This window comes from Hyperolius riggenbachi, chromosome 5 (genome assembly GCF_040937935.1).
Source record: "Hyperolius riggenbachi isolate aHypRig1 chromosome 5, aHypRig1.pri, whole genome shotgun sequence".
NCBI lineage: Eukaryota > Metazoa > Chordata > Amphibia > Anura > Hyperoliidae > Hyperolius > Hyperolius riggenbachi.
The window spans coordinates 358,642,235-358,714,323 of NC_090650.1; the positions used below are offsets into that span (position 1 = coordinate 358,642,235).

The 72,089-nt window shown below is 43.8% G+C and overlaps 1 protein-coding gene across 2 annotated transcripts; it reads right to left on the reverse strand.

Moving 5' to 3' along the window:
- Positions 1-26,620: 26,620 nt before the first annotated feature.
- On the reverse strand, positions 26,621-59,819 carry PRDM14 (PR/SET domain 14). Of its 2 annotated transcripts, none has more exons than XM_068234821.1 (9): positions 59,748-59,819; positions 48,913-49,087; positions 44,242-44,874; positions 42,988-43,035; positions 42,738-42,895; positions 41,101-41,371; positions 38,856-39,058; positions 28,787-28,888; positions 26,621-27,066 (listed from the first exon to the last, which is right to left on the reverse strand). In XM_068234821.1, exons 3-9 carry the CDS (start codon positions 44,846-44,848, stop codon positions 26,839-26,841), a joined length of 1,617 nt encoding a protein of 538 aa, XP_068090922.1. In that variant the 5' UTR covers positions 44,849-44,874; positions 48,913-49,087; positions 59,748-59,819; the 3' UTR covers positions 26,621-26,838. The 2 variants fall into 2 exon arrangements, with proteins under 2 accessions (XP_068090922.1, XP_068090923.1); XM_068234822.1 differs by lacking the exon at positions 59,748-59,819 and adding an exon at positions 59,656-59,717.
- Between the last annotated feature and the right edge of the window lie 12,270 nt (positions 59,820-72,089).

A 72,089-nucleotide genomic window follows, 5' to 3' on the forward strand; every position in this document is an offset into this window, starting at 1 on the left:
GAATAAAACATAGATTCCTGTTTCTGTATAGAAAACGTTCAGACACTGTTAGCAATGTGTGCGTTACAAAGAGGGTGTTGACATTAAAAGAAAGCGTTTAACAGAAACGTAACTGGTATTCTAGCGGCTGACCCAGATTTCAGATTAACATAAGAGCAGCTAAATACTACACTAAAGGGATTTATTGCAGCTACACAGATAAACATGCTTGCTAGGAGGGTTTGGGGCAGTTGTCCACTTACTTTAGAGATAGATGCTATTGAACAGAGAGCCTTTTAACAGCCTGTTTATGATCCTACTCAGCTAAGATGTTGGAGCTTGTATTAGCAGCGTCCTCTCCACCTTGGCAGCTGTTAGATAATCAATGCAGGTAAAATGTCAGGGAGTGCACTGGTCAGCACTATGGAGAGAAATGCAAGGTACTGAACCTCTTAATGGCTGGCCTGGAAGTCAGGTAACCACAGTCAGGGCCCGTTCTCACTTAAGCGGGAATCGCGCGATTCCCGCTCAAGGCAAATTGCTACAGCATGTAACACATGGCAGTGTTCTCACTGCCGCGTTTGCAGTTAATGGTAACCGCAAACATGTTACATGCAGCGGTTTGCCGGCGATTCGCGATTAGCGTTTAGCAATCGCAATTAGCATGCATGGCACGCTAATCGCGATCGCTCCAAAACTGCCGCAGTGTCCAGTGATTTTCCCGTGTTAATACAGTAGTGGGAAAATCACTCCCGCAAAGCCGGCGTTTTGCGATTTTATGTGTGAACCGGCCCTCAGAGCATCAGCGCATATTCATAAAACCTTCATCTCTCTGCATTGGTGATTCTGGAGTATAAGGAATAAGAACATGATATAGGATAAGGAGTTTTGACTGAATTTACTGTGAGAAGTAGAAATGTGGCAGTTGTTTCAAAGATCCATCTACTGTAAACTGGGATTTTCTATTAGGATTCAGAGCCGGATCATCCACAAGGCAAATCTAGGCAGCTGACTAGGGCCTGGAGAGAGTCTGGGGGCCTGGTGGATGCTAGCCCTCACCAAATCTAACTAAAAAAGTCAGGTAACCATCAGTGGTTAGTGAAAACTGCTATCTTCTTGCCTAGGGCTCCATTTCATCTTAATACTTTTCTGTTAGAAACTTATAAAATATCATATCTTGGAATAATTAGCCCTTCCTGTGTGACCATCATAAAATACGGGGCTGATTTATCAAGAATACTGTGGTAAGTGCCTGAGCCCACTGATGCAGTTGTATCCGCTTCTGTCTGCTTTTCAGCATGTGTAACTGAAAAGCGGACACAATTGCGTTAGTGGGCTCAGGCCCTAAAAGTAAAGTCATTGCATGAGGAACATCCAATTCAATAATTATTATTGAATCAGAGGGCATGCCCAATCGACAATGGGACCAATTTCAGACCGAATTTGGTCGCATGGATGTGTGAATCAGACGTGCTGGTAAATCTCGGACCGACATGCTCGATCGGGTGTGCAGCTGTAACGGCAGTAGCCGAGTGACGATTGGGCTGTAACCCCGGCACTGCTCTGCCCCAGTGTAAATGTTCCCCCGTACATGCATTACCTGTCTGCTGTTGCCCGCCGTGGTGTCCATCTGTCATCTGCTTCCTCCATTTGTGCTGCCAGTTTATAGCATATGAATGCAGCAGATACAGCCTCACAAGGCCGATTCCTGAGAGATTTAATGCTGAAATAGATCGGGAATCCGCCTGCAGTGTAAGGGCAGCCAACAGATCTCTCTCTGATCAGATGTGAAATCTGTCTCTTGGTCAAATCTGCCCATCATCGCTATGGGTATGGGCACTTTTAGGGGTTTTTAAAGGACTTACGAGGCGAATTGCTTAAAAAAAGTTATGTACCTCATTGCTAAAGCAGACCTCAGGGCAGACGAACAGCACCTTCCTTTTCACTATCAGGTGCTTTATCCTTCTAATCCAGGTTACATTGCAGCTCCCGACCCTCCTCAGGGTCGCCCGAGCAGAATCGCTGCTTTAAAAATCTAACTCCTACGCAGCTTGCATAGCCGTGGCTGCTCAGGACTACAGCCCCGCTCGTGTCCGCCCTCACTCCGTGCGCTCTATTATACGTCATGTGGGCGGCTCCACATGACCACCCACATGACGAACTACACTGCCAGCCAGCCGCGCCCCCTCCGCAGAGAATACAAGCGCTGAGCGAGTGAGTACCTGCTCGCTCAGCGCTTGTATTCTCTGTCGAGGGGGCGCGGCTGGCTGGCAGTGTAGTTCGTCATGTGGGTGGTCATGTGGAGCCGCCCACATGACGTATAATAGAGCGCACGGAGTGAGGGCGGACACGAGCGGGGCTGTAATGCTGAGCAGCCACGGCTATGCAAGCTGCGCAGGAGTTAGATTTTTAAAGCGGCGATTCTGCTCGGGCGACCCTGAGGAGGGTCGGGAGCTGCAATGTAACCTGGATTAGAAGGATAAAGCACCTGATAGTGAAAAGGAAGGTGCTGTTCGTCTGCCCTGAGGTCTGCTTTAGCAATGAGGTACATAACTTTTTTTAAGCAATTCGCCTCGTAAGTCCTTTAAAAGCAAACACAATGTAATACTACTAAACAATAAAGGTGCGTACGCACGCACTACGGCCGCCAACGACGGGTCCTTCAGACCCTCCCGTTGGGCGGACGTTCAGCCGACAGTAGTCCATGTGTACGCGCTGTCGGCGGACTGATAAGGCTGTTTCTGAACAATCCGCTCAGCGGATCGTTCAGAAACAGCCTTATCAGTCCGCCGACAGCACGTACACATGGACTACTGTTGGCTGAACGTCCACCCAGCGTGAGGGTCTGAAGGACCCGTCGTTGGCGGCCGTAGTGCATGTGGACGCACCGTAAGACAGTAAGTGAATAATATCCTGCCCTTTAAACAATTGACTGTGACTGTTGGTTGAGCATTGTTCAAAGACCAAAGTGTGTGTCAGACAGGTAACATTTGTAGTCACCAAGACAACTAACAGGTTTATCTGTTCCTTTCCTTATGTCCTGCCCTCAGAAAGAGTTACACAAGGTCAGTTAAAGAACTGTTGTAAATAGTTTTTTTGTTTGTTTGTTTTTTACCCTGTACCCTGTCATATATTTAAAGGGATACTGTAGGGGGGTCAGGGGAAAATGAGTTGAACTTACCCGGGGCTTCTAACGGTCCCCCGCAGACATCCTGTGTTGGCGCAGCCACTCACTGATGCTCCGGCCCCGCCTCCGGTTCACTTCTGGAATTTCAGACTTTAAAGTCTGAAAACCACTGCGCCTGCGTTGCCGTGTCCTCGATCCCGCTGATGTCATCAAGAGCACACAGCGCAGGCCCAGTATGGTCTGTGTCTGCGCAGTACACTCCTGGTGACATCAGCGGGAGCGAGGACACGGGCGTGCAGGCGCAGTGGTTTTCTGACTTTAAAGTCAGAAATTCCAGAAGTGAACCGGAGGCGGGGCCGGAGCATCGGTGAGTGGCTGCGCCAACACAGGATGTCTGCGGGGGACCATTAGAAGCCCCGGGTAAGTTCAGCTCATTTTCCCCCGACCCCCCTACAGTGTCCCTTTAAAGTGATATTCCACTCTCTTTACAAGTTGTTATATACCGGTAAATATATCACAACTTCCAAGAAAGAAATGCCACTAATGCAACAATCACTGGTAACACATTGCGTAATCAACTTATAAGTGGAAAACACACAACCTGGATTCAGTTGAAAACATTTTGCAGCCAATCCACAACTTGAGAATTATAGGGCTGATGCTCAAAGCTGCAGTTAATTTGGCATGAGTAGGCAGCTCACATCGATTTTACCGCTACTAACGCCAGAGGAGCAGTGCGCGTTATGCTATTAGCGCAAAACATTTTACTAGGGTAACACACACCTTACTATGGTAAAGCACAGCATACTGCACATTACCATAAAAACATGTACGTTACTTTGTTGCATGCGCTACCCCCGTTAGTGGCATTAAAATTGCAATGCACTTCCGGCACATGGCAAATTTTATGGCTGATTTGTGCATCAGGCCCATAGAATCTGTAATGGTGCATTACACCCAGTTTATTCTGGGACCTTTTGTTACACACCGATATCAAGGTGGCTTTTTCTGATTGGGCTGATGTCGCATGGTTCCTGTATTTGGAGTAGTCATACCCTACTTTCTGCAAAGAAACTCATCCGATAATAGCACTGATTACTGTTACAGGACACAAAGCCAAAGAACATTTTATGCAAACCAGTTGCTTTCTATGCAACACCCAGGGGCGCACCAATAGGGGGTGCAGAGGTTGCGACTGCATTGGGGCCCTTGGGCCAGAGGGGCCCCGAAGGGCCCTCCCTCAACTGCAGTATTAGTTCTTTATTGGTCCTGTGCTCATAATAATCACTTCTTTTTAAATAATCTTTTTTTTATCAAAAGGTTTGAACAGTACAGCATAACATTAGACATCATTATCACTCTGTTCAATTGCAGCATTCATAGTACAATAATCACTTCTATAGATACTTTTAATAGTGGGATCATTAACAAACTGCTCCCCATTAGTGTTGGGCGAACACCTAGATGTTCGGGTTCGGGCCGAACAGGCCGAACATGGCCGCGATGTTCGAGTGTTCGAGCCGAACTCCGAACATAATGGAAGTCAATGGGGACCCGAACTTTTGTGCTTTGTAAAGCTTCCTTACATGCTACATACCCCAAATTTACAGGGTATGTGCACCTTGGGAGTGGGTACAAGAGGAAAAAAAATTAGCAAAAAGAGCTTATAGTTTTTGAGAAAATCGATTTTAAAGTTTCAAAGGGAAAACTGTCTTTTAAATGCGGGAAATGTCTGTTTTCTTTGCACAGGTAACATGCTTTTTGTCGGCATGCAGTCATAAATGTAATACATATAAGAGGTTCCAGGAAAAGGAACCGGTAACGCTAACCCAGCAGCAGCACACGTGATGGAACAGGAGGAGGGTGGCGCAGGAGGAGAAGGCCACGCTTTGAGACACAACAACCCAGGCCTTGCATGAGGACAAGAAGCGTGCGGATAGCAATTTGCGTTTTGTCGCCATGCAGTCATAAATTTAATACAGATGAGAGGTTCAATAAACAGGGACCGGAAACGCTAACCCATCACAGATGTTCATTGTTCATGTTACTTGGTTGGGGTCCGGGAGTGTTGCGTAGTCGTTTCCAATCCAGGATTGATTCATTTTAATTTGAGTCAGACGGTCTGCATTTTCTGTGGAGAGGCGGATACGCCGATCTGTGACGATGCCTCCGGCAGCACTAAAACAGCGTTCCGACATAACGCTGGCTGCCGGGCAAGCCAGCACCTCTATTGCGTACATTGCTAGTTTGTGCCAGGTGTCTAGCTTCGATACCCAATAGTTGAAGGGTGCAGATGGATTGTTCAACACAGCTATGCCATCTGACATGTAGTCCTTGACCATCTTCTCCAGGCGATCAGTGTTGGAGGTGGATCTGCCGCTTGCTGTTCTGTGTGCTGCTGCATGGGTGTCAGAAAATTTTCCCACTCCAAGGACACTGCCGATACCATTCCCTTTTGGGCACTAGCTGCGGCTTGTGTTGTTTGCTGCCCTCCTGGTCGTCCTGGGTTTGCGGAAGCCAGTCTGTCGGCGAACAACTGGCTAGAGGAGGGGGAGGATGTCAATCTCCTCTTTAAAGTCTCCACAAGGGCCTGCTGGTATTCTTCCATTTTGACCTGTCGGACTCTTTCTTCAAGCAGTTTTGGAACATTGTGTTTGTACCGTGGATCCAGAAGGGTATAAACCCAGTAATTGATGTTGTCCAGAATGCGCACAATGCCTGGGTCGTGTTCAATGCAGTCCTAGGCCGAAGAGGTCATAGCCTAGGGTCACAAAAACCTGTTTATTTGGGCTATTTCAATGGTAGTGATGGTGACGTACATAAATCTCAGCCATGGCCGTTAGCAACGTCTGAATTTCACGAAATGTCTCATGCAGGTAGAAGACATATTGTTAGACTTGGATTCCAAAGATGGGGTCCCTACATCTCTGCAAACCAGAGTTACAGGGGTCCAAAATTGGTAAAATCCCCCATAGACTTTCATTGCCTCCCTATTTCACTTTCCAAAATCTCACATCTTTTCAAAGGGCAATGGCTCAGCAGTACCAAATTTTCTAGCATTGTAGGGACCCTTAGGGGGAACATGACTGGTGAGTTTCGGGCCCCTAGGCCGAAGAGGTCATAGCCTAGGGTCACAAAAACCTGTTTATTTGGGCTATTTCAATGGTAGTGATGGTGACGTACATAAATCTCAGCTATGGCCGTTAGCAACGTCTGAATTTCACGAAATGTCTCATGCAGGTAGAAGACATATTGTTAGACTTGGATTCCAAAGATGGGGTCCCTACATCTCTGCAAACTAGAGTTACAGGGGTCCAAAATTGGTAAAATCCCCCATAGACTTTCATTGCCTCCCTATTTCACTTTCCAAAATCTCACATCTTTTCAAAGGGCAATGGCTCAGCAGTACCAAATTTTCGAGCATTGTAGGGCCCCTTAGGGGGAACATGACTGGTGAGTTTCGGGCCCCTAGGCCAAAGAGGTCATAGCCTAGGGTCACAAAAACCTGTTTATTTGGGCTATTTCAATGGTAGTGATGGTGACGTACATAAATCTCAGCCATGGCCGTTAGCAACGTCTGAATTTCACGAAATGTCTCATGCAGGTAGAAGACATATTGTTAGACTTGGATTCCAAAGATGGGGTCCCTACATCTCTGCAAACCAGAGTTACAGGGGTCCAAAATTGGTAAAATCCCCCATAGACTTTCATTGCCTCCCTATTTCACTTTCCAAAATCTCACATCTTTTCAAAGGGCAATGGCTCAGCAGTACCAAATTTTCTAGCATTGTAGGGACCCTTAGGGGGAACATGACTGGTGAGTTTCGGGCCCCTAGGCCGAAGAGGTCATAGCCTAGGGTCACAAAAACCTGTTTATTTGGGCTATTTCAATGGTAGTGATGGTGACGTACATAAATCTCAGCTATGGCCGTTAGCAACGTCTGAATTTCACGAAATGTCTCATGCAGGTAGAAGACATATTGTTAGACTTGGATTCCAAAGATGGGGTCCCTACATCTCTGCAAACTAGAGTTACAGGGGTCCAAAATTGGTAAAATCCCCCATAGACTTTCATTGCCTCCCTATTTCACTTTCCAAAATCTCACATCTTTTCAAAGGGCAATGGCTCAGCAGTACCAAATTTTCGAGCATTGTAGGGCCCCTTAGGGGGAACATGACTGGTGAGTTTCGGGCCCCTAGGCCAAAGAGGTCATAGCCTAGGGTCACAAAAACCTGTTTATTTGGGCTATTTCAATGGTAGTGATGGTGACGTACATAAATCTCAGCTATGGCCGTTAGCAACGTCTGAATTTCACGAAATGTCTCATGCAGGTAGAAGACATATTGTTAGACTTGGATTCCAAAGATGGGGTCCCTACATCTCTGCAAACTAGAGTTACAGGGGTCCAAAATTGGTAAAATCCCCCATAGACTTTCATTGCCTCCCTATTTCACTTTCCAAAATCTCACATCTTTTCAAAGGGCAATGGCTCAGCAGTACCAAATTTTCGAGCATTGTAGGGACCCTTAGGGGGAACATGACTGGTGAGTTTCGGGCCCCTAGGCCAAAGAGGTCATAGCCTAGGGTCACAAAAACCTGTTTATTTGGGCTATTTCAATGGTAGTGATGGTGACGTACATAAATCTCAGCCATGGCCGTTAGCAACGTCTGAATTTCACGAAATGTCTCATGCAGGTAGAAGACATATTGTTAGACTTGGATTCCAAAGATGAGGTCCCTACATCTCTGCAAACCAGAGTTACAGGGGTCCAAAATTGGTAAAATCCCCCATAGACTTTCATTGCCTCCCTATTTCACTTTCCAAAATCTCACATCTTTTCAAAAGGCAATTGCTCAGCAGTACCAAATTTTCTAGCATTGTAGAGACCCTTAGGAGGAACATGACTGGTGAGTTTCGGGCCCCTAGGCCAAAGAGGTCATAGCCTAGGGTCACAAAAACCTGTTTATTTGGGCTATTTCAATGGTAGTGATGGTGACGTACATAAATCTCAGCTATGGCCGTTAGCAACGTCTGAATTTCACGAAATGTCTCATGCAGGTAGAAGACATATTGTTAGACTTGGATTCCAAAGATGGGGTCCCTACATCTCTGCAAACTAGAGTTACAGGGGTCCAAAATTGGTAAAATCCCCCATAGACTTTCATTGCCTCCCTATTTCACTTTCCAAAATCTCACATCTTTTCAAAGGGCAATGGCTCAGCAGTACCAAATTTTCGAGCATTGTAGGGACCCTTAGGGGGAACATGACTGGTGAGTTTCGGGCCCCTAGGCCAAAGAGGTCATAGCCTAGGGTCACAAAAACCTGTTTATTTGGGCTATTTCAATGGTAGTAATGGTGACGTACATAAATCTCAGCTATGGCCGTTAGCAACGTCTGAATTTCACGAAATGTCTCATGTAGGTAGAAGACATATTGTTAGACTTGGATTCCAAAGATGGGGTCCCTACATCTCTGCAAACCAGAGTTACAGGGGTCCAAAATTGGTAAAATCCCCCATAGGCTTTCATTGGGCCTACTATTTACCGTTCCAAAATCTCACACCATTTCAAAGGGCAATGGCTCAGCAGTGGCAAAACTCACCAGTCATGATCCCCCTAAGGGTCCCTACAATGCTAGAAAATTTGGTACTGCTGAGCCATTGCCCTTTGAAAAGATGTGAGATTTTGGAAAGTGAAATAGGGAGGCAATGAAAGTCTATGGGGGATTTTAACAATCTTGGACCCCTGTAACTCTGGTTTGCAGAGATGTAGGGACCCCATCTTTGGAATCCAAGTCTAACAATATGTCTTCTACCTGCATAAGACATTTCGTGAAATTCAGACGTTGCTAACGGCCATCGCTGAGATTTATGTACGTCACCATCACTACCTTTGAAATAACCCAAATACACAGGTTTTTGTGACCCTAGGCTATGACCTCTTTGGCCTAGGGGCCCGAAACTCACCAGTCATGTTCCCCCTTAAGGGTCCCTACAATGCTAGAAAATTTGCCACTGCTGATCAATTGCCCTTTGAAAAGATGTGAGATTTTGGAACTGTAAATAGGAGGGAGGCCCAATGAAAGCCTATGGGGGATTTTACCAATTTTGGACCCCTGTAACTCTGGTTTGCAGAGATGTAGGGACCCCATCTTTGGAATCCAAGTCTAACAATATGTCTTCTACCTGCATGAGACATTTCGTGAAATTCAGACGTTGCTAACGGCCATGGTTGAGATTTATGTACGTCACCATCACTACCATTGAAATAGCCAAAATAAACAGGTTTTTGTGACCCTAGGCTATGACCTCTTCGGCCTAGGACTGCATTGAACGCGACCCAGGCATTGTGCGCATTCTGGACAACACCAATTACTGGGTTTATACCCTTCTGGATCCACGGTACAAACACAATGTTCCAAAACTGCTTGAAGAAAGAGTCCGACAGGTCAAAATGGAAGAATACCAGCAGGCCCTTGTGGAGACTTTAAAGAGGAGATTGACATCCTCCCCCTCCTCTAGCCAGTTGTTCGCCGACAGACTGACTTCCGCAAACCCAGGACGACCAGGAGGGCAGCAAACAACACAAGCCGCAGCTAGTGCCCAAAAGGGAATGGTATCGGCAGTGTCCTTGGAGTGGGAAAATTTTCTGACACCCATGCAGCAGCACACAGAACAGCAAGCGTGCAGATCCACCTCCAACACCGATCGCCTGGAGAAGATGGTCAAGGACTACATGTCAGATGGCATAGCTGTGTTGAACAATCCATCTGCACCCTTCAACTATTGGGTATCGAAGCTAGACACCTGGCACAAACTGGCAATGTACGCAATAGAGGTGCTGGCTTGCCCGGCAGCCAGCGTTATGTCGGAACGCTGTTTCAGTGCTGCCGGAGGCATTGTCACAGATCGGCGTATCCGCCTCTCCACAGAAAATGCAGACCGTCTGACTCAAATTAAAATGAATCAATCCTGGATTGGAAACGACTACGCAACACTCCCGGACCCCAACCAAGTAACATGAACAATGAACATCTGTGATGGGTTAGCGTTTCCGGTCCCTGTTTATTGAACCTCTCATCTGTATTACATTTATGACTGCATGGCGACAAAACGCAAATTGCTATCCGCACGCTTCTTGTCCTCATGCAAGGCCTGGGTTGTTGTGTCTCAAAGCGTGGCCTTCTCCTCCTGCGCCACCCTCCTCCTGTTCCATCACGTGTGCTGCTGCTGGGTTAGCGTTACCGGTCCCTTTTCCTGGAACCTCTTATATGTATTACATTTATGACTGCATGCCGACAAAAAGCATGTTACCTGTGCAAAGAAAACAGACATTTCCCGCATTTAAAAGACAGTTTTCCCTTTGAAACTTTAAAATCGATTTTCTCAAAAACTATAAGCTCTTTTTGCTAATTTTTTTTTCCTCTTGTACCCACTCCCAAGGTGCATATACCCTGTAAATTTGGGGTATGTAGCATATAAGGAGGCTTTACAAAGCACGAAAGTTCGGGTCCCCATTGACTTCCATTATGTTCGGAGCTCGGCTCGAACACCCGAACATCGCGGCCATGTTCGGCCCGAACCCGAACATCTAGATGTTCGCCCAACACTACACGTGACCCGTTCGGCCAATCACAGCGCTAGCCGAACGTTCGGGTAACGTTCGGCCATGCGCACTTAGTTCGGCCATATGGCCGAACCCGAACATCACCCGAACAGGGTGATGTTCTGCAGAACCCGAACAGTGGCGAACACTGTTCGCCCAACACTACTCCTCATCCCCTTCTTGCACCCCTGACACTGTAGCTGCCATTGGCAGGTTTTGGTGCACCGTATCAATTGTTATGTATAGAGTGCTTGGGGGGCCCCATGTAAAACTTGCATCGGGGCCCACAGCTTCTTAGCTACGCCACTGGCAACACCTGAGAATGAGAGAGAAGGTAACATAGAGTAGGGTGTCCTCTCCTGATTATACAGATGGAGTGGCAGACAGTCGCTGATAAATGGAAAATTAAAAGTTATTTTAGGGAGGGGAAGTGACAGCTGTGATTGTTTGCTGTGATTTTTTTTTCAACAAATGATTTGCGAGACAACTGTTCCAATACCAAATGGTTCAAAGTATTAATTGGTTGTACTCAATTATTTTAGGCTGCACTTTATTTTATTTTTTTATTAAGTCATTGGGAATTAATTATTCTTAAAATAAAGCATTATTATTTAATGTATTTATAAAGTGCCAACATATTACGCAGTGCTGGAAAATAAATACAATGGTGCAAAGGATTCAATGCAGTGTGTGGCAAGCACCAATTGAGGGAAGAGAGTGACGTGCTGTGACCCAGGCACTCCTGCACAATCGAGTGTCATCAGATCCAATCCGCAGTCGAGTCAGCACCGTCTTCAATAAAATAGCTCTTTATTAAATCATAAACACAAGATGTTATCTGTATACAGCGACAGCTCCGCTGTTTTGGGCTATCCACCCTTTATCAAGCCGTACAGCATAACATCAAATGACATTTGATGTTATGCTGCACGGCTTGAAAAAGGGCTGTATACAGATAACATCTTGTTTTTATGACTTAATAATGAGCTATTTATACTGAAGGCAGTGCTGACTCGACTGTGGAATGGTACAAAGGATGACTGAGGTAATGTAACAAGGTTATGCAACGTTGGACAAAGTTGTACAGGGCAAACAGGGTACAAGATACATGATCATGTGATTTTGGGCTGGTTAGGTAGGTCCAGTAATTCAAGTATGAGGGGGTCATAGGAAAGGAGCACACAATCACATAGTATACACTAGGGAAGGGAGAACCCTGCCAAAGACTTACAATCTAAGGGGAGGGGAGAGGGACACACTAGGTAGGGCTGTAGAATAAGTATTCAGCAGAGAGTTACTGTGTGGTAGGGGGTGGGTTAGCATTAAGGTCATCTAAGTAAGTCTCCTACCTAGATCTGAGCTGTATTCCACAGAGCTGAAGAAGAACTTTGTTGGTGATGTCACAAATGATGACATTTGGTAAGAAGATAGAATCAATCAAAGAGTAGCAGATGTCACCAAGACAGTCTTTGTTTCAGGACCTGTCAGTTAGAACTTAGGTCCATCTCATTATTTTACCCATTGTCATTAATGGTGTGCCTTTACAGGTTCTCCTCCCCAAGTCCTGCAACCTGATCAGTCTCCATACTGCTCCAAACCAACTATGCACCGATGGAGGTCTAACCCAAAGAAAGAGTATGCAGATGTCTACTGTAAAATTCACAGCGAGAGGTAGTTAGATATTATATAGCGCACCACATCCCACCACACATGTGACAGTCATTGTACTCTCCTCCACTCACAGCCAAATCTGGACTCAAATTTATTTTCTTCATCCAAGCCCCCATCCAAAACAATCTTTGTAGTTTGGAATGTGGAAATCAACCAAACTTTTATTATTGAAAAGATGTAGTATGTTTTGTTCTGTGTCTTTCTCATTTAGTGAAGCTTCACCTGAATTTTCGTTTTGACCATGATTGTCATTGCATATGTAATTGTGTGGGTACCTTGTGGATGTCTTAGGTAGCTTAGCAAGATTGCTCAGTTACAGTCTATGAGGCTCTAAAATGTATGCAACACTAATTCAAATGGTGCTACCAGCTAGGGTCAGCCACAGTGAAGTAACCAACATTTCAGAGCTATTCAAGCCAAATCATGTTTCACAGGGAGCCAACAGATCTACTTGTCCTGACTCTGAAAAGACCTTAAAGCACCACTATATAGCAAAACATGTAAAATACATGTAAACACATACAATTATAAAGGTTTCTTCTAGAGTAAAATGAGCTATAATTTACTCTTCTTTTATGTTGCTATCACTAACAGTAGTTAGTAGAAATCTAACAGAATTGAAAGGTTTTTGATATTTGTAGTCCACCCAGGCCCAGATTTACATCACAGGAGCTTATGGGCACAGATATCCTGGCACCCTAGACTTTGGTTTCCATGAAACTATGGTACAAACACCCGCCGAACCACACTAGCTTCTGACTTCTCCCTTACTTCCCTAGTCCATCATAGGTAGCTACAGGTGTCCCTTAGCATTAGGTACCCAGAGCTATCCTTACTATTAAGTAGTCAGAGGTGCCCCCAAGTATTAGGTAGCTAGAGCTGCCACCGGCTGAAGGGAAATCTGGTCAGTGAAACAATGAGACTCTGGAGAATATCCTCTCATTCACACTTCGCCATGGGACTCTGCACAGGTAAGGTGGGAGGGAAGCACTTGTGGAGGGGAGTGAGCCGCCTTTCCATTATCAGGAGCCTGTAGGCACATGCCTACAGTGCCTTATGGTAAATCCGGCCCTGAGTCTACCACTTAGCTGACTCCACATTCACTTCTCCTCACAGTGAAAACTGTCAAGTAGACCTCAAAAATACGAGGAGACAAGTTTAAAAATATCACCTATGAGAAAACACAGGAGAAAAAGTTAATTGCATATGGGCCCTAAGCTCTTATTCAGTTCACTTATTTCTCCTAACTTTTATTCCAGGAGATAATTTTTCATCTTCTGTTTAAAAGAACTTTTCAGCACTCTGCAATTGAAAACTTACTAAACAGCAGGTGAAAATGTGCTGCCAAAATTATTTTGAGTATTTTCTTTTTTTCGGGTGGTTTAAAGGGCATTTTATTGATACATTATGAAAATATGACTGAGGAGAAAACTTAGGAGCAAAAGTGAATTGAATAACGGCCCTTGGCTCATATGCTATTAAAGAGGCACTATGGCGAAAAATTGTATCCGGAGTTTTCTCTTGGTTGATATTTTCACACCTTGGCCCATATGCAATTCACTTTTACGCCTCAGTTACGCCTTTGTTTTCTACTAGGTGATATTTTCACAACTTACCATAAAATGCCCTTTAAATCACCAGCAAGCAAGAAAATACTCAAAATAAATTTGACTACTTTTTCACCAAATTTTTGGTAGTTTTTCAATTTTAAAAAGTTAAAAATTAAGTTTAAAGAGAAGATGAAAATGATCTCCTAGGAGCTGATAACTGAGGTGAAAAAGTGAATTGTATATGGGCCCTTGTCAATAAAATAATTTTTAAACCACCAACAAGGGAGAAGATACTCAAAATACTTTTGATAGTACCGTTTCACCTACTTTTTGGTTATTTTTCAATTGCAAAGTACTGAACAGTTATTTAAGAAGTTTAAATAATTTAAATAAGAAGTTTAAAAAATTATCTCCGAAGAGGAAACTTAGGAGAAATAGTTATTTGCATATGGGCCCTTGTCTGCTGTCTTGGAGTAAGAAAGTTATACACGGGGCCATATGCAATTCATTTTTTCTCCTGAGTTTTCTCCTAGGAGATAATTTTTTATCTTCAATTTAAATTAACTTTTTAGCACTTTGCAATGGAAAAAGTACCACAAAGTAGGTGAAAAAGTACTATCAAAATTGTTTTGAGCATTCGCTTGCTTGCTGGATGTGTAAAAGGCATTTTATTTACAAGTTTTTAAAGTATCACCTTGGAGAAAACTCAGGTGAAAAAGTGAATTGCATATGGCCCACAGTATGTTATGGCCAAAGCCAGAAGTGTGGCCAGCCAATGTGGGAAGTGGCCAAGAGATGTGACCAAGGTTAGATGTACTGTATAAGAATGCATCATACTTTGGCTGGTGAGGTGACAAAAAAAGCATTTTCTTCCAAATGTGAAGTGCAGGACTATGCCTAACACCAACCTTTACCCTAGCCTGGCCCTAATTTCCACTCTCCTCTGCCTAACACTAACCTCCCCTCTACTATGCTCAAAATGAAGTTCCACTCTCCTGTGCCTAACATTAACCTCCCTTCTTCTGTGTCTACCACCAACCTCCCCTCTCCTCTGCCTAAAAGATACTGCTTACAGGGTAGCAGCGCTGAAAGGAGGGGGCCAGGAGAGGAATGGGAAGGCTCTATAGGACCCAGAGCCTTGCCTCTCCATAGGTGAGTATCTGTTTTTTGTTTCGTTTTTTTGTTTTTTAGCTTAACATTAGCTATAAACACAAGGAGCGCCTCTCTGTTTTTTGTCTTTTCCGTAGGTTTATTCTGATTGGAGGAACACTACATGAGAAGAGCACTACACTTGTTGTTTTTCACCATTCTACTTGTCTCCAGTATTATTGAAGTGAGCTCCCCAACAGAAAATAAGGGGCTTTATTTTCACTTTTCTCTATCCTAACATTCTGAGTCAATGCACCTGGATTTGTGAGGTCTTCCCTAAAATAGTTCTAAAATATCCTTAACCGTTATTAGGACAAAAGCTGCTTCTGGAGACATACAGCAGATCACATAAACAACTCTTCCCCCAAACTTGCCCGCAGAGCAGCTGAGCAAAGCTTGTTAGTTAAAGCTGAACCAACAGCTGGGCAAAATCCCCCCAGGAGCAGAGCAATCAATATTTTACAGTAATGTACATGAATATTCCACCTCTATCGAGCAGAGGAAGCCCCTGCCTTAATGTAAGTGACCATGCAAATTTACAGCAAACCTTCTGGGAACGTCCAGATTAAATTTCTAAGAATCCTCACTGCTGCCCAAAACTGACTAAATCCTATTGACCCACAAAACAAACAGGTCTATCTCCTCCATTCAATAACCCAGAAGGCGAGCAGAGACAGAGGAGGACAAGGAACCATTACCTAACAATAGGTAACTACAGAACTGATAAAAAGAGGCAATCAAGTGTATATTATATTATTATCATTAGTTTTATCACACATTTATGTAGACTGTCACATTTATTGCAGCTCTTCACTTACTGTTTGTTTTTAATGAACATTTAGAACAATTGCAGTAGTAACATTGGAGTCCTTTTTATAGGACAACTGAAGCAAGAGGGATATGGAGGCTGCCATATTAATTTTTTTTAAAGCAGTAGGATTAGCCATACTATGCCAGGGAAAAGAAGTAGATAAATACTTGATCTACTTACATAACATATGTATTGTACTGTCCACGTTTTGATTTCAGTGAATGTTATATAGTAAATGAAAAGAATTCTGTTCCTGGTGGGAACCATGTCTTTTGCCCACAGTTAAGGCTAAATCCTGATGGCATTTCTGCCCTTTACTTTTTTTTCTTTTCTCCTCCAATCACTGAGTCACCCCAGCCTTGCTTGTAAACACAAGTGAGCAGGGGATCGTGTTTCAGATAAGCAGGTAGGCAGGGAAATAAATGGAAGAGGAGGAATATATTATAGATTAAAAAAAACCCGCAGCATGCAACTGTTTGGCACTGACTACTACTATAAGGCCAGTGCTCTTTAAGTATGTGATAACTCCAAATCATAACAGCAAAAAAAGTTTTGAAAGTTTTGAATGGAGGATTAGCATCTTTATCACTTAATACACTCAGACCAGTTGCTGTTGAAATTTGATTTTTATGGTGACAATCCCGCTTTAAAGAGAACCCGAGGTGGGTTTGAAGAATATTATCTGCATACAGAGGCTGGATCTGCCTATACAGCCCAGCCTCTGTTGCTATCCCAAACCCCCCTAAGGTCCCCCTGCACTCTGCAATCCCTCATAAATCACAGCCACGCTGCTGACAAACAGCTAGACAGAGCTGGCTGTGTTTATCTCTATAGTGTCAGTCTGCTGCTCTCCCCGCCTCCTGCAGAACTCCAGTCCCCGCCTGCATCCCTTCCCTCCCTGCTGATTGGAGGGAAGGGACGGGGGCAGGGACTGGAGTTATGCAGGAGGCGGGAGAGCAGCTGAGACTGACACTACAGAAGTAAACACAGCCTCACAGCACGGCTGTGATTTATGTGGGATTGCAGAGTGCAGGGGGGCCTTAGTGGGGTTTGGGATAGCAACAGAGGCTGGACTGTATAGACAGATCCAGCCTCTGTATGCAGATAACATTCTTTAAACACACCTCGGGTTCTCTTTAACCACTTGAGGACCACAGTGGTAAACCCCCCTAAAGACCAGGCACATTTAACTAAAATGGCCACTGCAGCTTAAAGGCCAAGCTGCAGGGCCGCACAACACAGCACACAAGTGATTCTTCCCTTCCCCCCTTTTCCCCCCACCAACAGAGCTCTCTGTTGGTGGGGTCTAATCCCCCCCCAGGTGTTTTTTTTTTATATATAAATATTTTAAATATTTGTTTCTTTGTCTTTTAAACAAAATGTGCATTTTTTTTTTACTTATTACCTTCCCTCCCTCCCTCCCTCCCTGCAGCCAGCCAATCATGCGATCGGCTGTCATAGGCTTCTGCCTACGAAAGCCGATCGCTCTTTTATCCCCCAGGGGGACAGCCGTGTCACACGGCTGTCCCCAGTACAGCGCTGCTGCTGATTGCAGCACCGTACTATGTGCTTAGACGGCGGTCTCGCTGTCTAACAGTCTCCCGAGTGGCGACTGCCGCTTGGAGACTGAAGAGGGGGCGGAGCTCCGCCCCCCCAAGCAGGAGATGCGTGCGCAGCCTGCGCGCAATCTCCTGCAAAACAGAGCCCCATGGCCATGCCCATTGGCGTTAGCCGGTCGGCAAGAAGTTAAGCAACACCAGTTGCCTGGCTGTGCTGATCCTCTGCCGCTAATACTTTTAGCCATGGACTCTGGACAAGTATGCAGCAGATCAGGTGTTTCTGACATTATTGTCAGATCTGACAAAATTATCTCCATGCTTGTTTTAGGTGTTATTCAGACACTACTGCAGCGAAATAGATCAGCAGGGGTGCCAGGCAACTGGTATTGTTTAAAAGGAAATAAATATGGCAGCCTCCATCTTTTTCTCACTTCCTTTGTCCTTTAAATGTAACCATTTTGCAGATACGTGCCACAAAATCATTGTTGAGCATGCATGTTGGTGGTACTGGCACGATGGCAGTGCAGAGACACAGGGGCCCATGAATTATTAAGGCATCACCAATGATGCAAGATATCAACAGATCCAGAAGAACAGGGCTACATGTTCTAAAAATTGCCTGCTAAGAAAGTGCAGCCCAGGGCCAGTGTTAGAAACCAGCCAACCATGCCTGTGCCTAGGACGCCCCTTAGTAGTCTCGGAACGTTCCATTTTATACTAGCTCTTACGGCATGGCCCCTCATAGGAGCTGCTGCATATCACTTCTTATCCTCTCCATTGCTTGGCTATGCTGAACAAATGTGGCAGGGGCAAGAGTGAGTTACATAGGCAGCGTGGCAGGAAGAGGAGGCGTGGCCCGAGTGATGAGGAGTTTAGTAGAAAGAGAGCCATGCAAGTAGGACCAGGTACAGGTAAGTGATGTCCGCTTACTACCAACTACCTGTTCCACAAGTTACACAGGTAACTCAGTATTCATAAAACATATCTACCAGAACCCAGTCATGAAGAATTGCAGCAAATCTGGTGCAAAACAGGTGCGAAAGTGTGGAGCATTTGCTCACTGTGACCAATCAGAATCCTTGATTCTGATTCTGATTCTGATTGATCAGGGAGTCTAGTTCTGCTTCTGTTTTCCTTGTACTAGTTTGGATAAATCTGCCTCAGAGTCTGTAGCCGAGATCTAGTGTCCCAGGTGTGCTTAGCACCAATTATAATGCACATGGGTGGAACTTATTCTAGTCCTAACCATTGAATTAAATGTCATGTCATATTTTCTGCCTTTTTGCATTTACAAATAATAGTCAGACTTTTTATTACATTGAAAATAAAGGCAGAGACATTCAGGATTATACCTCAAGACGTAGGAATACAGTAAGTCATCAAAGTGCTGAAGCAATATAAATAGACAAGACACATAGCTGCATTATCTCAGATATTGTTTATATGAGGCCTTAGAAATGCTACAGGATGGTCTTCAATTCAGTGGAAGCTACAAAGACCCTTTTGTGAAGTAATATGCTCAGGGCCAGATGTAGTATTGGGCACACTAGGCACAAGCCTAGGCACCAATGTGCTGAGAAGCAGCTACCATCACCATCCTGGAGCCATGATGATGTCACCTCTTCGGAGCATAGAAAGTTGGATGGACAGTCCCTTTTAGCTCAACAATTCAGGTCTCTGTGCGCTAAGGGCGATAATGTCAGTACCACTTTAGGGTGTACATTTAAAAGTGCAGCAAGGAAAAATGAGTTTAAGGTATTGCCAGTAGTAGAATACCAGTTGTTGATAGTATAATATAGGTAACACTATAGATATTCTACTATCCGTACACTAACCTTGCCTGCATCTATGCCTAACACTAACCTACCTCCTACCTATGCCTAACAATAGCCTATCCTCTACCTAAGCCTAAAACTAGCCTACCCCCTACATATACCTAAAACTAGTGTACCTCCTACCAATGCCTAATGCTGGGCATACACGGTTAGATAGTTCTTATCAATCGAGCCGCTGATGGCTCGATTGATAAGATCCAACCTGTCCGATCACCGCGGCGGACATTACAAAAAAACGAAGCGCTGATAAGAAGCGCCCGCGGGCACAAGCGGGAATCAATCCGCATGCACGGGCGGACGAGCGGTGACACGCCGGCATCGAGCCGCTGGCTCGATACCGGCGCATAAACGAAGCGTGTATGCCCAGCATAACACTAGCCTACCTCCTACCTATGCATAATAGTAGAGTACCCTATACCTATATTACCTATATAAGTCTAAAACTAGCCTACCTGCTACCTATGCCTATGCCTAACAGTAGCCTACCTCCTACCAATGCCTAACACTAGCCTACCTCTGAAATCTTATTTGTCAGACTACAATTTTTTTTTTCATTTTTTGTTTTACATTTCTAAAATTGTTTTCCCTCTCTGTTGTAAGACTCTTAAACTTGTGCCTTGCCACCACCCCTCCTTTTCCCCTTAGGCCACAGCCACTGCTACTGCTGTTGAACCTTGCGCTCTCTACCACAAATATTGTTATGGTTATAGTTATTGTGCTATCCCACTATCCCTGTGTTTATTGTTTTTGTAATCTGCTTGTTTGTTTTTATGCTCTGCTGTTGCCAAAACCAATTCTGGGCACAACCCAGTCATGCTTGATGAATAAATAGATTCTGATTCTAATGCTAGGTACACTAGGAAAAAAGACAGGCGGCATCTTTAACTTTAATTAAAACCGCCAGGGGGCAGCGCAGCACTATTTTTTTTAAACATGTAGCTAGCCTAGCGCTAGCTACATGACAGCCCTACTCTCTTCGATCGCCTCCGGCGATCCTGCCCATCCGGAAATCCCGTTCTGAACGGAATTTCCATTAGGGCTTCGGGCGGGATGACGTCATCTACGTCATGACGTCAAAGGGAGTCCCGATCCACCACTCAGCACTGCCTGGCACTGATTGGCGAGGCAGCGCATGGGGTCTGGGGGGGGGGGCAACACGGTGCGGCGAGCGGCGGCTAATCGGCGCAAAGTGCTAGCTGCGTGTAGCAAAAAACAAAATATGCAAATTGGCCCAGCAGGGCCTGAGAAATCCTCCTGCGCGGCATAGCCCGAGCTCAGCTCGGGTTTACCGCCAGGAAGGTTAATATTTTATTGGCTGTGGACCAGCTTACACACGCAAGTTTTTATTAGGGGTTCCCAGTTCCTGGGCACCGTATGTAAGTTGCCGTTTTTGTTGTGTTTATATATTGGCCCTCCTGGATACCATACCTTATATCGGAGTAAGTTTGTGGTGGAAGTTTGGATCCATATCTGCTTGAGGTTCATTAGGATTACCACTGAATGCGAGACGTACAACCTTATAATGTGGGTTGTTGGCAGCTGGTAAGCCCCTCTTACTCTTTTCTGGTGATGGTTGTGCATGAGATCATGTGAGGTTGGAATATCACCGTGGTGAAGTTTTATTGTCTGTTTTTATTCCTCTTTGATCTGTGCTGACTTCTTAACCACTTGAGGACCCACCCTTTACCCCCCCTTAAGGACCAGCGCTGGTTTGATTGATCTGTGCTGGGTGGGCTCTGCAGCCCCCAGCACAGATCAGGGTGCAGGCAGGGAGATCAGATTGCCCCCTTTTTTCCCCCCTATGGGGATGATGTGCTGGGGGGGTCTGATCTCTCCTGCCTGCTGTGGGTGGCGGGGGGGGCACCTCAAAGCCCCCCTCCGCGGCGAAATTCCCCCCTCCCTCTCCTACCTGCTGCCTCCCCCGGTGATCGGGGCTGCACAGGACGGCTATCCGTCCTGTGCAGCCAGTGACAGGACGTCCCCTGTCACATGGCGGCGATCCCCGGCCGCTGATTGGCCGGGGATCGCCGATCTGCCTTACGGCGCTGCTGCGCAGCAGCTCCGTACAAATGTAAACAAAGCGGATTATTTCCGCTTGTGTTTACATCTAGCCTGCGAGCCGCCATCGGCGGCCCGCAGGCTATTCACGGAGCCCCCCGCCGTGATTTGACAGGAAGCAGCCGCTCGTACGAGCGGCTGCTTCCTGATTAATTAGGCTGCAGCTGGCGACGCAGTACTGCGTCGCTGGTCCTGCAGCTGCCACTTTGCCGACGCACGTTATGAGTGTGCGGTCGGCAAGTGGTTAATACTAATTTTGTGGAGTTTGGAGATTGTTAATTCTCGGCAGCGATTATATGTTCTATTTCCCTGGCGCTGATAAACTGTTTGCTTGCAATGCTAGGTACACGCCAAACTATTTTATATGAGGCCAGATATGCCAGATCGATTATTTCCAACATGTCTTATGTGAATTTTAATAGATTTTTTTTGATTTTCCGATCGTTTTTTTAATAGTTTTTTCAATCTTTTTTTTTATCGATCGGAAAATCGAAAACTCGATCGAAATTCAGATTGGACATGTTGGAGCATAAAGCCTGGTACACACCATGCAATTTCCCATCAGATAGGGAGGGAGTGCTTTCAAAAGCGCTAACATTTCAGAAAGTGCTTGGTTAATGTGTCTCTATGGGCCAGTTCACACCAGAGTGATGTGATTTTTTCCAAAAAGCAGACGTGGGTCCTGCAGCATTTTGGAGGTAATTACATCTCAATATAAAGTATAAGAAAACAGTAAAATTTCTTTAAAAATTGCTGAACAGCGCAATTTTAATTTTTATTTGTTTACTTGCTGAATGCTGTTCACTTCCAGGTCAAAGTGTACTTCCTGTTTTGGCACAAGAACTACAAAATCACTAAATGCTCCATCATTGTTAAGCATAGACAGAATATCGTTAGGCACATGCCGGGAATCGCTACTGCGGGAATCACTACAGAAAGCGCTAAACATTTGCGATAATGCTAATTTTTAGTGTGAACTAGCCCTTAAACTGTTTCCTCCGGGTAATTTGCTGTCCCTTTTTTGGTAGACACTCAGGTAGATTTTATTCAAAGTTGCCATACTTTTTGCCTGTAGAGTTGGGAAGGGTGATGGGAAACTTATCTTATAATGATGAGCCAGATCCACTCTTGTGCTTGCAGAAAGATTTTACTTGAACAGCTCCAACAGTAACAGTTAAAACAGTGACATGTAAGTGCAGCGGACATCAGCAGTGCATCCATTTCAGATTTACTTCTCATAGAATTCAAGTTGCCTGGCTATTGGGTCAATCTTAAAGGACTTATGGAGCTGCCACATTTATATCCTTTTAAACAACACCTGTTGCCTGGTTGTCCTGCTTATCGGTCTGGCTGCAGTAGTATTGGATTCACACACCTGAAACAAGCATGCAGCAAAACTTGTCAGATTTTTGTCAGAAACATCTGAGCTGCATGCTTGTCAATTGCTAAAAGTAAGAGGCAGAGGATCAGCAGGACTGCCATGCAACTGACATTGATTCACATTAAATACAAATGCCAGCCTCCTCTCACTTAAAGGACCACTCCAGCAAAATCTGGCAGAATCAACATGTTTTGGGCTAGCGCATCTCCCCTTATGGGGGTTCATCAGGGTTTTCTTTGTTGTCAAAAGCATTTCCTGAATTGAAACAGTACTAAAAAGTAGGCAAAAAGTGATAAACTTATTTTGAGTACTTCCTTCCTTGCTTACTATAGATGAAAAAAAAAAGGCATTTTGTAGAAACATCTCCTGAATAAGGCCCAGGGGTGTGTCAACTTCAGGAATACTCATTTTTTATTCTCTCCCTGGTAACTAATAGAACGTCATAAAAACAGAAGCAGGAAACTTGGGTACCTGCGGCTAAGGGACAATTTGGCGGACCCTGGTCTTGTCTATATTTTTCGTTTTTGAAAATTAGAACGTTATAGTTTTTTAAGTTTTTTCTTTTGTATGAATGAATTTTATGTTTTTTTTAAACTGATCATTTTGAAAATTATAAGGTTTGATGGTGGGTTTTAGGGTTAGGCATCAGGAAAGGGGATTTTAGGGTTAGGCGTCAGGAAGGGGGATTTAGGATTAGGAGTCAGGAAGGGGGATTTTAGGGTTAGGCATCAGGGAGGGGGGTTTTAGGGTTAGGCACCAGTAAGGGGGATTTTGGGGTTAGGCATCAGGAAGGAGGGCTTTATAATTAATAAGGCCCCAGGAAGGGGGATTTTAGGGTTAGGTGTCAAGAAGGGGGGTTTTAGGGTTAGCACCAATAAAGGCGATTTTAGGGTTAGGCGTCAGGAAGGGGGGTTTTAGGGTTAGGTGTCAGGAAGGGGAATTTAAGGTTAGGCTTAGATGGGGGGAGGGTTCTGTGTGAGAGTAGGGTTAGCATTAGTTGTAGTAAAATATTGGTAACATTTACCAATATTTTACTATCGTCATTACCACTATAAATAGTTTTTCATTTTCGTTTGGTGCCTAATTCACAATGGTATTTATTGTTTAGACTTATATCGGCTACACCCGGTGCCCATTTTTCCTCACGCCTCTTTTTCATGCAGGCCATGAAAACATCAAATTTAACAAAAAAAAATATTTTACACCTAGGCTTCATTTGCTGGTTTCTGGTTGAACACTCATTGGGAATGGCCAACCTTTCTTTGGAGCAGGCTAGATCAGCAAATGATCGATGTTACCTCAGCACTGTACTGCATCTTAAAGCACAAGTCAGATGGATATTCCATCAGATATGGAGTGATGCATGATGGAATCCAGGGAAATGATCAATATCAGTCAGATATTGATTGTTTATCTGATCTAAAACCAAATGACATTATCTGATGGTGCAGTCTTGAGAAGGATGTCTGACAACAAACCAGGAGGAAGGAAAAAAGCTCATTACACAGGTTTAGAAACTTAATAAACAGAGCTGAAGTGAATGGCAGGGAGTAATCTTCCAACCCTTTAAATCAAAATAATCATAGAGGATTGCAGGAAAGTTCTAATTGAGACCGGTACTATGGAAGCACTATAATTGGGATCGGTACTATGGAAGCACTTATTTATCTCCCCATTCTATACTTCACTTCAGTTTTATTTTAGAGGAAACAGGTAATTAACTTTAACCTGTGTCTAAAGCCTGTGAACTAAACCAAACTTGTGAAGACATATTTGTGGTCTTATAATTGCTCCATATTGGTCTTCAGTGTCCTCACTCTGAAATTGCCCACTTCTACATGTCTATGGGGTGAGACTGCAGCCTGAGCTGTAGATGATGTCCGTCCTTGCTCCCAGAGGTGTAACCATAAATTCATGGGGCCTCCAGCGAAACTTTGATGGAGCTCCCCAACATTGACACCCTCACTTGCTGACCCCTGGTGACCCTCACAGTCTGGGGCCCATCTTTCAAGGGACATAAAACAAGTGTGGACATCATGATTTTCAAAACCATAACAAGTATAGCCACAAAAACACCTGATCTGGAGGATGGACCCAATTATCAGAGGGAGTAAGGTAGTAGTTGCCTACCCCCCCCCCCCCCCCCCCCCTTACAGCTCTGGGCCTCCCTGCGGTGGCAAGCGCTGCTCCCCTGCTAGCTTAACAAACTGCTCCCATTGGTCAATTGTCACCATCTCTGGCAGGGATACCAGTGACAGGGTTACAGGATGACGGCTTTCACCCTAATATAGACTCTTGATGAAACTGCAATGTAGGGGTCTCATGTGAAAACGGCTGTATATGTGCTTCCCATAATAACCAATCATTCTTTTAAATCAGTTCTGCGCAAATGACAGCTGGAAGCAGAACAAACAATTCAGTGGAACCAACAATCAACCTCACATAGGTAGAGAAAGTCAAATGCAATGTACAGACTTCCTATCCTTAAATGTGTTCTGTTCAGATTGAAAATCAGAAATACCTACAAGCCCAAACGTTAAGACAGACAGCAATCCTTGTTATCATTAATCACATTAATGTACATGCATTTAACTTTAAGAACATTTGTAATGTAGGTTTACTTATGGGCATCACCAGAGCTGGGACAAGGTCCTCCAGCACCCAAGGCTGAGACACCAAAGTGCGCCCCCCCCCCCATCCCTCCCACACCAGCCATCACACACTGATTGCTATTAGAGTAAGAGGCGCCCCAGGGCTCCCAACACCTTAATCTGTAGTTATCTGGCTTGCAGTCACTGCCATGTATCCCATTTTCTTATTTCTCTCTGCTTCAAACACAATAGGGGAATGATAGCTGAGTGAGTTGTGCGCCCCCTCCTACACTGCGCCCTGAGGCTGGAGCCTCTCTTGCCTCTGCCTCGGCCCGGCCCTGGGCATCACGTATACCTGAGATGTGATCATTTGGTGTATTTATACTTACCTGGGGCTTCCTCTAGGCCCATGTGGTGCGGGGGCTCACTCGCTGTCTTCTCTGGCCGCTCCATTAACTGTTTATCCTACCCCTCGGGAATCTGGCCATCCTTGCCCTTCTGAGCATGCACAGGAGCGTTCTGTGTCTGCACAGTACTACCGCGCAGGCACAGAAAGCTCCAGGGCTGTGGAAGTCCAACGGGCTGCAGGCGCATTGCTGAGCAGCACAAGCGCAGAAGAGCGTGGCTGGCCAGATTACCGGATAGCAAAAGAACAGAGCGGCCAGACAGAACGGGGAGGGAGCCCACATACCTCATTGGGCTGGAGGAAGCCCCAGTTAAGTAGAAGTACACTAATTGATAGCATCTCAGGTTTCTTTTGCTTCCACTAGGTGCTGCGGCCATTTCTGGTTTTGGCCACGGCACCCATGCAGCCTGAATCACTTAGCCGTGCACCGGATGCGTGCTGCTGGAAACTGCTGCATGTCTTCCAGAATCGCACTGCATTGCGTTTTGGACTGAAAGCCATAGCAGGAAGAGGCAGCATTTCCTCAGCCGACTTGCTTACGGGGAAATGCTGCAGATTTGGTCCAGATCCGGTCCTAGTGGAAACGGTCCCATAAGCTAAATACCTATCAAATTGAGGCTACTGTCTGACTGTATGCCAGTTCCTGGACTGTAACGTGCCTGTTCATTGTCACTGTGAGTGAGGGACCAACTTGATTCAGTGTTTAGCTTGCAAAACAGCTTCTGTCAACTGAGAATTTGGCATGACAACAAATTCCCTTTAAAACATGACGTGTAAGCCAAACAACAGCTGGATGTGCACACAAAACACTACATAGTCATAAAAATCATAACATAGCAAACTTCATAAAATGTGCATGTATTTAGAACACAGAAGTATAAATATTCCATTGTCCTCTGAAAGTTCATAAAACTGCTTAAATTATAAAACATAAATAAAAACAAGTCTGATTCAAGTATCGCATACTTTGGACCAAATAGTGTTTGTTCCTGCATTTAAATTACATATATTATTTGCTATGATACAGTGTCGTGGTATAAATAAAAACGAACATAAAATAAATACAGTTGTGACAGTGAAAAGACAGACAAGATGCAGCAGTAGGTGGGGCTTGTTAGAGGGAGGAGTGCATCTGCATGTGATATCGGAACTCCTCCATTTCCAGGAAGCTCTGTCCACATAAAGTACAGCTGTAGCCCTTCTCCTTGTTATGAGTGCGACGTACATGGCTGTCATGAGCCGCATGTGAGGCAAAGGCTTTCCCGCAGAATTTGCATTTAAATGGCTTCTCACCCGAATGCTGCCGGATGTGAGTACGGAGGATACTGGAGGCTGTAAATGCCTAAAGAACAAAGATAAAAAAAAATGTTAAAATGTAAATAGCATTGATAAAGAATACAGTGAGGTTTCTATGAAATGGGATGAAATTCAGACCTTCCTTTCTGCTCTAAAAGATTAGCCACAGCATGATAAACTTTATGGACAAAAAAATGTCTTCTTTACAATTTATGGAAATCTTAAAAAAAAACCTCAAGTTGTACTTGGTTTCACTTCTGCAAAAGGCACTAAAAGGGTTACAGTGTACCCAAGGCGACATGAGACATGATGAGATAAAAATGTGTATGTACAGTGCAAAAAACAAATAATCAGGCTGTTTTTCTTTTTCTGTTTTGATGCCTGAAAGAGTACATTTTCAGGCATGCAAGTGACAGCTTCTTTTTTTGTCGGTACTGTGTCAGAAATATAGAAAGCCTCACCGATAAGCAAATTACAGCCACAAAAGTTTTTGTGGCAGAATACAACTTCTGAGGGCAAGGGAGAGATAGAAAAAGGTTAATAGTGCATGCATTTTAACTCTGGGACACTTAATAGGCTGCCATTGAGCAGAGATAATCAAACATTTAATGTACTTTAAAGTTTCAATATAAAACAAAACCATGTGATATTTAAAAAAAAATGTAATTCTCAGTAAGAGGAGGATAAATACAATTGTTTATCTCATTACATTGGGTTCACTTTACGATGTTTACTATATGGAGAGGCGCCTTGGCAGAGCTCTCATGTAGTCTATTCACAGTTGCTGATAACAACTATAAATAGACAGGTTTGTCTGCCTGAACAAACACAGAACAGGGAATTTCTTCAGCAAATATATGTGGCATAAAGATTTTTCATTGTGTGCTGTGCAAGAGTTCAGGTCCAGTTTCAGTGATTTTGAAAGGATGGTCAGCAGCCAGCGACATTGATTTGCTACCTCACTTTCTGGGCCAGTGCAATCAATAAATTAGCCAGTAGGTATTTAATACAGCTGATCACTATCCAATGTTTTTTTATTTGCTAACACGGTTTGCACTTCCTGGGTAGGTGGTGATTTGTACATGTACATATGACTTTGTATTTACAATAAAGGCTGACTTTAGGGGTAGGCTTGAGCAGTTAAGTGGTATGTGTGTGGGGTTTGGGGTACGCATGTGTAATTTTTTTCTGCTTTAGAAATGTACTCCAGCTGGGAACATTAGCATAAGTTTGCTCATCTTATGTCCTTTATTACATTATACAACCTCCTCAGTCAAATCCATGGAAGAGCTTTCATCAGAACATCCTCAAAGAGGGAAATATCATGAATGTATCTTTTTTTATCCATGATTACTGTTTTTCAATGAAGAGTTTCATAGTTAGAAAATTGGAGGTGGGGGGCACTTTTTTTTGTTATATGTGTCATAAATGTCACATGTGTTATGTTTACACCAAGATGTATGCCTTCAAGGTCTACTTCTACTTGGTAAAATTGATAAAATAATGCAATAGATGCACAAAACGTACTACTACTACTTACTACTTTAAAAGTATTATGGAGTGCTAGCAAAGTGTTTACCGGTATATGAAATTAAGGTATGCTGTTAATAATTGTTCAGTGTATGTGTCAAGGAGTGTTGTGTTCATGGAACCCACACCAGGCCCACTTGGAGAACACCTGATCTTGGTGAAAGATTTATTTTTGTTGTTATTGTGTTGCTAGAGGGGAACATACATTGAAGCTAGGGAAGGCTGATTCACTGTACCTTGTTGCAGTAGACACATTTGTAAGGCCTCTCCCCAGAATGGACTCTCATGTGCTTATTCAGACTGGACGACTGAGAAAAACTCTTTCCACAAACAGTGCACTGAAATCACAGCAAAGCAAAAGACAATGTAAGTAAGCCTACGGCAGACCTCTGACGGCATAATTCTTACAGTAGACAACAAGAAAACTAAACTCAGCTTTCCCAAGTCAATTTAAATATTGCTTTAGTAATTTAAAATATATTCAATTCATGTGTCCAATTAAAATATTCAAAATTTGCTGAAACCTACAATCATCTGTAGTTGTATACATTTATGACTCATCTTCCCCACCCCCGTCCTTTTTTCTTCAATTAGCCCTTCTATTTGTGATTTAGGATTATAATAAGAGCAACAACAACAAACTTGGGCCCATATGCAATTCACTTTTCTCCTGAGTTTGTGCCTGGGTGATATTTTTACACCATGCAATAAAATGCATTTAAACCACCATTGTAACGATTGGTGTCAGCAAGAACAGATTTTCTGATTATTGGTGATCTGCAGTATCACCAATAATACAGATACTATACCTGATTATGTGGTGATCTGCAGAATCACCAATAATGCGAGTATAGCCAGACACAGGACAACCAGATGTAAATATAGGTGTTTGGTGCAACAGTAATACAGATAAAGATACCAACTCCCCCAGAGAAGCTGGTAGAGGGAGATATCTCTATAGAACACAGGTATTAGCACTCCAGCAAGCTGGAGATGCAGATGAACTAGTAATCAGTTCACCCGAGGAGCGGATGGTGCACAGTAAGACAACATATACTGATCACTAGTGGAGCGGGTGATTCAGACTGTACTGCAGCAGGTGATCTCCTGAGGGGCAGGAGATCAAGACTGTATTGCAACTCCTAATCACCTGAGGAGCAGGTGATTAAGACTGTACTGCAGCTAGGTGATCTCCTGAGGGGCAGGAGATCAAGACTGTACTGCAACTCCTAATCACCTGAGGAGCAGGTGATTAAGTCTGTACTGCAGCTACTGGTCACCTGAGGAGCAGGTGATTAAGACTGTACTGCAACTACTGGTCACCTGAGGAGCAGGTGATTAAGCTGTACACAGAATCCCTCACCAGAGACTAGGCTCACTGGTGAGGGCAGGAGAGTCAGACAAGCAGATTCGGCAACAAACGGACAGATACGGTACAAAGACAGAAGGCTTAAATCAGAGTAGTGTTCAGGCTGAGTCGGCAACAGGATCAGATAGGCAGAAGCACAGAATCAGTAAGCAGAAGAGTAGTCAAGGCTAGCAGAAGGTCATAACAAATAATACAATACAATTAGTACTTAAGCTGTCAACAGAATCTGACTAAGTGTGGATCCCCAGCTCCTGCTGGTTCTAGCACACTTTGGGATCTGACTAAGGTCTAAGTGCTAACACGTAGCATTCGCAACAGCAGATGAGGAACTACTGACAGGCAGGTCCTATATATACTGAGAGCGCCCCACAGCGCCGCCCCAGTCACTCAACCAATCAGGAGCACTGCTGGAGTCAGCTGACCGGCCGATCAGCTGACTCCCCTTCTATTCGCATAAAGGTCCTGTCGCTTGGCGCGCGCGCGTAGCCCTCAGTCTATGTGCACCTGACGGACCAGGCAAAACTCCACCATGTAACTGCGGCTGAGACACGGAGACAGTCGCCATGCCACTCACCGCTGCGGCGGCATCTCCGCTATCTGTTACAGTACCCCCCCTCCCTGAGGAGTGGACCCCGGACACTTCTTACACGGCTTTTCAGGGTGTAACTCATAAAACTCTTTCTTTAGCTCCACGGCATGCATGCGGCAATCCGGAACCCAAGTTCTCTCCTCCAGGCCATTCCCCTTCCAATGGACCAGGTACTGTACAGAATTCTGCACTAATCGAGAATCTAAAATGTTCTCGATCTCATACTTAGGTTGGTCATCAATCATCACCTCTCATGCTGGCTGGGAGATCAATCACATATGCCACGTCATTAATCTTTCTGGCTTTCTGGACACAGGATATGGGCCTACAAATCTGGGTCCTAACTTAGGTGATTGTTGCTTTAACGCCAGATGCCGAGTAGACACCCACACCATGTCTTCTGGGGAAAACTTCCACTCAACAGACCGCCTTTTGTCGGCCTGTTTTTTCTGCGTCTGGAAGGCTTTTCCCAGATTCCTTTTTACAAGCACCCAAATCTCCTTCAATGCCCTTTGCCAATCCTCTAGAGCCGGAAAAGGGGAAGATGCCACTGGTATTGGGGAGAATTTGGGAGATCTCCCCGAAACCACCTGGAAAGGAGAAAAACCTAAAGAGGAACTCTTCAGATTATTATGCGCAAATTCCGCAATTGGCAGAAACTTTACCCAATCTGACTGCGCATCTGCCACATAACACCTGAGAAATTGCTCCAAGGACTGGTTAACTCTTTCGGTCTGTCCATTGGTCTGTGGGTGGTAGCCTGATGAAAATGATAGGTTCATACCGAGCTGGTGGCAAAAGGCTCTCCAGAATTTAGACACAAATTGGATTCCCCTATCTGACACCACATTCTCCGGAATGCCATGCAGCCGGAAAATGTGCTGGATGAAGAGATCAGCCAACTCCTGGGTCGAGGGGAGTCCCTTCAGAGGGACAAAATGAGCCATTTTACTGAACCTATCAACTACCACCCAGATGACCGACTTGCCCTCAGACCTGGGGAGTTCTCCTACAAAGTCCATAGACAAGTGGGTCCATGGTTCATTTGGCACCGGTAAAGGTTGTAGCGTACCTACTAGTGCTTGACGAGAGGGTTTATTTCTGGCACACACAGAGCACTCTCTCACAAACTCTTTGCAATCAAGAGCCAACGAAGGCCACCATACACATCTGGCCAGTAGGTCCCGAGTTCGAGCAGCCCCGGGATGCCCTGCATTCTTATGGGCATGGAACAATTGCAAGAGTTGTAGGCGAAAAGGAAGTGGCACAAACAGAACCCCCTCGGGCTTCCCTTCTGGAATATCTTGCTGGTAAGGCCCTAGGGTAACTGCCCAGTCTTCCCAGGTTTCCGTGGCTGCCACCACCAGTCTTTGAGGTAAGATGGTCTCAGGGGTTAAGGGCTGAACTGTCTCGGGCTCAAAACACCTAGATAATGCATCTGTTTTGACATTCTTACTTCCCGGTGTATACGTGATGACAAACCTGAACCTTGAAAAGAACAAGGACCAGCGAGCCTGTCGGGGACTAAGTCTTTTGGCCCCTTCGATGTACTCCACATTTTTATGATCAGTGTAGACCGTGATCGTATGTTCTGCCCCTTTCAGCCAATGGCGCCATTCTTCAAAGGCTAACTTAATGGCCAAGAGCTCCCTATTGCCAATATCGTAGTTCCTTTCGGCTGGAGAGAACCTACGAGAAAAGAAGGCACAGGGATGTAGTTTGCCTTGAAGGCCAGAGCGTTGAGACAGTACAGCCCCAACCCCAATCTCCGATGCATCCACCTCAACAATGAAGGACAAGGTGACATCCACGTGTCTCAAAATGGGAGCAGAACAAAATAACTTTTTCAACGTAGCGAAGGCAGACTGTGCCTCTACTGTCCAATGGTAAGTGTCAGCCCCTTTCTTGGTACGGTTGGTTAGGGGTGACTCTACAGAAGAAAACCCTTTGATGAACTTTCTGTAGTAATTGGCAAAGCCAAGAAATCTTTGGAGTGCCTTCAATCCTACAGGTTGAGGCCACTCCAATGCAGCAGCGACTTTTTCAGGATCCATGGAGAGGCCTGAAGTGGAAATAATATATCCCAAAAAAGGGACCTTAGTGACTTCAAAGAGGCATTTCTCTAACTTCGCATACAACGAGTTCTGCCTCAATTTTCTTAAAACGAACTTCACACGTTTCCGATGTTCGGTTAGATTGGGTGAGAAAATCAGTATATCGTCCAGATACACTAGCACAAATTTTCCCAGAACTTCCCTAAAGACTTCATTGATCAACTCCTGGAAGACGGCAGAAGCATTACACAACCCGAAGGGCATGACCAGATACTCGTAGTGCCCATCGGGCGCGTTGAATGCCGCCTTCCATTCATCACCGTCCCTAATGCGTACCAGGTTGTATGCTCCTCGTAGGTCTGGCTTAGAGAAGATACTGGCATTAGTCACCTGAGCAAACAAATCGTCAATCAAAGGCAGTGGATAGCGATTTTTCACTGTGATCTTATTTAAACCCCGATAGTCAATACAAGGTTGAAGCCCACCGCCCTTTTTCTGTACAAAAAAGAGCCCAGCCCCTGCTGGTGACTGGGAAGGACGGATAAAGCACTTGGCCAAATTTTCTTTAATGTATTCCTGCATAGCCAGCTTCTCTGGCCCGACAGATTATAGAGATGGCCTCTAGGGGGCATACAACCTGATCTTAACTCTATGGGACAGTCGAAGCTCCGGTGTGGCGGGAGTTTCTCTGCTGATTTTGGACAAAACACATCAGAAAATTCTGCGTACTGCACTGGCACTTCTTTTACCTGAACCTTGGTTTGCGCAAACAGCAGCTTTCTCCAAACAATGATGATGACAATGGGCTGACCAGCTCTGTAGCTGACCTGAAGCCGATCTGAGGGGAGTGTAGTTGCAACCAAGGCATACCGAGGATTATGGTGGAGGTTGCCATTTGCAGGACAAAGAACTGTAGTGGGGGTTGCCATTTGCAGGACAAAGAACTGTAGTTTCTCCTTATGTAGAACCCCTATTTTAAACAACAATAAAGGGGTCTGGGAGAGAGGCTGTCTGCACTGTAACGGAGAGTCATCTACCGCTGTGATCAAAATCTGACGGTCTAAAGGAAGTAAGGGAATCCCCAATTTTTTGACAAAGTCATAATCTATAAAATTAGCTGCAGAGCCTGAGTCCACGAATGCTTCTGTGGCCGTGGCCCGACCCTACCAGGTAATGGAGCAAGAGAGGAGTAAGCGGTTATTATCTAGAGGTAAACACGGCTCGCCTAGGGTATTACCTCTGACTACACCTAGGCGGCAGCGTTTCCCGACTTTTTAGGGCAATTCTGGACAATGTGACCTTCCTCAGCACAGTATAGACAGAGTCTTTCTGACCTTCTGCGATTCTTCTCCACTTGTGTTAACCTAGACTGACCGAACTGCATCGGTTCGTCCTGAGGTGACGAGGGTGGAGAAGAGGCGTGGAAAACAGATCTTACAGCATTTCTGCCACGGGTTTGTTTTTGATAGCGAAGGCGGCGATCAACCCGCACCGCCAATGAAATTGCTTCGTCTAGAGATTTAGGCTCAGGATGACCTAACATCAAATCAGAAACTGCATCGGATAGTCCTGACAGGAAACAGTCTAATAAAGCATACGTTCCCCATCTAGCTGATACAGCCCACCTTGCCAGAGAGTTTTTAGTTTTCTCTCAGCCGTGATAGCAATATCCGGATCATCGTATATAACGGCCATGGCCTTAAAAAACTCCTGAACTGAGGATAATGCCTCATGCCCTGTGTGAAGACTATATGCCCATGTTTGTGAATCTCCTGACAAAAGGGTCTTTATAAAGGTTACCCTCTGGTTCTCAGATCCTGACAGATTGGGTCTCAACTCAAAATAGGATAGCACACGGTTTCTGAAATTCTGAAAGTCAGATCTATGCCCAGAAAACCTTTCGGGTACGGACATACGAAGCTCTGTGACTGAAGGGGATCGCACTGTATCAATAGTCTTTTGAAGTACCTGTACTGTTCCAGACAGTTGAGTGATCTGAGTCTGTTGGGTATTGATCACCCTGGTAAGATTGTTTACCGCGGTGGTTAGGACTTTTTACCTGACTACGCAGTGCGTCCATAATGTTTGGTCTGCTGTTCTGTAACGATTGGTGTCAGCAAGAACAGATTTTCTGATTATTGGTGATCTGCAGTATCACCAATAATACAGATACTATACCTGATTATATGGTGATCTGCAGAATCACCAATAATGTGAGTATAGCGAGACACAGGACAACCAGATGTAAAGATAGGTGTTTGGTGCAACAGTAATACAGATAAAGATACCAACTCCCCCAGAGAAGCTGGTAGAGGGAGATATCTCTATAGAACACAGGGATCAGCACTCCGGCAAGCTGGAGATGTAGATGAACTAGTAATCAGTTCACCGGAGGAGCGGGTGGTGCACAGTAAGACAACATATACTGATCACCCGTGGAGTGGGTGATTCAGACTGTACTGCAGCAGGTGATCTCCTTAAGGGCCGGAGATCAAGACTGTACTGCAACTTCTAATCACCTGAGGAGCAGGTGATTAAGACTGTACTGTAGCTAGGTGATCTCCTGAGGGGCAGGAGATCAAAACTGTACTGCAACTCCTAATCACCTCAGGAGCAGGTGATTAAGACTGTACTGCAGCTACTGGTCACCTGAGGAGCAGGTGATTAAGACTGTACTGCAACTACTGGTCACCTGAGGAGCAGGTGATTAAGCTGTACACAGAATCCCTCACCAGAGACTAGGCTCACTGGTGAGGGCAGGAGAGTCAGACAAGCAGATTCGGCAACAAACGGACAGATACGGTACAAAGACAGAAGGCTTAAATCAGAGTAGTGTTCAGGCTGAGTCGGCAACAGGATCAGATTGGCAGAAGCACAGAATCAGTAAGCAGAAGATTAGTCAAGGCTAGCAGAAGGTCATAACAAATAATACAATACAATTAGTACTTAAGCTATCAACAGAATCTGACTAAGTGTGGATCCCCAGCTCCTGCTGGTTCTAGCACTCTTTGGGATCTGACTAAGGTCTGAGTGCTAACACGTAGCATTCGCAACAGCAGACAAGGTGCTACTGACAGGCAGGTCCTATATATACTGAGAGCGCCCCACAGCACCGCCCCAGTCACTCAACCAATCAGGAGCATTGCTGGAGTCAGCTGTCCGGCCGATCAGCTGACTCCCCTTCTATTCGCATAAAGGTCCTGGCGCGCGCGCGCGCGTAGCCCTCAGTCTATGTGCAACTGACGGACCAGGCAAAACTCCACCATGTAACTGCGCGGCGAAGGCCGCCGGCTGAGATGCGGAGACAGCCGCCATGCCGCTCACCGCTGCGGCGGCATCTCCGCTATCTATTACAACCATACTCTAAAAAGTTGAATGGTAGATTTTCACCTGCTTTTTGTTACTTTTTCATTTACAAAATGCTGGGAAGTTATTTTAAAGTGAGGATGAAAAGTCAGGAGAAAAAGTTAATTGCGTAAAGGCCTTTCTATATGGCATACAACAAGGAATTTCATGACTCAACATATGCCCATATTTTCATGCAATTTCAAAAACACACATTTACACAGGCTGAGACACTGACAGAATAAACTCCAAAACTTCCTTGGCTTTCAGATATCAGTTTAGCTGCAGCATGCGTTCTCAGGGAGAAAGGCTTGTTTTAAATAACTGCATTGTGTTAATTTGGCACAACTGCCCATGTGACAAGTATGCGAGATGATATCTTCAGAGTTTATTTTAAAGTAGTCAATCTGTTGGTAAGCTGTTAGCAATTATGTCCTGAGTGCTCAAGCTATGAAAAGGTTTCATGCAGTCAACTTCAACTTGGCAGCTAGCTACATATTTCAGAAATTTTAAGCAAAATTTGGAGCCGATACAAAAATCTCCTGTGCAATAAATGCCTGTGGACACACACTGGCCCATATGCAATTAACGTTTTCTCGTAAGTTTCCTCCTTGGTGATATTTTCACACCTAGACAATAAAATACCTTTTAAACCACCAGCAAGCAAGAAAATACTCAAAATAATTTTGATAGTGCTTTTTCATCTTCTTTTCGGTAGTTTTTCAATTGAAAAATGCTGAAAAGTTGTTTAAAAGAGGAGATTAAAATCATCTCCTAGGAGAAAACTCAGGAGAAAAAGGTAATTTACTAAGGCCCAGTTTTCTCCTGGGAGATAATTTTTCCTTTTCTGTTCAAAATTGCTTTTCCTAAAAAAAAGGGTACCAAAAAGAAAATGAAAAAGCACGGTCAAAAGTATTTTTAGTATTTTCTTGCTTTCTGGAGGGAGGCATTTTTTTGAAAAGGTAGGAAAATATCACCTAGAAGAACTGAGGAGAAAAAGTTAACTGAGGTTCATGTATGGCTCAACCATAGACAACTGCACTTTACACAACAAGTACTAGTTATTATTTATTATTATTATTATTTTTTTAATCCCAGAATAGGCCACAACGCAACACGGTTTTAAGACTTTCTAGCAACAGAAAAGTGCCTGGGTTCCATGTGTGTTCCTAGAGAAGGTCTGTCCCTCGAGTTCCAGTGTCCTCCTTGGCTCATGATATGACAGTGAGGAGAACCTGGTATTGATCCTAGACACATCTCTAATATTACACACAATGCATTAGTTCTAAATATGTGTAGAACACTCAAGAAAATCATCTCAGCCAACTGAACTGTTAAATAATGTAAGCTGGCCCGTGAAATGGAAGTGCGTCTTATTCAGCCAGACCTGGATCTATTTCAGTTTACAAGCCTTTCAGGTCTAAATATGGGGCTTCAAGCCAAGCCCTGCTGAGCTAATGGCAGCCACCCATGACTGGGAGTAACTCTTTCACCACTGCAGGGCCCAGCAACCTCAAGCCCAGCACTCTTATAGTCTAGGTGGGCTAAGAATTATGATCTTTGAAGATCACCTAGTAAGAGTTAACTCATCTTTGCAGATGCCTGCAGCATTTTAACAGAGTAAACATGGGATGAAGTAGAGGAGCAGCAGACTACAGCACATTACATATGGGAAATCTACTCCTTCAGGTTAACTGCTTAAAGGAAGTGAGAGGGATATGGAAGTTGACATATTTAATTTTAAACAATACCAGTTGCCTGGCTGTCTTGTTGACCCTCTATCTCTAATGTGTTTAGCCATAGATCCTGAACAAGCACGCAGATAAGGCGCTCTGAGACCTGGAACCCACTAAAATAATTTTTTGAGCGTTAAAGGAGCGCTTTAAATTGCTAGTGATTTTCCTAAACTCTCTGCCAATGTAAATAAATGTAACAAATTCCACAGTAGCGATTACGATTAGCAAAATCTGGGGGTACCTTATTGCTGACCATTGTAGATGATCAGGAACACTCATGTATCTGACCTTGTGAAAAAAAAGTTGTTGCAATTTGTACAGAGTTTGGGATTGAGCCAATCAAATCCAGTTGCTGATGATTTGGATTGGGCCAATTCCAAACTGCATTAAAAATTGCAACAACATTTTGTTGAAAAAAAATCCATTCATTAAACATTTTCGCTGACTATAAATAACAGTTTTAGATTTTATAACTCCAGGGTGTCTAAAGAGGATAGAGATGTATTTCCGCTGGACCACAAAAGCTTCCTGATATAATTTCCTTTTTTCCCTAATGCCAGTGTCCAATTGGGAATGAGAATCATAGCTGCCTGGACAGTCATGGGCCCATATGCAATTCACTTTTTCTCCTGAGTTTTCTCCTGGGTGATAATTTTAAACTTATCAATAAAATGCCTTTTAAGCCACCAGAAAGCAAGAAAATCCTCAAAATAATTTTGATAGTACTTTTTCACCAACTTTTTGGTATTTTTTTAATTGAAAAGTGCTGGGAAGTTATTTTAAATGGAAGATGAAAAATTATCTCCTAGGAGAAAACTCAGGTGCAAAAGTGAATTGCATATAGGTCATGATGTGGTTAATATGATCAAGCTCAAGATTTGTAGATAGGGCATCTTTTGTTCCTTTTTGGGACATGAATACAAAAAATGGCAGCAAAAGCTCATCACGGTTGAGCATAACCTCTCAGAATACCAGTTAGCTAGTCCCCACGAAGAGCAAGCTGAGTGAAGGACCCTTCAACTGTGCAAGGAGAACCAATTGCCCATTTTGCCTGTGTGTTCTACTGCCTCCCAGCAGTCATGTCCTTATTTGTTTTACTTGAGGAAAGCTTCCTGTGTGAACGCCAGTTGTGTCGCCAATACCAAAGAACCCCTGGTTGGCCATAGGCAGTAAAACATCTAACTGTAGCAGCGCGACCAAAGGAGAACTCACCTTGTGAGGTCTGTGCTTCTCGTGGACATGCAAGATGTGGATCCTCAGCCTGTCCCTCTTTTCAAAAGACCTTTGGCATAGGTGGCAGGGAAACTTCCTGTCCCCCTGGTCTACACATCGGGTGTATTTCAGGTGCTTGTCTCTGTAATATTTATAGGCAAAGACCTTTCCACACCGCTCACACTTGTATCCTTCCCCAGACTCTGCAAGACACAATCGGATCCAAAGGAACGCTTTAAAAATATCATTATAGTTGCAATTTCCAAATCATTATTCCAATGTTTGTCCAGCCTATCACACCCTACATGGACATTAACATTACTTCTCTATTAGTCTCTGATAACTTAGTAGTTACTATTATTATTATCCTTATTAATATTATAGTATCCACTTAGTTAAACAAAAGTAAAAAACCTACATCTATAAAAAAAAAGAAAGCCGCAGAGCTCCTGCAATAAAACATAAGCTTTTCCAGAACTGACTTTATGAACTTGTTATTAGTGGTACTTAGGGTCATATTCGATTCCCCTTTTCTCCTAAGTTTTCTCCTAGGAGTTATTTTTTAACAATGTATATTTATTGGCAGATCACAAAATAATAGAACAATCACATATGAAACAACAACAAATAAACTTATGTCAGATGGAATAACAAACTGATTGCTCAGGTAGCTCGAGAGTCGCCTGATCTCTTGAGGAAAAACCAACAACTGTTTCTCCATAAGCAAGCACCAATAAAGTACAGTGGGACCGCAAGGGTTCTGCAGATGTCTGCCCTTCTCCATGAGGGAGGGGTTAAGTAAGTCCCTCATCTGATCTGCGTTTTTGTGGATATATATTTGTTATTGCCTCTAAGTCATCGCACATTGCTATCACTACAGTTTAGATCTAAAAAGAAGTACAGAAGGAGGACAGAAGAAAAAGGTTTGGGGGGAGGGGGGGAGGAGAAAAGGCAAAGAGTAGTATCTAGAGAAGTGTCTCTCATTCCATGTAAGAACGTGGAAGATGATAATTTTACATTTTCTGTTTAAAATACATTTTTATCACTATGCAATTGAAAGAGTAACAAAGAGTAGGTGAAAAAGGAATGAAGATTATTCTGAATATTTTCTGCTGTTGGTTTAAAAGACATTTTATTGATAAGGTGTGAAAAGATCACCTAGGAGAAAACGTGAATTGTTGCACATTATTGTCCACTGTAACGAATTCCATTCTACACGCCAATCTTTATCATATCCACTACTACTTAATGAGAGCTTAATGTGGATTTTAAATGGGAAGTGGGAGGGAACGCACATTATTACTTTATGCTCCTGTAGCCAGTTACATACAAAACCACATCTATATCCAATACTGTATACAGTATATACAGCATCCGTTGAAGCGCACGTTTGCGCGAAACGGCCGTCAGGCACACAGTGCTCAGCACCCACCGTCACCCACATTGCTTCATCTAACTGGTATGTCTATATTTTCACACTGAATATATGATTTTTCCACCTTATACAGTATGGAATAAACAGCTGATTGCAGTGCCGGTCTCCTCTCCTCTCTCTCCTCCTTCTGCTCAGTATATATTCAACCTACATGTGACATTATTGTTCATCAGTGAAAGAGAAGAAGGACATGGCAAAGTTTGAAGGCCTCACATGTCCATTTTTAGATCATTAGTGTTGCTCTTGGAAAACCGTAGCCGAAATGACTACCACCCAATGGCCAATGGCCCATTGTGGCTATAGTACTGTGATCTATGGTCAGAAGATCATGATACCTTTGCATAGTTTTATGTTACTACGCTATGCACCATTGGCCTAGTTCCTATTTGTTGTTATTATTGTGCGTTTATTTAGGCAAATTCCTATTCTGTGGCGATCCCAGGAAGCCCTGAGCTCAACACACAGGTAAATCCATAAATTGAAGGATAACATGGCTTGTATATTCCAATAACTATTAGCCTAAGTCATTGCAAGATAATTACTTAGCAGATAATCCTGATCAGAATCTGCTCATGTCAATAACAATTACACTGGCGTGTTTGAATGGGCATTATTGAGCCGTTAACGGTTATAACTTCCTTTGTGGATGAAAGCAGCTGCAGTTTACATGAAATCTTCTTCTCTTGTCTTCTTCAGCATTATTATCAGCATCAGTAGCAGAGCACAGAAGCCTCTGCTTGTGGGGGAACTCGCTACAAATATTGGTACTTCACACAGTTAGTACAAGTTGCTCGAATAACTGGAATGTACCTTCAGTTTGTTGGAAGGAGGGCTTGTTGTCATCCATTCCCTTCAGACTGACTGGGATGCCCAGGAATTGCAGGTAGCAGTCTCCATACCAGACCAGCAGCTCCTGTTTCGGCAGAATCTCCTTACAAGTCTCATAGTAGATCTCCCCATCTATCTGCACTGCAATCAGGTTCTGCTCCTCAGGGAAACGGGCGCAGTTCACCAGAGCCATCCAGTTCCCAGATGCTCCTTTCCCATCTATAAAGTGGCTGAGCTTCCCATCCTCAAAGATCTGTGTGGAAGGAAATTAAACGTGATTACTTTTCACAGTGACCTCAGAGAGTATGGATCTGCTTAAAGGGAACCTGAGGGGAGAGGTATAAGGAGGCTGCCAAATGTATTTCCTTTTAAACAATACCAGTTGCTTGGCAGCCCTGATCCTGTGTCACTTATACTTTTAGCCATAGACCCTGAAAGCATATGCAGATCAGGTACTCTGACTCAGTTGACTCTGGTTTTACTGGATTATCCATGTGCTTGTTCCAGGGTTTTGACTCAGACACTACTTATGGCAGAAGATCAACAGGTCTACCAGGCAACTGGCATGGTTTACAAGGAAATAAATATGGCAGCTTCCATATCACTCTCACCTCGGGTTTCGTTTAAAATAACATCAAAAAAAAGTGTGATAGTTGCCAGCAGTGAAGTAGAAGTTTGGTCATTATAGGATAGGGAAAGGCAGGCGCACGCGCACGCACACACGCACGCACGCACACACTATACACACTACACGTGCGCGCACACACACACACACACACACACACACACACACACACACACACACACACACACACACACACACACACACACACACACACACACACACACACACACACACACACACAAAGTAGACATTTAATTCACATTAAGCAGAATGCACATTTCTCTAGATTTAAATGTTCAGATTAGTAGCGACATTGGTAACATATTCATGTTTTAGTAAGAAAACAAATAATATCCAGAATAAACACAATAATATTTATTACTACTACTTTTACTACTACACTGGCAAGAGGAACAGAAAATGTCATGTAGTACCCGTACGTGAGCTACCAATTCTCCTAGGCAAGTTAAAATAGAGACTTAACAGTGCCAGAATCATCCCTGTTTTATGCCACTAAATGACAGTAATTAGCATCATAATGACATAGAACCAAGCAGAGCACACAGTTCTGAAAGAAAAAAAAAAGAAGGATCTTCTCAGACCATTATCTTTTAAATATTTTCATTTTAGATCAAAAATTATTTTTGTCCTGTAGACACTTTTTGCAACACACACACACTTATTTTTCAACGCTATTTTATTGTGTTCATTGGTTTTTGTATAGGCCATGAATTTGACTACTGCATGTGTTTGTTTGTTTTTTGTTGTTGTTTTTTTCAGGCTACTTCATGTTACTTTGTTGTTGCTCATGCAGTTTGTATGCTTCTTTTTTTGTGGGTTTAGAATCATTATTATTATTATAGCCAAGTTTAGTGTGTGTGTGTGTGTGTGTGTGTGTGTGTGTTCTACAGTATTTATCATTTCATGATCATGATATTGTTAGGACAATATTATTGTTTTGGTACAATTACAGTCGCTGTATTTGTCCACCTACCTCCCACATCAGTGAATTGTCATCATAAGTCTTTATTTCACTTGTGTTCACCACTTTTCCCTCAAATGGGCCAAGTTTGACTCCTCTGGGGATGACGCTGGTGCTGAAAACCCCGGATTTCAGAACGTCACCATATTTGGTTTTCATGATTGCCAAGCCTGGGGTAAAAATAAGTGATTGTTTGTGAAAAGGACTACACAATGGGGATCTCCAATTATTGTATATGAATGCAAACACAGCTAAAAATTACCTTCAGGCAACTGTAGTGCATCTCTATCCAATATGTGGGAGTCAACCCCTGATAAAGCAAAGTATACACATTAATATAATGCCATACAGACACTAACCTGCAAAATGTTCTCTGCATGTAAAAACACTGTAATATAAACGTATTCATCGACATACATATATGCAATCATATATAAAATCAACAGTTTTTCTATAGAGATTTAAAGAGTAACGAGAACATCAACATTATTGTCACTTGATTTTATTTAGGACCAAGATCTTCTGTGGCACTGTACAATAGACAATACATAGGATATACAATTATGTAAAAAAAAAACAAAGATGGGATATAACTATGAAATAGATGAGTTAATAGATTGTATGTTGATATGGAAAATACTTTGCGCAGCAGTAATAAAACACACTAGGGTAGTGCACTGCCCTTTTGAGGTTAAATTCTAAGTACGTTATTTATAATTGTATTTTTTTACACTGAACTCTGATTTGCAGAGCCTATCCTTGCTGTTGTTTTATAGTACTATAATTTCATTTAATAAAAAAGCAATTTAGTCCAGATAGTAGCTCTGTCTGCGGCATCAGTATAGTATGTGGCAGTATGATGCGTAGCATCAGTAGCATATAGTATATAGCTTATATACTGTACTTAGAAGCCTACATAATGGTGAAGGTCCAGTTATCTGGGATGCCCAGGGCTCTGCATATAAGTGTTAAGGGTATAAGGTATAAGGGTCCTTTAGATTGTAAGCTCGCAAGGGCAGGGCTCTCTCCCCCTTTTGTGTCTTGGAAATCATTATACATTTTATTCATCATGTTACTTTTAGCTCTGTCATTACAACTTCTATATTTTGTATTCTGTATGCTGTATCATTTTTTGTATTTTGTCACTAATTATGTATCTTGTATATTAGTGTACACCATTGTGTGTATTATGTACCCCATGTTTGTTTCTTACATTGTACAGCGCCACGGAATATGTTGGCGCTCTATAAATCAATAATAATAATAAGGGAAACCCTGCCAAGATCTGCTCAGTGCCTGGCTGGAGGGAAAACGTTATCCTATACACATATTTTTCATTCTTACTGAAGATTGACATTCATGGCATATTTGTCTATGGATGTTACTGGGGTGCTAGTGATCAGAGCTCAGCCCCCACCCACAAAACTGCCCACATTCATTTACTAATACTCCTGTAATACATTCATTGGTCAGTAATTGCCTGTGGAGCTGGCTATATTTAGGGTTCAGCACTTACCTATAGAGGTGGCTGGTATTCTAAGTCCAGAGATGGCATGTGTGACACTGTCCTGGGTGCGCTTTGTATCTGTGCCAGCAGTATAGCCATAGAGCACAGTGTGCAGATCATCCTCTGTGAAGTGGTAGATCCTGGTCGGTGTTGCTTCCAGGTTGGACATACTCAGAGAAATCGCTTTACATTTCTTAGGAGTGAAGGTTGTTTTGGGGCTTTCGGGGGAACTGGGATGAATTTGTGGCCCCAAAGGTTGCCTATTAGGGTGGTGGTCATCTTTGCTGCACAGTCCAGGCTGAACTTTACTGAAGATGGGATAGGGGTTAGACAAATGGTTTAACATGGGCTCACCAGGGGAAATGCTTTGAGTGACAAAAGAGGGGAGTTCTCTGAAATTTAGGGGCCCTAATGGGGCAGATTTTGTAACTAGTCTTCCCAAAGATTTCAAAGGATTAAACATGTCATGGGGGTTGGCTAGGAAGCCCAGATAGTGGCTGTGAGGTATCAATGAGGGGAAGTAAGAGCCTATTGTTGGGGGACTTATTGGGAGCCTATCCATGGGAAAGGTTCTGTCAACTGGGTTACTCAGCGTGCTGGGCATAGACAGTGCCATCCTATCCAGATCCCCACGATACCTGCCTGGAAAGAAGGAAAAACATTAAACATATTTGCATATTTTTTATAATCATCATTGATACTACTTTAGAAAATTAAAAAAAATGAAGAATATGCAGATATAAAAAAATTGAAAATAAATAATGTTACTTTATATGCAAGATTTACATTTATATTTTGGCAGTATTTTCATGTACTTGCTGACCATGCTTTTTATTACGCAAGTTAAAAAGATTAGCTATTTAGTCTAAATTCAAGGGAAATCTAAGTTCAGGTATTGTCACTTAACACTTTGCACAAAATGCAAGTGTTCCGTTTTCTGTGAAGGACTTTATGAAGAAAAATAATTGTTTTCCTGCTAAATATATATGGTAAATGTAATTTACAAAAAAAATCATCTTTTAGTAGTGGTTCTTAAGTTTATTTCTTTTATTTAGCTTGTGCACAATTGAAACAATGGTCATGTCTATAAAACAAAGTCATTATTGCAGAGCAGTGACTTTTTCCTTTGGTCACTTCAAACATCAATTGAATAAAAATGTGTTAAAAGTAAATAAAGCAATATGTTGGTATTATTTTTATTAGTATTATTATTATTCATTATTTGCACTTAACTAGGATATCTAAAGTGATCACTGAGACTCCCCACATCATATTCAGCAATACACAATAATATGATGAAACTGAAGAGCTTTGCGGTCAGCTTACACATGCAGTAGTGCAGAGATGTGCTCATTTGTATTCTCCTTTTGTGTGACTTGTTATGTAAGGTATGTGATGACAACTGCCATTTACTACTGCTGCTATTATTATGATGATGATGATGATTATTAATATTATTATTATTATTAGACTTGCTCAGTGTTTAGCCAAATAAAAAAATAACCCCAATGATTATAGAAATGTGCAGACTTCAAAAAGTACAATCAAATAAGTGAAATTTATTTTCACTTTAGTTTGCTTCCAGTATAAGCAGTGGAATAACAAACAATTCTTGATCAATGCCTAATTATTTACTTGAAAAGGTCTTTTAAAGAACAATAATACTGCCAAATGAATTTTAAAAAAATGAATTAAATTGCTAATACTGATAGCAAAAAAAAAATCAGCTTGTATCCATCAAAGTCTGTCAGTCTCTATCAGCAATAGACTGCACTGGCTGATTAGTTTGTAGTATGCTGTGCAGTAATATTAAGTGTGGAGAAAAAAATGAAAGATGAAGGAATTTTCCTTTCATTATTCTACATAATAATATAGTGCACAATGGTTGCTCTACTTTCTTCCCAAATGGTTGTTATACTGTGTTGTATTCATTTTATTCTCTGTATTATTGCAGCTAAATAGTAAACTGAGGAAATGGCTGTGTATATTCTGTGTATATTCTGTGAAGAGCTTAAGTATATATGGTGTGTATATTTTATGCATATCTAAGTTCCAGCTGTGTACAGCACATATGGGACAGTACATCTACCAGCACAACATTGTTAGGTGACCATACACTGGCAGACATACAGCAAATCTATCAGTTAAAAAAAATAATAATAATGAATACAAAAAATGTAGTCTGAATTATATAAAATTATATTAATTTCTACATCCCTTGCTCTTTACAGAGTTTTTTTTTATCAGAATCTGAGCTCATATTCCATTTAAAAAAAAATTATTTCTACAGTCCAATTAAATTAATTTGCTATCAGATTCATCTTTATTATAGAAGTAGGGTGCAGAGGGATTCTGTGCTTGATTTCATATATGATATTTCATATATAACCACCTTAAACATTATTATTATTATTGATTTATAAAGCGCCAACATATTCTGTGGCACTGTACAAAGTATCAAACAAACATGGGAAACATAATAATTTAAAAAATAGTGTACACCAATATGCAAAATATAAAATCGCTACAAGATACAAAATTGGTAATATTATTAAACATTATGTTTCTCATACAATGAATTGCAGAATTAGAAAACAGATACATTCCCCATTTATAATAAGTATTTTCCCAAATGATACATTTTTTTTAGTTTATGCCAATTCCTGATAACGATCACACTTCTGAGTTAGTATTGCTCCTCATCAATTTAATATATAGTATTAAAATAATACTGGGATGGTGATTGCATTTCACACACACATTAGATAATTTCAAGTACTATACAGTATCATACAAAAAATAATACAGTCTAGAAACCATAGCAGCAGATCTATTAATTATGTGTAATTAAATATTATTTGGAAAATATAAATAAAAATCACATTCATTTCAGGATTTATTTTATATAGGAAAAAAATGAACTTGGTTTCAGTAATGTGGAAAAAAACACTAACAAATGTTGCTGTCATTAGTGGTGAGGGTTGCTAATTTTCATTAAGGAATAATGACGAGTTACTGATAAAAGATGCAGCAGGTAATTCTCAAATTAACTTTGTGTTTAGCCTCCAGTGAATGGCAGAGATTCCACCTATTCACTTCCCAAATCCAGGAATGAAGTTCTCCTCCTCTCTGTTAGCAAGTGCGAAAACACTGATCTTATCACTGCGCTATTAACGGCATTAAATCAATTATTTTGTCTGATGAGTATTTTGGATCAGGAAATTTTCTAGAAGGCAGCCTGGGGCATAATGAAAGGTGACGCAACCAATAAATAATACAAAATTATGACAGTCTTCTTTTCATCATTTTACTTAGATTGAAAATTTATCAGGAACTAGTAAACAAGTGTATAAAGACAAAGAACCACAAGTTATTTGGACATAGGTAAATGTAGAAATGATAATTTACTAAAAAGTGCCGTATTCATTTAAAATGCCCAGTTCATCAGGTTCATGAAAATTTCATTGTTTTAATTCCTCTTAACAATTTCTCTCTCTCCTTCATAAATAATCAAAATAATGACTATGCAGACAGAATCTATCTAACCCTAACTCCCTAACTATATTCCATGACACACACACACATATATATATATATATATATATATATATAATATATATATTTGTAAAAATACTGTGCAAATGTCTCTCAGTGTTAGGGCAAACACACACTGCTGTATGTATTTTATTTTAAGAATTTATGGCTCAATTAGAACCTGTACATTCTTAACATATTTTACATTTGGAAGTGATCATTCAGTTTCTATGAAAAAAAGGTGACAAAAACAAAAACATTTACGACAAATTATTGTTTTGCCCATTTTCAAATCCCTCATCGGGTTCATGAAAATGTCATAGTTCTAAATTCCATTCAATGACTTAAATCATTTTTTTTCTTTCATAATCTAACATGGACAAAGCAAAATCTAACTTTCTAAAAGGCCAGCAAACTGACATAACTAATGAATTCTATAAAAACTTATACTATTTAAGAGGTATTCAAACAACACATCCAATTATATTTAAAATAAATAAAACAAACAAGTTAATAACATACAAGTATGGAATTCCGAAATTCAGAAACCCCTTTGGATGCTTGCTGTTGCTGTTTATTACAAACGTTTTTTTCCAACATGCTGTTTATTAAAAACCTCAATGTATCACTATTATCCTTAATTTATATCTTATGGACAGTGGAAGAAATTATCTTTCTAGCAATCTTTAAAACAAAAAATGGGGCAATTAGACAGATAAATATTTGTAAATCAAAGCCTCCCCCCTCCCCCTCCCCTCCCCCTCCGAGGTTAACCAGTCTGAGTGTTTCTGCTTAAAATAACCTTTTTCTAATGATCAATAGACGATGTTGAGCTGAGACAAGGAGGAAGCTTAAACCTCCCTGAATCTGATCTAAATGGTGCTGAATGATCAATGGCAGCCAATAAGAAGAACAAAACGGGGTCGTGACACACACATGGCAGAACATGAGGTCACTGCAGAGGTCACAATAATGAACACATCTCTCCACATTAAATAGCAAGCAATGCCACCCCTGACCCAAACACATAGGCTGAGCTGAAACTTGTATAAAAACAAAAACAAAAATACTTTAATACCAAGTCCTGCAAAGAAGCATCTGAACTGCACCATGCCAATATAATGAACAAGAGTATTTGGTACTTACAGTGTTCAATTGCTCTGGAATTCTGGAGGAGACAGCACAGTCAAGATAAATCCCAGTTGCAGAGGGTTCATTCACACCTGATGCCTGACCATGCCATGCTGCTACTGCCTAGTCCTGCTGGCTCCATCACAGAGAGGAGAAGGAGAATGGGGGGGTCTGAGGCTGAGTGTGATTCCTGCTTGTGTTTGAAGACAAATAAAAGCAGATGGGTTAAAAGGGAATTGAAAGTAGCAGGAGGGGGGGCTAAATTGGCTCATAGTCTATACTCCGTCCCAGCAGCATCTGCCCCCTCCCACCACACTGGCTGTAGGCAGTCATTGGACAAGCAATCTCAAGGAGGACTACATACTGGGGCATTTACCAAAGGAGATGAGCAGAGAATTCAATCAGTGTTCACTTCAAATATCTCATCATATGCCAGCAATAAAGAAACTGGAGCTCCTTAGATGTTTGAATTGAACACCCTTCTGCACCTTCATACAATTGCCTTCAAAGACTTACTAAAATCCTCCTCTCCCTTCCTCATACCAAAGAGGAAAAAACACTATTTTTATTCATTACTTACATACTGAATCTAAAATGATTTACTTAAAAGAATTCTTATTTTTATAAACATCCTTGTCCCTGCTGTTGCTATGGGGGCACAATGTAATGATTAGACCAGAACAGCACATTATACACCTATAATCCTATCTGAAAAGATTCTCAATTAAAATGTATTGATCTCTCCGCTGATTAGTTCAATTAATGACACGATCCAATAATATTTACAGCAAACACAGATGCAGAAATCTGCAGGTGGGGCTGAAATGTGTGGCTTCTTTCCTGTAATTGCTCCACCAATTTCATCTGCATGATCAAAAATGATAGCTTTAACTGATTCATATATTTGTGTAGGCTTCACTTGGTTTGACAATAAATATTCCTATTTACCCATCAACTTTAAATGTGTCAGCCAGTAATCTGGGGGTCAGAGAGGAGCGGAGCTGAAATATGTACTAACTGACACATTTATAAACATTTATCCAACATGTCCTGAAGTATAACTTGGAAAAAATAAGAAAAATAATTCTGCATCTAAAAAAATAGAAACAAATAATTAATAAAAAAATATATGTATATGAATTTTCCTGAAATGTTGTATCTTAAACATTAAACACATAATGCAAATGGAATATAATTTTAGTTTATTATTAGCATTTCCAGGTTACACTTTAGAGTACACCAAACTACAGATACATTGTAATATAGAAAATATGACACACTGGCTATGTATTAATACATGACCAATATTATATACCACAGGAATGCTTTTACTAATCTGATGACTTGCATGCTGTATACTTACCACTGCATCAATGGCTTATCATATATATATATATATAAGTACTTCCATACACAAGTCAGCTGCGTGACAGCAGCATTGCTGTCAAATAATGCTGGGAATACACGCTTCGTTTCTGCCTTCGTTTTTGCCTTCGTTTCGATTGTGCCTTTTGTCCTTTTCGATCCCGAAATAATCGGTCATACGGTTAATATCACCACCCACGGTTTCGTTTTTTTTTTTCGATTCTGATGGTTTCGTTTTTCCAATGATCGAAGGCTGCAAAGAAACGAAACGAAAATCCCTTTTTACAGGGACGGACTAGCATAAACGAATATATAATCGATCTGAACAGCCATCAAGCCTACCAATGGCTCGATTAGATGGATAAAGAGAGATAATATCAAACATGTTCGATCACTAGTCGTTCGTTTTTGGGGTCTATTAATCGAAACTATAATGAGATTATGACTATTTTCACATACGTTTTCAACACTCGATTCGTTTACCGAACGAATCGAAGGTTTAAACGAAGGCAAAAACGAACCGTGTATTCCCAGCATTAGACTTACATATGCAGTAAGACTGGAAATCAGCAAGATTGGGGTCAGTAGCTCTTTGCAGGGGGCGATTATAAGAATGACTGTGAACAGAGCTAAACAATCCACTATTAGCTTTGCAGACAGAAGGGGCTGCAGGTTCATGCTGACCCCATCCTGGGTTGGGCACTTTGATGAACAAAGTGCAAAGCTCACACACAGAAAACACTGGGATGATGATGCAGAGATCCATGGAATCGGCATGCTTCAACTGTCTGCTCCATCCTCTCCAGGGCTGTATGTGAAGCTTCTGATTTCTCCTGCACATTCCTCATACCAGCCAAGCCCCAAACTCATCCAGCATTGATACTGTTCACACCCCAAAAACTAAGTGACACTGATCACTTCTGTGATGGCCTCCAGCAGGTTGATTTGTGGTAAGAGAACACTTTTTATTTAACCGAAAAGCCATTTACACCCTTACCTAAGATGCCATAAGAAAGAAATCAAGACCTGGAACACACATCCAATTTTTATTGGCCAACAACTGATCAATTGTTTCACCTCCATTTAGTATGAGGGCCAATCACATGTTGTAGTGATGACATTATAAGGATTTTTCATCTTGTCATTAAAATAACTTTTCAGCCCCCTGCAAGTGAAAAAACACCAAAAAGTAGGTGAAAAGGTACTGTCACACTCCAATGAGTTCTAAAGCCAAGTGCCATGCACTGATGAGGATCAAACAATCCGAACAGTCTGTATGCATGTTGGATTATTACGGCTCTGTACAAATTAACAAGCTGACACATCATTGCATTCCAGCGGTTCTGGAGGTGTGTTTAGCTTCTAAGGGTACAATGGTTAACTTGCATATATTCAGCAGTGGTGCCTGGGAGACATCTCGGATCTCACTCCAACCTGAATTATTACAAATTCTTTCTGTTTTAAGAAAGCAAACTTTTGTTGTCAAAATTATTCTGAATATTTTCTTGTTTGCTGATGTTTAAAACTAATTTTATTTTCAAGGTGTGAACATATCGCATAGGAGAAAACTCAAGAGTAAAGGTGAATTGGATTAGGCAATATTTCTCCCCCATGATATTTTCACACCTTATCAATAAAAGCATTTTAAGCCACCAACTAGCAAGGAAATACTAGTAATTTTAACAGTTCTTTCAGTTGCAGAGTGCTGAAAGTTATTTTAAACAGAAGATGAAAACTTATTGTCTAGGAGAAAACTTAGGAGAAAAGTGAATTGAATAATGGCCATTGTAGCTTTATCTATATGTGTACAATAAAGCATCATTCACAATTAGATGAAGTTTTACCTTCTGGAATTACTTGTATACCAGCGACTGCTCTCTCCACCCAATGCAGGTCTGTCCCCATGACTAGACCCCCTGCCATTTCTGTGTGGCTTATTTTTTGAATGTTAGCAGTTTCTCTGCAGGAAGCCCAACTATATCATTTGAAACACAATTGACCACTTGGAGGAGGAATTTCCATACACCAGTATGCTAACTACAATTACCAGGAAAAAAAAGGATACAACAAGCATGTCATTACAATAACAATACAAATTAGCAAGAGTGTTCACTAAAAATACACTAGAGTTTACATTGATAGTATTTAATGTTAAGTAGTGTCCGATTACAAGTTTTTTTTCCTTTTATCCTAAAAGGACAACTGTAGTAAGAGGTATGTGGAGGCTGCCATATTTATTTCCTTTTAAGCAATACCAGTTACCTGGCTATCCTGCTGTTCAAATACTTTAAACCACAGACACGGAACAAGTATGCAGCAGATCAGGTGTTTCTGACACTATTGTCAGAGCTGACTAGATTAGCTACATGCTTGTTTCTGGTGTGATTCAGACACTGCTGCAGCTAAATAGATAAGCAGGACTGACAGGCAACTAGTATTGTTTAAAAGGAAATAAACATTGGCAGCAACCACATACCTCTCGCTACCGTTGTCCTTCAAGGACTCATTCACACTGTGTGAGTTGCAGTGAGTTTTAACGCACTGCACATAGTGTGCATCAAATGTGGTAACATGAAAATGAATAAACTTAAAAAATTGTGAAACTGTACAAATAAGGTAGGCAGAGAGTAGTCAAAATCCAGGCAGACGTCGGTGCAGGCGGCAGGCAGAGAGTAGTCAAAATCCAGGCAGACATCGGTGCAGGCAGCAACATGTATAAATGTGTATACATGTATGTGTATATACACTTTTCCTGCGCATAAAAAAAAAATTTCCTGTCCGCTTTAAATTTAGCCCCACCCCCCGCCGCTCTACCACACTGTTTGGTCCCTGGAACAAAAGCTTGGCTATGGGGATCCCGGCAGCCACAGAGAAGCCGCAGACAGCGGCAGACAGGCAGGGATAGTGGCTGGAGTCCCGCTGCACAGCGCCAATCGCGCACAGGACTCCTAAACTGAAAAATTAAACAAGCAATTCCCTACCCTGACCTGAGCTCGGGCTTACTACTCGCAGCTCATTTTTCCTACCCTGAGCTCAGGTTGGGGTTACCGCAAGGGAGGTCAACATAGATAGGTAATATAATCTCTTACCCACCCCGTTTTAAAAGTACAGGCAAATATTTGTGATTTCATGGGGGCAGCCATCTTTTTGGTTGAAAGGAGGGGACAGGGAGCATGAGACAGTCCTGTGTCCTGATCACCCGTCCCAGCTGCACACGCTAGGCAATGAGAACAACAACATCAGAAATCCCATCATGCTTTGCACAGCATCAGGGGAAAAATGCCTGGGCAGATTTCATTGATGGGGCAGAGCTTAGCTTCTTTGCAGCTAAAGTTCTGATGCTGTGAAACTGTTAAAGAAACACCAAGCCTTTTCAGTGCTGTTGAGTAGATTTTTAGTCTGGAGGTTCACTTTAATCCAACCTGCAGAGGTGGGGGCCTGAGGCTGAATCCACTGCAGTAACACCAATTTGCGGGCATAAAAGCATAATATGTTCCAAAATATGACAATTCTTCTAGTTTTTACGTTCTCTTCCACAATTCCCATGGGCGCTTTCTCACTAGCAATTGCAATCACAAATCACAAACGCCAGCGATTGTGATTTTTCTTTCATTTTGTTACGCGATTTCGATTATCCCTCTTAAAATAGCTCCAGAAAGTGATTGCGATTTGCAAATCTGATCACTATAGTGGAAAATACTTCTCATGATTTCTATGATAGCAACCCTAGCGATTTAAAAATCACTAGCGAGTTGCGATTTTGCGATTCAGCAGTGTAGTGCTAGCGCTTGTGGTAAATGCTAGCGATTGCGATTCAGCAAGTCCTCATTTTTTTCCGCAATTGCAATTTTGCTATGCAATGCACTGCATAGCAAAATCTCGGAAAAAATCGATCCGAGACAAGATCATGTTTTAGTAAAAATCGAATCGCGCTAGTGTAAAAAACCTACTGCGATTCCTATGTTATTTAGCAAACACTAGCGATTTGCGATTTTGTGATTTAGCATTGCAAACACACACAGTGAAAAAGGGCCAATTTTGGGCCTGCTATGACCGGAGTAAACAAGATATTTAAACATAAGCAGCACACGTGATTCAGTGCGTGGAATAAATGCATCTTCACTTTAGATCTGCTTCAGTAAACCACATCCTGGCTGAAGTGAGGTCTGGCACATGAGAGTGTGGCGGGATATGAGCTTTATGTCTGCATGTGACAAAGTCCTCCACTTCCTATACTTATCCCAGGGAATTATAGTGGATCATGTAATCCTTAGGGAGGCTTTAGTAGCTGTGAAAATGGCAAAAAAACATTCTGGAAGATGTCTCATCTATTACTCTGCTCATATGTCTCACTTGAACTGAGTCTGTTTTACATAATTTTGCATTATCCAGCCACATATGTGGGATACTAAAGACACTACAGACCGTGATGCTGGAAGGTTTGTGACTCCTTTGAAAGGTTCTATATTTTTATAGGAGTATGACTTAAAGGGAAGGTCCAAGCAAAAAAAAAAAAATGAGTTTTTACTTACCTGGGGCTTCTACCAGCCCCATGTAGCCATCCTGTGCCCTCGCAGTCACTCACTGCTGCTCCAGTCCTCCGCTGGCAGCTTTCTGACCTCGGAGGTCAGAGCCACATTGCATACATTTTTACGCATTCCAGCTAGTGCAGGAACAAAAATTTACGAGTTGCACCACTAACGCGTAAAAATGTATGTGTTAATGTTCCTGCACTGGCGGGAATGTGTAAAAATGTACGCAATTCAGCCCTGACCTCCGAGGTCAGCAAGCTGCCAGCGGGGGACTGGAGCAGCAGTGAGTGACTACGAGGGCACAGGATGGCTACATGGGGCTGGTAGAAGCCCCAGGTAAGTGAAACTCATTTTTTTTTTTTTTGCTTGGACCTTCCCTTTAAAACATCATCTGCTTGCCTGGCAACAAGTCCTAAAAGTAGCTGAAGAAAAGCTAGTTAAACAAAAGGACCAATCAAATTCCACCTTTGTGGGATTCCATTGGCTCATTTTCAAGCCACATAAATTTACATGATCTTGCATCAACTCTGAATTATTTGCATCTCATTGACCATCCCTATACAATAGTATATTTACATCTTTTTTTGCAAGTAAGTGAATCCATAGGATTATCATATAACGTTGAAGGTGAAATCAGCTCTGGGCCCAGATGCAATTCACTTTTTCACCTGAGATTTCTCCCAGATGATATTTTTACAACTTGTCAATATAATGCCTTTTACACCACCAGCAACAAACAAATATTCAAAATAATTGTGACCGTACTTTCCCGCTAAGTTTTGATACTTTTTCCATTGCAAATTGCTAAAAAGTTATTTTAAATTGAAGATGAAAAATGATCTCTTTGGAGAAAAGTGAATTGCAAATTATTGGGCAATTGGAATTGCACTTTTGTGTGGAACATTGGAGAATTGTCTCTGGTGGAGATACTGTGAGGGCCCATTTCCACTTGCGCGGTTTCCGCGCCGAATCCGCAGAGTTTCCCTGCAGGCAAATCGCGTGGGGAAACTCTGCCTTAAAGAGAACCTGTACTGAGTAAAAATATTTAAAATAAACACATGAGGTAACTTCAAATGAACATTCCATAGTTACCTTGCCATCAATTCCTCTCAGAAGCTCTCCATTTTCTTCTGACAATAATCCCTTCCAGTTCTGACAATATTTTGTCAGATCTGAAATATATCAGTTACTGTCAGTAAAATATCAGTTGCTGTCAGTTATAGCTGAGAGGAAAACTGATATACCAGGTAATGTCCATGTTTCCCTATGGCTCAGGTAGGCGATGTTACAGTTTAACTGTGTGCTGACCAGAAAGCTGTTATGGGTAATGGCCATTTTCAAAATGGAGGACGGAAAATTCCCTTGATCACAGTGAACAAACAGGACGCGGGACAGGAGAAAGACACTGAGGAGTAGACTACATGGAAGGTAAGTATGACTTGTGTATGCTTATTTTGACTTTTAATTTTCAGTTCAGGTTTTCTTTAAGAAGAAATAGCACCGACCGACCGAATCGCTTGCGCTAGCAATTCGGCCAGCTTTTCCATCCGAAGTTGTGCGGGAGGCTGCGGATCGCCATGCACGGCTGAAGGGAATCGTCTGCGTACCCGCAGACCCGGAAGTGCTGCCGCGCGTCTCGCAGACGTGTGTGCCACAAGTGGAAATGGGCCCTTATACATAACGATCCTGTTGAAGTGTTATAGAGAGGAAAACTTGATGGTGGACCTATGGAATTGTGCAGTTTTATGGAGAAGTGGATCCTTTGATATTGATGAAAGAAGGACTCTTTTTGAATAGACTGTCTTTTAATTGGTGCACACTTATTTCCTTTTTAAATAGGGGACATCAGAACGCTCCACAGAGTATGAGTGGAGTGTGTGTATGTTGTTGCATTGCATATATACAAATAATGATATTAGAGAGAAGATTTCTTATTCCTTTTAATCAATACGTATAATAACTTAAATAAAACAAAATAAAGTTTATACAATTTCAATTCCAGCACTCCTCAATATCATTGTTTTCAGTATCTGTTTCGGGTGGGTAGGGGGTAGCCCCACCTATAGAGGTATCAGCAGGTTATCAAAGAGCAGCGCCTATCAGCTCCCCTCACTATTTTATTGAAAAGTGAATTGCATATGGGCCCTGGGTCCATACGCAATTAACCTTTTCTACTGAGTTTTCTCCTAAGTAATATTTTCACAACTTGTCATAAAAGGCCTTTTTAAGCCACCCGGAAGCAAGAAAACACTCAAAATAATTTTGATGGTACTTTTTCACCAACTTTTTGGTATTTTTTTCAATTGTAAAAAACTGAAAAGTTAGTTTAACCACTTCGCCATATCTGGACGCATATATCCGTCCAGATAGGCAGTGGTAATGCAGCCGTGTGGTGCGCGCGATCGGACGCGCGCTCCCGCTGCCTCCCGCTGCCCCCCCCGATCAGTGAATGGGAATATAATTCCCATTCACCGATCTAAGTCCCCGGCAGAAATACCGACGCTTTCTCATCAGAGAGCGTGGTATTTCTGCCCCCAGGAAACTTCTTCTCTTCATTTTAGTTCCTAGATGCGACATCGTTCGCATCTAGGAATTTTTTGAATGTGACTATCTTGTGGCCAAATAGTAAACTGCACCCACATACCTGTATTGAATAAAAAAAAAACATTATATTACATCTAAAATTGGCTATTTACCTCCCAAACTAAAATTACCCAAATACATTTTTCTATTAAAAAAAAAATAAAAAAAAATTACAATTAAAAAAAAAAAAACTACATAAATAGTTACCTAAGGGTCTGAACTTTTTAAATATACATGTCAAGAGAGTATCTTATTACATTTTTTTAAAATTATAAGCTTGTAAATAGTGATGGACGCAAATTGAAAAAATGCACCTTTATTTCTAAATAAAATATCGTCGCCATAAATTGTGATAGGGATGTAATTTAAATGGTGTAATAAGCGGGACAAATGGGCACATAAATTGCATGGGTTTTAATTACTGTAGCATGTATTAATTTTAAACTATAATGGCCAAAAACTGAGAAATAATGATTTTCTTTCCATTTATATCTTAATCTTCCTGTTAAAATGTATTTACAGTAAAGTGGCTCTTAGCAAAATGTACTACCTAAAGAAAGCCTAATTAGTGGCGGAAAAAACGAGATATAGATCAATTAATTTTGATAAGTAGCGATAAAGTTATTAGCGAATGAATGGGAGGTGAACATTGCTCGGATGCACAAGATTTTCGAAGTTGTAGGCTGAAGTGGTTAAAGAGAAGATGAAAATTAAGATAAAAATTATCTCCTAGGAGAAAACTCCTTGGTGAAAAAGTTAATTGCATATGGGCCCCGGTGTTTTCAGTTCATGGGATGCAGATCAGATGTGAGTGAGAAATTGCGCTTTCTCGTAGGAGATCATTTTCACCAGTGGGTTCCGGATGTGCAGCCTGGCTTTCAGGGCATAAAAAGATGATTTGCATATTCAGGAGTGATGCATCATGGGAAACCACAATTGCTCGCTTAAATCTGAATTATAGCAAAAGCCTTCTGCTTTAAGAAGGCAAAATTACATTTAGCTTTGCTTTTTGATAGGGGGCTTTTTGGTCTCTTTTAGCTCTTTAGGTGGTTCTGGGTCACATACATATGAATTGGCCACCAGGAGACTTGGGCACAGGATACAGCCGGTATGGCTTATCCTGCTGCTGCACAAGTTCTCGGTGGCATTAATTACTATTCCCCCTCTAGGTTGGCGTGGATAGTAGGGGATGATGTAATTCTGCTTCTAGCTATTGCTGGAAGCCGAATTACAGAGTTTAAAAGTAACTTTAGCTACGTCTTCTGACGGCGCCGAAGTTACTCACTAATTGCCGCTATAGCCGTAATTCCTATTATGGTCTATGGTGGGCGCTGGCTGTGCCCAAATCTCCTGCACTGTAATTACATTGCTTGCTCTGGGTCACCATGAACTATGTGGAAATTTATTCATCAGGAACCCACTATCCTCAGTCAGATTACACGTTCTAATGATCAGAGCTCTGTATGCCTTTCCTGGGCAACTCCCAGGGCCGGATTTACCATAAGGCTCGTGCCTACAGGGGGCAGCTCACTCCACTACCCTAACGCCTCACTCCTTCCCTATGCAGAGTCCCGAGTGGAAGGTTAATGAGAGTTTAGTCACATGGCTCTTGGCATTCCACTGACAAGAACCCCCTTCTCTCGGGGCACCACTCAGGGCCGGTTCTAATAACAATGGGGCCCCTGGGCAAGATTAACCCCGGGGCCCTCCAATAGACACCCCCCAATCAATAATTAATCGGCAGTAGGGACCCTTTGTTGCAGCCGAATTTCGACCCAAGGACCCTGAGGCGGGGGCTGACACCATCTGGCTCAGCCGAAGACTCTGCAGGGGCACCGAGGAACAACAGTTAAGTTGGGGGAGACACCTTGGGGGTCCCTACAGGCTTTGGGGCCCTAGGGCAATTGCCCCCTTTTCCTCTATGGTAGCGCCGGCCCTGGCACCACTAGCTACCCAATCCTAAGGGACACCTGTAGCTCCCTATGACAGGTAAGGGAGAAGTGACAGCTGGGACAGCCAGCACACTTGTGGTACGGTTCATCGGGGTTAGTAGGTTCATGGAGGGTGACGTTTAGGGTGCCAGGACATCTGTGCCTATAGGTTTCTGTGATGTAAATCCGGGCCTGGCAACTCCGCATACAGCACCACCGTCACTAGAGGTACTCTACCACACAAGATAGAAATGATAATCTGGCAATTAACAGACTGAAAGGAGAAATAGGAAGGTGTTAATCTCTGATTACTTATCAGATTAAGATCTTATCACTTTTTGGCACACCTTAAAAAGGCAGCCTTAAAGCCTAGATTAAGGTTTGAGATATCTCTGGCCTTCCCAGCCCCAGGCATCCCAGAAGTGGCAGTTATACCTACTCTAATAACAGGCAGCTTCTTATAGACCCCCATGGCTGCCTGAGCAATCAGGTGACCAGTCATCCTCTGCCCCTCCACCTAGGATGAAGATTGCTGCTTCTCATGCTAATAAGGCAGAGGCTCTTTCATCTCAATTAAGCTACCTGAAATGAGTTACAGCACTATTGTAGTGGGTGTAAATAACCACAAGGCTTCTCTGCAGCCAAGCTCACATGAGGTCATTTCCTGTTTCTCCTGGTTTCAGATATCAAATTAACTAGGACAGTGGCATGTAAAGCAGATGTCGAGTTGATGAAAGCCAAACAATTTTGGTACAGATATTTGGATCCATGTGCCAAGGTAATCTATCTGCAGTTGAGCCCTTGATTTTGGTTCAATTGTTCAGCCGCCACACAGAAGAAATGCGGCACCAATATTAATGCTACTGGGGTGCTTAAGTTTGGTGCTTTCAATTGGCTATGAAATGTTCATAATGATGTGCCAATGACCATCAGTTGGGTGCTCCAATTTGGCACCAAGGATTCAACTATTACAAATTAGAAAACTTGAAACGGACGATGGAGAGCATTGGGGCCTAGGCACACCTTCATGTTGCTGAGCAGATTTCACCAATGTGTATCATTGTGAAATACGCCGGGACAGCAGAGAGTGCATAGACCACACTGTCCATAATGTAGGAGAGGCATGACAGAAGGCTTTGGGACCAAAAGATTTCAGGTGGACTCTGGGTATGACTAGATTATTAGAACCTGTGGATCTGAGAATGTGGGGATTGCTATGCAGCTGCAACATATCTTTCATGTATCCAGGGCCTAGATTATTCAGTGATTTAAATGCCAGTAGGCCGATCTTGAATAGGATCCTCCATTTTATAGGTAGCCAGTGAAGGGAGTGCAGAACTGGTGGTATGTGACAGTGACAGGCTTGGTTGGGTAACAGTCGGGCAGCAGTATTCTGTATCAGCTCTAGGTGGTAGAAGTCCTTTTTTGGAAGGCCAGTGTAGAGAGCATACATTACAGTTCCACTTTATTGTACAGTATATCTTAAATCTTACGGCGTCTGTGAAGAATTTCCTTGCTGGAGCCTAAAATATAAATAATGATCAGTAAATTAACGATATGAGCACATATATAAATCTGACACTATAGCTGACATTTCCGTTATAAATCCTGCTAGTTTTGCAGTGAGTTAAACCAATGGGAACCCCAAGGGAGTCTTTTCCATACATTTCTGGTGACCTCTGTAATTTTACCTGCCCAGTTATTTTACGGGTGACACCAGAAACGTGAACTGGCGGCCAGCAGCTGTCAGATCTCATTAGCTAGAACGTAAACCATCCTGCCAAAATGAGAAGCGGATCGCTGAAATGTTGAAGCACTGTTATCATCTTATCGACACACTTCTCTCCTGTTTAGGAAGAGTCTATCTTGATCTATTATCTTCCAGGAGCAGAGCAGGAATACAGTAATCCTTCCAGCCAGGACTTTGTGCTTCTTCCAGCTCCTTACGCTCAGCTTTCATCAACATGACAGACACATGCCGGACACTCTTTACAAGCACTTAACTGTCTGCAGGGAGTGTGACTTATATAAACAGATCCATAGCGGCCTGATGTCACTGTCCCTGCATTCACTGAGGATACTGGAGACGCAGGCCCGGGTTACTGTATACTGAGGCTGGCAGCTGTGTTACTGTATGTCATGTTTGAAGGCTGCTACTAGTGTTGGGCGAACATTAGTGTTGGGCGAACATCTAGATGTTCGGGTTCGGGCCGAACAGGCCGAACATGGCCGCGATGTTCGGGTGTTCGACCCGAACTCCGAACATAATGGAAGTCAATGGGGACCCGAACTTTTGTGGTTTGTAAAGCCTCCTTACATGCTACATACCCCAAATTTACAGGGTATGTGCACCTTGGGAGTGGGTACAAGAGGAAAAAAAAATTTAGCAAAAAGAGCTTATAGTTTTTGAGAAAATCGATTTTAAAGTTTCAAAGGGAAAACTGTCTTTTAAATGCGGGAAATGTCTGTTTTCTTTGCACAGGTAACATGCTTTTTGTCGGCATGCAGTCATAAATGTAATACATATAAGAGGTTCCAGGAAAAGGGACCGGTAATGCTAACCCAGCAGCAGCACACGTGATGGAACAGGAGGAGGGTGGCGCAGGAGGAGAAGGCCACGCTTTGAGACACAACAACCCAGGCCTTGCATGAGGACAAGAAGCGTGCGGATAGCATGCTTTGTACCACCATGCAGTCATAAATGTAATAAAGATAAGTGGTTCAATAAACAGGGACCACGCGGCAACGCTAACCCAGCAGCAGCACACGTGATGGAACAGGAGGAGGCGCAGGAGGAGAAGGCCACGCTTTGTGAGACACAACAACCCAGGCCTTGCATGAGGACAAAAAGCGTGCGGATAGCATGCTTTGTACCGCCATGTAGTCATAAATGTAATAAAGATAAGAGGTTCAATAAACAGGGACCACGCGGCAACGCTAACCCAGCAGCAGCAGCAGCAGCAGCACACGTGATGGAACAGGAGGAGGCGCAGGAGGAGAAGGCCACGCTTTGTGAGACACAACAACCCAGGCCTTGCATGAGGACAAAAAGCGTGCGGATAGCATGCTTTGTACCGCCATGTAGTCATAAATGTAATAAAGATAAGAGGTTCAATAAACAGGGACCACGCGGCAACGGTAACCCAGCAGCAGCAGCAGCAGCAGCAGCACACGTGATGGAACAGGAGGAGGCGCAGGAGGAGAAGGCCACGCTTTGTGAGACACAACAACCCAGGCCTTGCATGAGGACAAAAAGCGTGCGGATAGCATGCTTTGTACCGCCATGTAGTCATAAATGTAATAAAGATAAGAGGTTCCATAAACAGGGACCACGCGGCAACGGTAACCCAGCAGCAGCAGCAGCAGCAGCAGCACACGTGATGGAACAGGAGGAGGCGCAGGAGGAGAAGGCCACGCTTTGTGAGACACAACAACCCAGGCCTTGCATGAGGACAAAAAGCGTGCGGATAGCATGCTTTGTACCGCCATGTAGTCATAAATGTAATAAAGATAAGAGGTTCCATAAACAGGGACCGGCAACGGTAACCCAGCAGCAGCAGCAGCAGCAGCAGCACACGTGATGGAACAGGAGGAGGCGCAGGAGGAGAAGGCCACGCTTTGTGAGACACAACAACCCAGGCCTTGCATGAGGACAAAAAGCGTGCGGATATAGCAGCAATGCTTTTTGCCGCCATGCAGTCATAAATGTAATACAGATGAGAGGTTCAATAAACAGGGACCGGAAACGCTAAACCATCCCAGATGTTCATCGGTCATGTTACTTGGTTGGGGTCCAGGAGTGTTGCGTAGTCGTTTCCAATCCAGGATTGATTCATTTTAATTTGAGTCAGACGGTCTGCATTTTCTGTGGAGAGGCGGATACGCCGATCTGTGATGATGCCTCCGGCAGCACTGAAACAGCGTTCCGACATAACGCTGGCTGCCGGGCAAGCCAGCACCTCTATTGCGTACATTGCCAGTTCGTGCCAGGTGTCTAGCTTCATGCCCGGTTTCAGGTCCAGCGGTGCCAGCCACAAATCCGTCTGTTCCTTTATTCCCCTCCAAATTTCCTCCCCTGTGTGCTGCTTATCCCCAAGGCAGATCAGCTTCAGCAACGCTTGCTGACGCATGCCAACAGCTGTGCTGCACTGCTTCCACGATCCTACTGCTGCTGGTGCTGGGTTAGCATTTCCGGATGAGGTACAGCTTTGAGATGCGTTGGAGGAGAAGGAGTCAGAGAGGTAGGTGCTGCTGTTGTTATCCAGCTGTTTGCGGCGTGGGCAACACCCGCGCCGTAGCAGGTGAGGAATCGCTGCCAGGCTCCACAAGGTTCACCCAGTGCGCGGTAAGGGAGATGTATCGACCCTGGCCGAACGCACTCGTCCAGGTGTCAGTGGTGAGGTGAACCTTGCAGGCAACGGCATTCTTCAAGCTTCGGGTTATTTAGCTGACCACGTGCTCATGCAACTCAGGCACTGCAGAGCGCGCAAAGTGGTAGCGGCTGGGAACAACGTAACGTGGGATGGCCACTGACATCATGCCCTTGAAGCTGTTTGTCTCCACCACTCGATATGGCAGCATTTCGCAGGCCAGAAGCTTGGCTATGCTGGCTGGCTGTTACTGCCACGGCCCGGGGGTCATTTGCTGGCAATTTCCTCTTGTGCTCAAACATCTCAGAGACAGACAACTCAACCGTAGCGCTGCACACCGAAGGGCTGTTGGTTGTTGTGTTTGATGAACACTGGGAGACCTCAAGAGCACTAGTCCGGAAAGTGACAGTGTCAGCATCGTCTGATGTTTGTGAATGTTGTGAACCACGCAATGGCTGGGCTACTGCTGCTGCTGAGGCGGGTCTGGTGGTGAGTCTGGTGAACCCAAGGGAGGCAGTGTTGCTGGTGGTACCCTGTCCTGCCGCGTTTGCCCACAGAGTGGGATGTTTGGATAGAATGTGGCGGCTCATGCTGGTGGTGGAGAGGTTGTTAATACTTTTCCCCCTGCTCAGGCGGGTCTTGCACACCTTGCAAATCGCCATGGTAACATCCTCAGTGCAGTCTTCAAAGAAAGCCCAGACTTTAACTGGCTGAGGACTCGGACCTCGTGCGTGATGTGCTGGTGCTGCTTAACCCACTGCTGGACGCTTGAGAGGTCATCCAAGTAATTATCTGGTCCTGTTCTTTTGGATCTGTGAGGGTTGTTGTCCTGGACAACATGGGCAGTATTGAGTGGGTTTTCTTGGGTGCTCCCCTGTGGCCTGTACGTGAACCGTCAGGGGAAACACCTCTTCCCTTGCCCCTCCCTCTTTCACCGGATTTCTTCCTCATTTCACTTATCCTTAAAGTACACGCTGACTGGCAGCAGTACAGTGGCAGTACAGAAATGCTATACAGTGGTGGGTGAGCGGTGTACCACTATTGTCAGCAGTGACACAGAGCACAATGCTATACAGTGGCGGGTGAGCGGTGTACTACTGTTCCCAGCAGACACAGAGTGGAAGTAAACACAATGCTATATAGTGTGGCTGAGCCGTGTACACAGAGTGGCATTAAACACAATGCTATATAGTCTGCTATATAGTCACCCCGAACAGGGTGATGTTCTGCAGAACCCGAACAGTGGCAAACACTGTTCGCCCAACACTACTGGGAGGGAACGCAGATTTTAGTACCTAAACACACGATACAACATGTTTTCCGGGGTCGGACTCTGAGGCACATACAGATGGTCCCGATCATCATCCTCATCATACAACTCTTCTCCTGAGTCTGACCCACCCACCACCTCTGCCACCCCAACATCCCCAGACACAGACCCCTCATCGTCCTCAACATTAACTTGGGATGCTGGCCTGAGCCAGACCTCCTCCTCCACATCAGGCCCCATCATCTCCTCAATGGCAGCCCTCATTAATCGCTCTGGCGACGGACTGATGGACACAACGTTCTCCTCCGGGGAGGGCTGCTGCTGACCACTGGCTGCTGGGGTGGATGTTATAGCTTGCGTGGGGCGTTGGCTGTTGCTGTTGTTGGGAGTGCTGCTCACAGCGGAGGTCTCTGGGGAACTCATGTTGAGCTCATATAGTGGTTGACGGTGAGTGGAGTATTACTGATCCCAGCAATATACACACTGACTGGCAGAGTACGCAATGCTATATAGTGTGGCTGAGCGGTGTACACAGAGTGGCAGTAAACACAATGCTATATAGTCTGGCTGAGCGAGCGGTGTACTACTGTTCCCAGCAGAATCAGAGTGGCAGTAAACAATGGTATATAGTCTGGCTGAGCGGTGTACACAGAGTGTCAGTAAACAATGGTATATAGTCTGGCTGAGCGAGCGGTGTACTACTGTTCCCAGCAGAATCAGAGTGGCAGTAAACAATGGTATATAGTCTGGCTGAGCGGTGTACACAGAGTGTCAGTAAACAATGGTATATAGTCTGGCTGAGCGGTGTACACACAATGCTATATAGTCTGCTATATAGTGTCAGTAAACAATGGTATATAGTCTGGCTGAGCGAGCGGTGTACTACTGTTCCCAGCAGAATCAGAGTGGCAGTAAACAATGGTATATAGTCTGGCTGAGCGGTGTACACAGAGTGTCAGTAAACAATGGTATATAGTCTGGCTGAGCGAGCGGTGTACTACTGTTCCCAGCAGAATCAGAGTGGCAGTAAACAATGGTATATAGTCTGGCTGAGCGGTGTACACAGAGTGTCAGTAAACAATGGTATATAGTCTGGCTGAGCGAGCGGTGTACTACTGTTCCCAGCAGAATCAGAGTGGCAGTAAACAATGGTATATAGTCTGGCTGAGCGGTGTACACAGAGTGTCAGTAAACAATGGTATATAGTCTGGCTGAGCGGTGTACACACAATGCTATATAGTCTGCTATATAGTGTCAGTAAACAATGGTATATAGTCTGGCTGAGCGAGCGGTGTACTACTGTTCCCAGCAGAATCAGAGTGGCAGTAAACAATGGTATATAGTCTGGCTGAGCGGTGTACACAGAGTTTCAGTAAACAATGGTATATAGTCTGGCTGAGCGGTGTACACAGAGTGTCAGTAAACAATGGTATATAGTCTGGCTGAGCGGTGTACACAGAGTGGCAGTAAACACAATGCTATATAGTCTGGCTGAGCGAGCGGTGTACTACTGTTCCCAGCAGAATCAGAGTGGCAGTAAACAATGGTATATAGTCTGGCTGAGCGGTGTACACAGAGTGTCAGTAAACAATGGTATATAGTCTGGCTGAGCGGTGTACACAGAGTGTCAGTAAACAATGGTATATAGTCTGGCTGAGCGGTGTACACAGAGTGGCAGTAAACACAATGCTATATACTCTGGCTGAGCGAGCGGTGTACTACTGTTCCCAGCAGACACAGAACAGTGAACAGAATGCTATATAGTGTGGCTGAGCGAGCGGTGTACCACTATTCCCAGCAGACACAGAACAGTGAACAGAATGCTATATAGTGTGGCTGAGCGGGCGGTGTACCACTATTCCCAGCAGACACAGAACAGTGAACAGAATGCTATATAGTGTGGATGAGCGAGCGGTGTACCACTATTCCCAGCAGACACAGAACAGTAAACAGAATGCTATATAGTGTGGCTGAGCGAGCGGTGTACCACTATTCCCAGCAGACACAGAACAGTGAACAGAATGCTATATAGTGTGGCTGAGCGAGCGGTGTACCACTATTCCCAGCAGACACAGAACAGTGCACAGAATGCTATATAGTGTGGCTGAGCGAGCGGTGTACCACTATTCCCAGCAGACACAGAACAGTAAACAGAATGCTATATAGTGTGGCTGAGCGAGCGGTGTACCACTATTCCCAGCAGACACAGAACAGTAAACAAAATGCTATATAGTGTGGCTGAGCGAGCGGTGTACCACTATTCCAAGCAGACACAGAACAGTGAACAGAATGCTATATAGTGTGGCTGAGCGAGCGGTGTACCACTATTCCCAGCAGACACAGAGTGGCAGTAAACAGAATGCTATATAGTGTGGCTGAGCGAGGTACACAGAGTGGCAGTAAACAGAATGCTATATAGTGTGGCTGAGCAAGCGGTGTACTACTATTCCCAGCAGACACAGAGTGGCAGTAAACAGAATGCTATATAGTGTGGCTGAGCGAGGTACACAGAGTGGCAGTAAACAGAATGCTATATAGTGTGGCTGAGCAAGCGGTGTACTACTGTTCCCAGCAGTGACACAATGACAGGGGGGACCCTGGCTAGCGTGGCTGGAGCGCGAACTACCCTGCCTGCCTACCCAAAGCTAAACCCACAGACAAATGGCGGAGATATGACGTGGTTCGGGTATTTATTTACCCGAACCACGTGACCGTTCGGCCAATCAGAGCGCGTTCGGGTCCGAACCACGTGACCCGTTCGGCCAATCACAGCGCTAGCCGAACGTTCGGGGAACGTTCGGCCATGCGCTCTTAGTTCGGCCATATGGCCGAACGGTTTGGCCGAGCACCGTCAGGTGTTCGGCCGAACTCGAACATCACCCGAACAGGGTGATGTTCTGCAGAACCCGAACAGTGGCGAACACTGTTCGCCCAACACTAGCGAACATCTAGATGTTCGGGTTCGGGCCGAACAGGCCGAACATGGCCGCGATGTTCGGGTGTTCGACCCGAACTCCGAACATAATGGAAGTCAATGGGGACCCGAACTTTTGTGGTTTGTAAAGCCTCCTTACATGCTACATACCCCAAATTTACAGGGTATGTGCACCTTGGGAGTGGGTACAAGAGGGAAAAAAAATTAGCAAAAAGAGCTTATAGTTTTTGAGAAAATCGATTTTAAAGTTTCAAAGGGAAAACTGTCTTTTAAATGCGGGAAATGTCTGTTTTCTTTGCACAGGTAACATGTTTTTTGTCGGCATGCAGTCATAAATGTAATACATATAAGAGGTTCCAGGAAAAGGGACCGGTAACGCTAACCCAGCAGCAGCACACGTGATGGAACAGGAGGAGGGTGGCGCAGGAGGAGAAGAAGGCCACGCTTTGTGAGACACAACAACCCCGGCCTTGCATGAGGGCAAGAAGCGTGCGGATAGCAGGCTTTGTACCGCCATGCAGTCATAAATGTAATAAAGATAAGTGGTTCAATAAACAGGGACCACGCGGCAACGCTAACCCAGCAGCAGCAGACGTGATGGAACAGGAGGAGGCGCAGGAGGAGAAGGCCACGCTTTGTGAGACACAACAACCCAGGCCTTGCATGAGGGCAAGAAGCGTGCGGATAGCATGCTTTGTACCGCCATGCAGTCATAAATGTAATAAAGATAAGTGGTTCAATAAACAGGGACCACGCGGCAACGCTAACCCAGCAGCAGCAGACGTGATGGAACAGGAGCAGGCGCAGGAGGAGAAGGCCACGCTTTGTGAGACACAACAACCCAGGCCTTGCATGAGGGCAAGAAGCGTGCGGATAGCATGCTTTGTACCGCCATGCAGTCATAAATGTAATAAAGATAAGTGGTTCAATAAACAGGGACCACGCGGCAACGCTAACCCAGCAGCAGCAGACGTGATGGAACAGGAGGAGGCGCAGGAGGAGAAGGCCACGCTTTGTGAGACACAACAACCCAGGCCTTGCATGAGGGCAAGAAGCGTGCGGATAGCATGCTTTGTACCGCCATGCAGTCATAAATGTAATAAAGATAAGTGGTTCAATAAACAGGGACCACGCGGCAACGCTAACCCAGCAGCAGCAGACGTGATGGAACAGGAGGAGGCGCAGGAGGAGAAGGCCACGCTTTGTGAGACACAACAACCCAGGCCTTGCATGAGGGCAAGAAGCGTGCGGATAGCATGCTTTGTACCGCCATGCAGTCATAAATGTAATAAAGATAAGTGGTTCAATAAACAGGGACCACGCGGCAACGCTAACCCAGCAGCAGCAGACGTGATGGAACAGGAGCAGGCGCAGGAGGAGAAGGCCACGCTTTGTGAGACACAACAACCCAGGCCTTGCATGTGGACAAAAAGCGTGCGGATATAGCAGCAATGCTTTTTGCCGCCATGCAGTCATAAATGTAATACAGATGAGAGGTTCAATAAACAGGGCCCGGAAACGCAACACCATCCCAGATGTTCATTGGTCATGTTACTTGGTTGGGGTCCTGGAGTGTTGCGTAGTCATTTCCAATCCTGGATTGATTCATTTTAATTTGAGTCAGACGGTCTGCATTTTCTGTAGAGAGGCGGATACGCCGATCTGTGACGATGCCTCCGGCAGCACTGAAACAGCGTTCCGACATAACGCTGGCTGCCGGGCAAGCCAGCACCTCTATTGCGTACATTGCCAGTTCGTGCCAGGTGTCTAGCTTCGATACCCAATAGTTGAAGGGTGCAGATGGATGGTTCGACACAGCTACGCCATCTGACATGTAGTCCTTGACCATCTTCTCCAGGCGATCGGTGTTGGAGGTGGATCTGCACGCTTGCTGTTCAGTGGGCTGCGGCTGCATGGGTGTCAGAAAATTTTCCCACTCCAAGGACACTGCCGATACCATTCCCTTTTGGGTACTAGCTGCGGCTTGCGTTGTTTGCTGCCCTCCTGGTCGTCCTGGGTTTGCGGAAGTCAGTCTGTCTGCGTACAACTGGCTAGAGGAGGGGGAGGATGTCAATCTCCTCTCTAAAGTCTCCACAAGGGCCTGCTGGTATTCTTCCATTTTGACCTGTCTGACTCTTTCTTCAAGCAGTTTTGGAACATTGTGTTTGTACCGTGGATCCAGAAGGGTATAAACCCAGTAATTGGTGTTGTCCAGAATGCGCACAATGCGTGGGTCACGTTCAATGCAGTCTAGCATGAATTGAGCCATGTGTGCCAGAGTCCTACCAGAATCCTCATCATCCTCTTGTGAGCGTTGTGATAGTTGTTGTGATGCATCATAGTCGTCACCTTCCTCCTGGTCTGCTTCTGCTGACCATTCGCGTTGAATTGTGGAAGTCCAACGTGCACCGCTCTGGCCCTCGTCAGTGGTGGCATGAAATTCCTGCTCCAACTCCAGCTGTTCCTCCTCCTCTTCTTCGTCATAGCTGCTGGGGCCAGCGTTCCCTGAGGCGGATGGCCTGATGTTGGTACCATCACGCTGATCGTTTTCTCCTTCAGATTCCCCCAGTTGCATCATGACAGCTGTTTCCTTGATTTTTAACATCGACCTCTTCAGTAAACACAGCAGTGGTATGGTAATGCTGACTGAAGAGTTGTCACTGCTCACAAGCAACGTGGATTGCTCAAAATTTTGGAGGACTTGGCAGAGGTCCAACATGTTGGCCCAATCGGATCCACAGAAGCTTGGCAGCTGGCCGGATGCGCCTCGGTACTGCGCCGTCATGTACTGGACCACTGCACTCTTCTGCTCGCAAAAGCGGGCTAGCATGTGCAGCGTAGAATTCCAGCGCGTAGGGACATCACACAGCAAGCGATGGTGGGGGAGATTGAAGCGCTCCTGCATCTTGGCGAGTGCCCCCGAAGCAGTACTGGAATTTCTACAATGTTTGGACACTCGACGCACCTTCAACAGCAGATCGGGCACGCCTGGGTATGTCCTCAGGAACCGCTGAACTACTAGGTTCATCACGTGCGCCAGGCAAGGGATGTGTGTCAGCTTAGCCAACCTTAAAGCGCGAATGAGATTACTCCCATTATCACACACAACCATGCCCGGTTTCAGGTCCAGCGGTGCCAGCCACAAATCCGTCTGTTCCTTTATTCCCCTCCAAATTTCCTCCCCTGTGTGCTGCTTATCCCCAAGGCAGATTAGCTTCAGCAACGCTTGCTGACGCATGCCAACAGCTGTGCTGCACTGCTTCCACGATCCTACTGCTGCTGGGTTAGCGTTTCCGGATGAGGTACAGCTTTGAGATGCGTTGGAGGAGAAGGAGTCAGAGAGGTAGGTGCTGCTGTTATCCAGTGGGAGGGACGGCGGTGCAGCTGTTTGTGGCGTGGGCAACACCCGTGCCGTAGCAGGTGAGGAATCGCTGCCAGGCTCCACAAGGTTCACCCAGTGCGCGGTAAGGGAGATGTATCGACCCTGGCCGAACGCACTCGTCCAGGTGTCAGTGGTGAGGTGAACCTTGCAGGCAACGGCATTCTTCAAGCTTCGGGTTATTTTGCTGACCACGTGCTCATGCAACTCAGGCACTGCAGAGCGTGCAAAGTGGTAGCGGCTGGGAACCACGTAACGTGGGATGGCCACTGACATCATGCCCTTGAAGCTGTTTGTCTCCACCAATCGATATGGCAGCATTTCGCAGGCCAGAAGCTTGGCTATGCTGGCTGTTACTGCCACGGCCCGGGGGTCATTTGCTGGCAATTTCCTCTTGCGCTCAAACATCTCCGACACAGACAACTGAACCGTAGCGCTGCACACGGAAGGGCTGTTGGTTGTTGTGTTTGATGAACACTGGGAGACCTCAAGAGCACTACTCCGGAAAGTGACAGTGTCAGCGTCGTCTGATGTTTGTGAATGTTGTGAACCACGCAATGGCTGGGCTACTGCTGCTGCTGAGGCGGGTCTGGTGGTGAGTCTGGTGAACCCAAGGGAGGCAGTGTTGTTTCTGGTACCCTGTCCTGACGCGTTTGCCCAAAGAGTGGGATGTTTGGATAGCATGTGACGGCTCATGCTGGTGGTGGAGAGGTTGTTAATATTTTTCCCCCTGCTCAGGCGGGTCTTGCACACCTTGCAAATCGCCATGGTAACATCCTCAGTGCAGTCTTCAAAGAAAGCCCAGACTTTGGAGCACCTGCCTCCTT

Coding starts and splice junctions, on each gene's coding strand:
- PRDM14 (XM_068234821.1), bottom strand. CDS start 44,848: ATGGCACTGTCTATGCCCAGCACGCTGAGTAACCCAGTTGACAGAACC. Junction 42,896..42,987: donor TGCACTACAGTTGCCTGAAG/GTAATTTTTAGC, acceptor TTTTTACCCCAG/GCTTGGCAATCATGAAAACC. Junction 28,889..38,855: donor AGAAGCACAGACCTCACAAG/GTGAGTTCTCCT, acceptor CTGTGATTTCAG/TGCACTGTTTGTGGAAAGAG.